The 72,089-nt window shown below is 34.7% G+C and overlaps 2 protein-coding genes and 3 long non-coding RNA genes across 10 annotated transcripts in view; 2 read left to right on the top strand and 3 right to left on the bottom strand.

Annotated features, from left to right (window-relative positions):
- The window catches only part of LOC111022246 (protein WVD2-like 2), a 4,399-nt gene extending 2,974 nt beyond the window's left edge, over nt 1–1,425 (top strand). For both annotated transcript variants that reach the window (XM_022299418.2, XM_022299419.2), the window contains exons 4-7: nt 1–8; nt 104–175; nt 760–870; nt 967–1,425. The exon at nt 1–8 is cut by the window's left edge and continues 77 nt beyond it. In XM_022299418.2, coding sequence (XP_022155110.1) covers nt 1–8; nt 104–175; nt 760–870; nt 967–1,269 — 494 coding nt within the window. In that variant the 3' untranslated portion in view covers nt 1,270–1,425. The remainder of the gene's footprint in view (nt 9–103; nt 176–759; nt 871–966) is intronic.
- A 35,008-nt stretch (nt 1,426–36,433) lies between these two features.
- Nucleotides 36,434–38,377, bottom strand: LOC148210880 (uncharacterized). The gene is made up of 3 exons (XR_015791908.1): nt 38,167–38,377; nt 37,992–38,075; nt 36,434–36,626 (listed from the first exon to the last, which is right to left on the bottom strand). It is a non-coding gene; the product is annotated as an uncharacterized LOC148210880 (long non-coding RNA).
- Nucleotides 38,378–40,298: 1,921 nt separating this feature from the next.
- LOC111022242 (1-phosphatidylinositol-4,5-bisphosphate phosphodiesterase epsilon-1, putative (DUF1685)) lies at nt 40,299–42,933 on the top strand. Its single transcript, XM_022299416.2, has 2 exons — nt 40,299–40,985; nt 42,420–42,933. The coding sequence occupies exons 1-2, from the start codon at nt 40,487–40,489 to the stop codon at nt 42,506–42,508; spliced, it is 588 nt and encodes a 195-aa protein (XP_022155108.1). The 5' UTR covers nt 40,299–40,486; the 3' UTR covers nt 42,509–42,933.
- An 11,645-nt stretch (nt 42,934–54,578) lies between these two features.
- On the bottom strand, nt 54,579–58,549 carry LOC148210879 (uncharacterized). Its single transcript, XR_015791715.1, has 3 exons — nt 56,351–58,549; nt 56,195–56,253; nt 54,579–54,920 (listed from the first exon to the last, which is right to left on the bottom strand). It is a non-coding gene; the product is annotated as an uncharacterized LOC148210879 (long non-coding RNA).
- Nucleotides 58,550–60,009: 1,460 nt separating this feature from the next.
- LOC111022240 (uncharacterized) lies at nt 60,010–62,789 on the bottom strand. 5 transcript variants are annotated; one of them, XR_015791711.1, is made up of 4 exons: nt 62,382–62,707; nt 61,041–61,111; nt 60,671–60,712; nt 60,010–60,286 (listed from the first exon to the last, which is right to left on the bottom strand). It is a non-coding gene; the product is annotated as an uncharacterized LOC111022240 (long non-coding RNA). The 5 variants fall into 5 exon arrangements; XR_002602939.2 differs by lacking the exon at nt 60,671–60,712 and having other exon boundaries at nt 62,382–62,706; XR_015791714.1 differs by lacking the exon at nt 60,671–60,712 and having other exon boundaries at nt 61,045–61,111; nt 62,382–62,706.
- Nucleotides 62,790–72,089: the final 9,300 nt, after the last annotated feature.

Below are 72,089 nucleotides of genomic sequence, written 5' to 3'. Positions count from 1 at the left end.
GGAAGGAGGTAACTTAGCTAGCATTGCGAATTGCAAACATTGTCGATATTATGGACACCATTAAGTCGTATTCGTTTTCATGATCTAAATTCCTTTTTTTCAGTTTTACCAAAAGTTGGAGGAGAAACACCAAGCTTTGCAGGCAGAGAAAAGCCAATATGAAGCTAGAACAAAGGTAGCTTTGTTTTTTTTTATTTAATTTTTAATTACCGCTAACTCTAAAAGTTAAGCGGATTGGTTATAGTTTAATCTTTTATATATATTCTCAGCGCTGCTATCCCTTACATGTGAGCTCGAATATTTACTTGATTCATGAAAATTAGTGTATGAGCTATTAATATCAATTAAATAGAAGATATTGATGATTTCTCTCTTCTATGGTACCGACATTTAGTCACTACTAAACTCTAAAGTCTAGGATTTAGAGTTCACGGTTTAAAGCTAATAAGTTAGAGTATGTTTAATCTTTAGTCCCTCGCATTAGGATTCAAATATTAATTTGATTCATGTGTATATTAATATTAATTGGGGAGAAAACGATATTGTACGGATTCAAACACAGGACATTATGCTTAGAATAGTATCCTAAGTCTCCACTAACCAAAAAACTAAAGCTATTAGGATATCGTATATTCTCGACACCCTTTCTCATTTTTCCTTTTCAACTTGTGATTGCTTGTTAAATCGTCTTGAAATGATCAAACTCTTAGATTTTGTTTTCACTTAAAAGAAAAACACATTGTGATGTGGATTTCATAGGAAGAGCAAGAAGCAGCCATCAAGCAACTGAGGAAGAGTTTAGTCATCAAAGCAAATCCAGTGCCTACTTTCTACTATGAGGGACCCCCACCCAAAGTTGAGCTCAAGAAGGTGAGAGTTTGAAGAATCAATCTCTCTTCAAGTCACAACCTCCATTTTTTGGTTACAATTCTTAAGCTTTAGCTTATTCTGTATCGGTCATTGCAGCTGCCATTGACTCGGCCCAAGTCACCGAATTTTACTAGGAGAAGAAGCTGTGGCGATGCAGTTAACCCAAATCTAGAGAAGGGAAAAGTATGTGCTCGAGTGAAACGACATAGCCTCGGTAGTATCAGAGCAGAGCCAACTAGTCTGACGACAACGACTCCGAAAACTAAGGGGCATATCAGCGGGCGGAGTAACAGTATGAGGGTGAAGGACCGAGTAAATCAGGAGAAAGAGACAACAAAAACAACTGCTGCTAAGATTCCTGAGCAGAGAAGCAATTTGGACATAACAGTTCAGTCATGAAGTTGGGATTTTTCCTCTGGGGTTAAAGAGGGAAAAAAAAAGGTCTTCATTTTGTATTTTGCATTGTTTCCAATATGGATATTCTGAAAGGAGTTGTCCTTTTTTCTTCTGAGTTTAACTGGATTTTGGTAATATGATATTTGTAAATGTTTTGTAGTTATGATTTGTACTGACAAATATCTTAATAGCTGTGTTTACTAGAGAGAGAGTTGATGACTTCACATTTAAGAAGATAGGTCAAGAGAACTAAAACAGTGTTAGTCTGTGGATTTTTGTTGCCAAATCTTTTTGCTCTAAGATTTGGGTTGTTTGAGGTGTCAAATATCTATGTTTATTATCAGCTAGGAGTGTAAGCGGGTCGGTTTGGATCGATTTTACCCTAAACTAATGTCCAAGAAAAAGTAAATGGACTCGAATTAATACAACTTGATTATCAAATGGACCAAAACTAGATTGAACATGACCAAAACTTTCTAAATGTATCTAGTTGAATCGGTAGACTATTTTTCAATTTTATACTTTGACCAACGGAATTAGATGAGATATAACTTTAACCAATCAACTAAACTTAGTGAGAAATGTAATAGAGGTAACCAAATTATAAAAGTACAAATAAAGCTCAAAAAAGAAAAAAAAATCAAAATATATGAAAAGTAAGTACAAAAAATATGGGTAATGGCAAATCATAAATTAAGACTAATTTGCCTTAATCCCACCAATATGATTGATTGATCCATAATAATAATAATAAATTGAGCAATGTCCAGTCTATAAACTTTCATGGTGTTGTCTAATAGATTTTAAACTTTAAAATAATAGTGCATAAATATTTATTTTGATTAATAGGTTCTTGAATTTGAAAAATGTAGTGATTTTTTAAACTTCAAAATTTGTGTCGGTTAATTTATGATCTATTTGACACATTTTAAAATTCACCAATTTATTAGACAAAAAATTTTAAAATCAAAGTTGACACCAAATTCAATTTTGTGTCAAATAAGATGGTAAAATTTAAAAGAACATCTAGTAGACCAATTTTTCATAATTGAGAGATATATCTGACAAAATTATGAAAGTTCAGGGACTAGATTTGTAATTTAACATTTTTATGTTTTACTTTTTTTTTTACAACAAATGAGAGGTATGAGGGTTTGAACAATAGGTGCCAGTTATTACTAAAATAAGCTCATGTTAGCTTTTATTTTCAACTGTTTAGTAGTGGAAGGAAAATGAGCCAATTATGATTTGACACGTTTGGGTCCTTTTGTAGTCAAGTGGAGAGGCAATTAACTTGCTCTTGTCACGTGCGGAGGTATGAACTTTGTGAACAATTTGAAGTTTTTTATTTTTATTTATTTTTCTGATTTCCATTGCATTGATTTCTTTACCTTTTGAAGTTGGTTTCTCAGAATTCCACGATTCCAACCAAAGTAGAACTGAAACTTGAAAATATTTGATCTTCAAATGCAAGAAAGTCATGAAATTCCTTGGCAGCAACTCACTCTTTCCATATCATCCTTTGCCTTTTTGCAGCTTCAAAGCACATGGGTTGTTGGTTCCCCCTTTTACCACAAAAATAACAAAGATAAATAAATGAATGATTGGTTAAAACTTTCATTGAAGTAACCATTTACTATCAGACTCTTTCTAAGTATGTAATGCTTTGATTCCTATACTTTTATTTGTAATTGTTTTGTCTCTAAACTCTAGTGTGTAATAATTTCGTTCACCTAGTTTAAAATTTGTTAAGATTTAGTCCCTTCCATGAAAATCCACAAGGTAAAGTATCAATTTTTATTATGTAATAATTTAGTATCGCAGTTTATAAATGCATTGGGTCCTTAAGGTATTGCCTTAACAATATTTTACATGGTAGGGGTTAGGGATTAAATCATTACAAATGACTAAATTGTTATATATTAAAGTTTATGGACTAAATGGTGATATACTAAAGTTTAGGACTACATTGTACTTCAACTAAAGTACAAGGACCAGTATTATTTTTTAAGGCCTCATTTGATAACCCATTTGCTTTTGGTTTTCTAATTTGAAAAGTAAGCTTGTAAACAATACTTTCTCCTATATATTTATTTATTTTATTATCTACTTTTTAAAAAATGTTTGTTGTTGATGCCGAAATTTGACTTCCTGAGATTTTGTCAAATTCACACCAATCTTTTAGAATAAAAGGATCGACGAGACCTACAAAATAGAATAACACTAAAACCGGTGTGGCTCTTGCCACACAGGCTCCGATGCTTAAGTTAGGATCAGACAAGTTGAGTATAAAGTGTAGGGTGTTGTGAACATACCTTTAGGGTTTAGCTTAGTCTCCTATTTATTGAGGTCGAATCTCAATCCCTTCAGGATTTACATTAGTTGAATCCTATTCCCTTTAGGATTTACATAAGTTGAATCCTAATGCACTCAGGAGATCTTAGATGGAATGGGCCTCATGCTGCATTCAGGGCCGAGACGAAGTCGACTTGGATTGGGCTATGCAGGGGTCGGGCACATCAAAGAGGTTCTCGGCCATTGGGCCGAGAACTCCTTGGTGCGGAGCAGTTCTCGGCGCCAAGGTCTGGTCGGCGCCGAGCAGTGCCAACCTTGGGTCGGCTATGGCTGGCCTAGGTTACTGTGCTCTGACCCACTTACCTCTCTTGGGGTCTGCTCCTTCTTCGACTTTCTTTCCTCTTTACAGTTGTTTATCTCTATTTTCTCCCTATAACATTTGCAAAATCTAATAAAAAGTTTGTAAACAAAAAATAGTAGTTTTCAAAAATTTGTTTTTATTTTTGAAATTTGGTTAAAAATTCAAATGTGCTTTTTAAGAATGGAGAAAAATATGACCCAGAAATTATGAGTACGCAAGCATATAACCTTTACAAAAAAGGAAACTAAAAACAAAATTGTCATCAAATGAGGTTTGAACTATTAATTTTTTCTTTTCAAAAGATTTAGTTTAGTTGGAAGAATATCACATCTCATATCGTTAAATGTATATGTATTACTTTAGAGTTATAGTGCAACATCAATCAATCTGAGCATAACTCAGTGGATAAGGTGGCTGAAGGTTCTTCTATGGGATAAAATAAAGTAAAATCCTTGGCCCTCCCCCACCAAAAGACGTGTGGTTACGCCTTAGCTCGCACACTCGAAGGACGAGGAGGAAGGGCTCATGACTTTGAAAGAAATAGCTGAGCAAGGCTCCCACCTTGGAAGATTCTAACTTGTAGGAATTTAGCTAACATTAAATAGAAGGATGAATATGCTGTCAAATGACCAATTATCGGTGCAACAACCATGAATGACAGATATGCCAGCCACAGTGGCATAACTTCGATTTCCAATCCTCCCCTCTTATAAAATGTGGAGTCCCACATTTTCAAAGGTACGCAGTCTATTGAAGTCTATATAAGCTCAACTAGATACTTGATAACTTTTGAAAAAGAGTTATTTATCTCACATTTTAACTTTATTAATTGCCTAATTGGAGTGCATAATGTTTATTATAGAATTTGAGGGTTATTTATTTATTTATTTTTAGAAATAGTGGTTATTATTAAGAAAGAGGAGCCATATGTGAAAACATTTTAAGTGGTAGATATCATTTTTTTTAATCATGTGTGCAATTAGTGAGAGTTTTTGAACTTACCTTGAATGATTTTTAAAGTAAAGAAAGCAAATCCAAATTTGCTATAGCAAATCACAGTGATGTTGTTGGAGCATTAGGAAGAGTGATGATTTTGCGAAACAATGCTGGAGTATTAGCATATCCATGCTGTAGTATTTCAATATAAGATCACACAACAACACGAATTCTAGAATTAATGGACAATTAAGTCTCCAGTCGTATGGACCTAATCGTATAGATGGTTGAACTCAAAAGAGAAAAGTTAGATGAATTACTTTTAGGGTAAAATATCGAATTAGATAAAGCTTGAATTTTCCTCAACAGTGCAGAGTGAAGACGGGGGGGGGGGGGGGGGGGGGGGGGGTTGCACGAGTGCAATTCCAGACATCTTCAGTAAGGCAAAATTAAAAAATAAAAATAAACCATAAGATCTATTGGAAAATAAAAGTAACATGAATGCTAAATATTCTTCCCTAATCTTGAAAAATACTTGCCTAAAACTAATAAATAATATAATTCTTTAAAATAAATCCTAAGGCAAAAATCTAAGACAAACTAATATTGTCTTCAAACAAATAAGGACGACATTTTACTTAAATAAAGGTGACGGCTATGTCATTTAGGCGACAAGCATAGGTATCAGAGCAATTGGGTGGCGTGGGCAGGTAAGCACATGGGCACTAGCAGGCATCAAAAAGCGTGGGCGCTAACACGTGCAAGAGGGTAGATTTGAGGTTAGTGGGGCATTGGGCATTGGTGATGCACACAGATAAGATGCAAGCATTGGCTGGGTGTGCGAAAGGACGCTGGGCACGTGGTAGGAACTCGAGAAGAGACGTGTGGCTGGGCGTGCATTTGTTGGCGTAGGTGTAGGTAGGCAGCAGTAGGCACTCGTGCATGCAAGTGTGAAGATGCGCACATGAGGCTGGACACTAGCATGGGCATGGGCACTGGCACACGCACAAGGACCGCGTCTTTATGAGGTTCTTAAGTAAGGGCTGGGTGTCACAATTGCACTTCTTTGAATGGGCCAAGCTATTGTGCGACACTTGCTTTATAGCTCAAACAAGTAAGTCAGTCGAGAAAAATAAAAAATCACGAACAGTCTCAGTGTATGGTCTAGCCTCCGCTCATGTTTGTAGAAAAAATAGTTTTATAAAACGTGGGAGAGAAAACAGTTGAAAATATCTTTAAAACAACATTGTAAACATTGGGTGCAAGAAAACTTGATTGCAAAAGTATACAACGCTTGGTTGGGAGGAGTTTGATGACTACTTGGTCCCCCTATAGTAAATTCTAAGACATTTTTGGTGTGGTAAGCGTAGACGTGCAAACTGGTGAGGAGTCACTCGCTGGCATACAGGCTATATGTGAATTTCGATTGACTTAAAATTTTGTGTGCTTATATAACTACCTTATACGCACCTAATTCCAAAGTCGCTCAGCCATGTGGTGAGGATATAGTTGATGACCTGGTTAACTGGCGCAGCTTGAAGTTGTTAATCTTCGTCTTTTAGGCCTTAATGTTTTCCTCTCATTCCCAGTTGATCTCTACATTAGGAAGGTCCTTCAATTTGACGAGGAATTCTTGAACTCTGCAAATAGGCCTTCTCACTTTTCTAACTCTCTCTGCAAGGATCTCTTCTACTTCTTTATCTTCTTTTTGATTGAAGTCAATGGTGGGTTGCATCATAAACATTGCTCTCGTCATCCTCACTCACATGAATTGTTGGGTTGATCTTCATCCATGCAGACAACACCATGCTATACGATACATTCCCCACTTTCTTTGGAACTTCAACCGATCCATCATATTTTCTTACCAGTCTTTGATCTTTGTGTCTTCGAAAGCAAATCTATTACGGCTTCAGCTTGCTGAGAACTTAGTCAACCACTCGAAATTCGAGAGCACGCGTTTCTTCATATGGTTGGAGGCTTTTTCCAAGTAGTGACACGACTTATCCCAAATCACCCTAACCATCCAAGGACGTGACACACCGACAATAGATTCCAACTAAACTCTAGGAATCCATTGCCACTAACATGAGGTGTTAGAACATTTTGAATATCAAATCGTGGATAGCAAATTACCACTCATATAAAATCAAAAAATTTTCGACAGAGTTTCCTTTGAAAAGTGGAACTAACACACTTGGAACAGAAAATATTAGCCACTAGTTACCATAAAACACGCTATTAAATAATTTCATGCAAAAAGATATGCAATTTAGAGAAGTTTGTGGCAAATCTCAGTCCCGGAAGGCTCGTTGGAGAATCAATGCTACCTAAAAAACATTAAGGAGAAATAGTGAGCTGACAAGCTCAGTGAGTGGTAGATATTTACAATAAAATTATGTTAGGAAAACCATTAATAAGCCGGACAAGACCATAATTTATGAGATTGTTATGAATACGTTGTGAAACAAATAACTTGAAAAACGTAATGATAGGAGATCCTTACAAGCATAATCTTTAAAACATAGTCATGGGATAAATAAACTTATCATTTAAATATACACCCAAAACTTGGCATACTGGCACGGAGCAAACTCATTACGCACATTTGAGCATCCTAGTTATACTATATACGTGGAATGTCAATACATGGAGCGAAACAAACTGGTCATGCTATGTATATGCTAAACTCTCATACATAGCAGAGCGACTGGTCATATACTATGCATCAGGTAATATTAAAATGCATAGTAGAGTGATACAAATCATACTATACATCGAGCAACCTCAAGATATATTCCAGAACAAATTTGGTCATACTACACATCGAGGAACCTCAAGATGTATAGCAGATGAAAGCTGGTCATACTATACGTCAAACAACCTCAAGATGTATAGCAGAGCGAAAGGTGCAGCACTACGGGAGGTCCCAGATCTAGCTATTGGATTCGTGCCCAGCGCACCTTACCATAAGTGGTCTTGGGAAGCTTCAGTTCTCTAGTTGGATTCTTATTCTTTTTTCTTTCTTTTATTACAACTTGGATACAGCTTTGGAGGCGCTCGGTTGATTGATCTCTGGAGACTCCGCTTTCGCTAGGGTTTACAACCAACTTTCCATTTACACATAGTCGTTCCCCTTATCTTTCTTTCACTATTCCTACCCACGGAGTTGCGAACCAAGATCCGTGATATGAAAACAAAAATCAGACACGTAGTAGAGTAATCCTGGTCATACTATGTATCGAGCGAGCTCAAGCACACAGTAGAGCAACATTGGTCATACTACACATCGAGTTAACTCAAGATGCATAACATAGTAAAGCTGGTCATGCATACACTACGGGAACACTATTGATGTACGTGTACAAAGAAATAACTATAGGTACAATATTTAGTGGTTCCGAAACAGATTCTACAATAGCTTAATATTCTCAAACCATAACAAAATCATAGTTATTACATATCAGCGTCTCATAATCTTTAAAACATAAATTTAATGATTCGTCATCACTATTGAAAATACAAATACCCAACAATTGGCCTAAAATAATTCTGAATCTCGTATACCAGCTCAACCATAGTTCGGTAGTCATGTCAATAGGTTAAAATCATGGAATTTCTATAAATTAAACACTTTGCAAACTCAATTAATTTCGAAATATGCCGTTGCAATAAAATCCATTCGTGAATACCAATCCCTTGGAATTTCATAATGTTAAGTCATAATATCAAATCATTAACTACAATTCATCCCTTTATACTTCAACATTTCATTGGTTAATAAAATAAGTAAATTTACAAAATAAGCATAAATACCTTGAAATCTCCATAATTTCCAATAACTAAATCTAAATGAGTCAATTTTGATTTCGATGTTTAAGTTAAAAAATTACTACAATATTTAACATACTTAATAAAATAACCACTCACCGTGCTATTAATTCGTGAATTTTAGTCTATAAGTCATCTCAATTTGCTTGACCTCGAATAATAATATTCATCATCATATTAGCTTATATTTCATTCTAACAAACACCACCTATCTTTAAATAATAACCCAAAAATACCTTTGTTCACAATGAAATACCACCACTTGTACCTCAAGTGAAATTTAGTATTTTATTTCCCCATTTCACTATTCACTTTCTTCTTCCTCCATTAACCTACCAAAACCACCATTTTCTTCCATTTCTTTTCTATAATATTTCACAACTCAATACCCATTATTCTCTTTTATTTTTAATTATTTTTTTTTCCAATCTACTAAAGCTACATCTCACTAAGATTTACCATTGGAACTCTTTCCTTTCTCAAACTAATTTTCACACTAAATATTGACTTTGAAAACTAGCATTTTTTCTCCTTCATTTCAAATATTAAATCCAAACAAAAACTAGCAACATTGAAAGACCATAGAAGTTATTGAACAAAAAGAAAGAAAACTCATATTAATTTTTCTTGAAAACAACTTAGGGAAGTTGGAATCAATTTATGGAACTTGGAATCTTACATATATGCTTCCTCAATCCATTCCTGATGTTGACCACACTTTTCCAGCAACTTTCCGGTAGCTTTTAGGCTTTCTTTCATTCTTCTTCTTCCTCCATGATTTCTTCCCTCTCCCTTTCTTTCTTTCTTTGTTTTTTTAACCATTCTCTTCCCCTTTCTCTCTCCACCTTATCTTCTTTCTTTTTCCTTTTCTTTATTTTTTTATTAAAAAAAACTTTAAAGGAAGTTTTGTGCCCCATTTTATTTTCTTTTTTAATACCAAAAAGAAAAATTAAAAGAAGGAGGTTACAAGTAGTCTTGAGCAATCTCTATCGTTTGTCTCCATTCCTTCTTGAAGTTATGGGCTCGAGGACTCTTTCCAGCATAGAGGAGGTCGATGATATGTGGTATAGACGGTTGTCTGCCATTTGAAAAGGGGCTCTTTCTTGTTGAAGAACTCATCTGGACATTAAAATATATCTGAACAATGTCTAGCAACTGGACCCAATTCCCTTGTCGAGCATCGACGAAGTGACGCAAGTTTTCTTCAAGCATGTTGTTATATCTCTCAGTCTATCCATCAGTCAGTGGGTGATAACTCGAAGATATGTTTAAGCTTGATCCAAGACAATGCATAATGTTCCTCCAAATATGCCATCTTTATCCCTAACAATGCTTGTCAGAACGCCCCATAGTTTCACTATACGTTTAAAGAACAATTGTGTCGTAAGCTCAACATAACATGTCTTGGGGGTCGGTATAAAGGTCGCATACTTTGAAAAACAATAAATAACTACAAAAATGACTTCATGCTGCCCTACCTTCGATAGATGAGAGATGAAATCAAGTGATACACTATCCCAAAGTCTTTATGGTAGGGGTAGGGGTTCAAGCAATCCTGCCATTTTCTTTTTATCTACATTTTTTTGCTTATAGATAAGACATGTCTTCGTGTATTGCATAACATCTTCACATATACTAGGCTAGAAGTATCATTTTTTCAATAGAGCATAAGTGGCTACCCAAAGAGTGTTGTGACCACGTGCAGGAGCTTTTTCTTCAAGTCACCTATTCTCGGCACATATAACCTGTTTTCTCCTTCGATCCAAAACTAATAGGTCTTCCAAGCCTTTACTAGCTCAACTATAGCTGGAGCAGAGGGGTCCTTCTGCAAGCATTCTCTAATGAAGTCACTAATAAGTTTGACGTTTTACTACTGAAAGCTTACTGTCAGAGCATGTTTGATTGTAAAACGACCATTTTTCCTATGTATTTTATTAAAAAGTGTTTACATATTGTTAAAGTAGGATAGAAGCTAAACATTTTTGAGTAAATTACAATATGAGGTGTTTAGAGTTAAATTGAAATAGATTGTGGTCAAACTAGACAACAACTCATAGTTTTTTACTTTAACAGGGACATTACGCTTGACGAATTTTGGCTCATTAAACAAAAAGTGCATTTTGTTCATAGGGTAATGGAAGTCATCTCACATTTGGATTGCTTTAACCAATTTGGTCCACTCTAAGTCAAAATTGTTCAGTCTGACACAATATCAACACTCCTCTCCTATTTGGTGGAGAGTTCAACCAACCTCAACGGCTATTTAAGAAAAGCCCCCTACATAGTTTCAAAGCATCTCATTCACTTCATTTCAACCCTAGATGACTGATTAACTTCGTTGTACATTTCTCTATATGTTATTTTATTGTTTTTGAAACCCTAGCCTTAGTATACCCATTGTTACATTTTGTTCTTGCTTTAATTCAATTTTATTATGGTTGTACTTCATATATTTCATTTCTTTTAATGTTCTTTAACGAGTGTCAAACTCCCTTCAACCTTGATAGAGAATAAGGTTAAAATAGAACTCGTTGTACTTTGTTATTCTTTAAATTCAAGTTACGGAAATTATTTGCCTTATTTATGTGAGCGTTTTTCTTCCTTTAATTATGCACTAATTTTGTTTTTGACCTGTCTATGGGATGCCTTAGCTAAAACTATTTAATCTTAACATGGTTGGAAAATGACCAGTATGTGCACGATGCATTTTTAGGTTGATTTCTAAAAGCTTTTCCTTAAGTAATTTCTTAGGTTGGTCACTGGGAAATTGATCTATACACTGAAACCTAATACCGAGAAGCTTAGGTTAAGTAAGATATTAGGAAACTAATATGAGATGTGACTTAGACATAAACGCATAAACCACAGTCCTATACATAGGCCCTCTGACCCATAAAAGTAAATGAGTTGATAATTACATTCTAGGATTGTAACTATACATAGACATATGATAGTAGGTTACTCTAGGCTCTAAAACAACCAAAAGCAGTTTGTAATAAGATTAGAACTCAGATTTCCTAAAAGTGTCAAGTAGGACTCGACGTTTTTTCCTCTATTGTGTACTTTCTCTCAAAACTAAGGTAGGAAGCAGAGGGATTGTTTTTCTAAAATTGATTGAGACTTACATACCTAAATCACAACTTTATCACCCATTTTTATTCATAAAACCCAATTGCAGTTTGAAACATTTCATTTTGATTAATTTTGAAAGCAAAAATCTACGAGGATTCGACCTTGGGATTATTTGCTTGTATTACTTGTGATCATGTATGCTTGCACATGTATCCTATCTTTCGAGGTAGAAAATATCCGAACAGTTGTGAATTGTGACTGGGGTTATGCTGAAAGCACGCACTAAGCGTGGTAACAATTCTATAGATGCAAGTGCACACCTGTCAGAGTAATATGAAATGGATGGAGTATCCAAGTATCGATCCTCAAGGACTTCTAAATAATTTCCAAACTCTAAAGTTTTAATGAATAGTGAACGTTGAAATGAGTGATTCTTGTAAAATGGGAAGTGGTCACAAATAATGGTTTTGGATTTGGGATTTGGTCTTATAATGGTAAAACCTAGACCGAATTACTTCAAGTTAGCCAACAAAGAATCAAGGATACGCTAAGGACGATATGCATTTTACTTTAGGAACCAACGACTACGCTTTTCACTTGACTTATGTCTTAGCAAGTTCAAAGTCCTAAGACATTCCCTAATATGTCTATTATGAGAGATATCTTAGTTTTAGGATGGAAATAGTCGCAACCTCGGGTTAAGGTCCTATGTCTAGGCTACTTAACCGGAACCCTTATGTCTAAGGCGCTCCTCTCCTCGGTTTAACCACTCAACAATGCAAATAAGCAACCTTTTTAGTATTGACTTGTTAAGACTTACAGTGGCCTTTTCTAAATCCTAACTTTTTGGGAAAACACGTTGAGCAATGAGTGGAAAGCAAAAACACTACTTCTTAGCAACCCTTTTTAGAAATAAAAGGCTAACTATCCATAACTGGGCTAGAGACGGGAATTTAGAAAGACATATTGAAGAAAATACAGCAAGTAAAATGGTTGAAATTGAAATGCATGTGTGAAAAACAAAAATTAACTAACGGAGAGTTTTGCTCGGGATTGAGAGCTTCGCCCTTCTCTTTCAAGCAAGGGGGAGTGTCACGTGCTCTTTCCTCCAAAAACACAATTCTCTTAACTAAAAATAAAGTAAAGGCAAAGTAAAGATAAGCTAAGTGCTGGATTTTTATAAATTTGAATAAGTAGAAAATAACTAAGTAACAACGGAAACAAAACAAAGCTCAATAAAGGAATTTAAAGTGCTCGGGATTTAAAAACTAAAAGCAACTAATGAAAGCAACTCAAAAATACTTAGAAAGCAACAAAGAAACACTAAGAATGATCAAGAGAAGGAAGCAAGGCTTGATGAATTTGGTGGAGAAGCTGCTGGAATTTATAGCTGTGCAGAATTGGTTAGGTAGGTCCTAAAACGCTGGTGGATCACCCATTTCCAACTCCTTTGACTGACTAAATCGTGCTCAAACTAATAGTGGAACACTTCTTCTACACTTATGTATCGGTTGGAACCACCAAAACGCATTGGAAGACGCATTTCATTAAGGGCAAAGTTGGAAGAAAATCAGGAATTCTGCAGCCTCCCAGGCGCCTGGCGCCTCCCATGTAGTTTTTTTCCGTCTTTTTGCTTCTTCTGATTAATTTGCACTCCCAAATGGTCCTAAAATGTCATAAATACAATATAAACCAACCACAAACCATCATATATGAATTTTGCATGAATTGGAACTCAAACGACCGAGAAAAAGTCCGAAACAAAGTTAAAACATAGTAAAAACAGCATCTAAAACCTTCTTTTTACGCATGTAAACAAGCGTAATCAAATTGACCCATCAACCTTACTGGCATGAATGTGGGCTAACATGCATAGGGATGCATGTTCGCCTTTCCGACTCAGGGCGTCGAAACCTTGGTTGGACTTTCCGACTTTATGCTCGAACTTGGAATCAAACTTGACCAACAACTCTTGCCATCTAGTGTTCTTCGAGGTCAACTTCGGCTGATTGAAGAAGTGACAAATTGCACTATTGTCTGGTTTTACTACGAAGCAGAAACCCAATAATTATTGCCTCCACGCTCTAAGTTAATGGACCACAACTAGCATTTCTTTCTCGAATACTGTATATCGACGTTTGACACTATTAAGCTTACGACTCTCATAAGTGATTTGATGGTCATTTTAAAGGAGGACGCCACCTAATGCATAGTCCGAAGTTCGGTCTCTACCTCAAACAGTTTCATTACATCTACTAGCCCAAGAATTGGGCCCCTCGTAATAGTCACCTTTAGTTCCTCAAAGGCGTCCTGACACTCATTCGACCATTGCCAAATAATTCCTTTCTTTAGTAACTCTATCATTAGGGTAGGGTGGGTCATCTTGAAAATCCTTCAATAAGTCGGCGATAATACTTAGCCAAACCCATGAATGAGCACAACTCGATCACGGAGGTGGGCACTCTCCACTCTTTCTTGGCCTTCACCTTTTCAGTATCTAGGCTGATTCCCTCATGTTCAATCATGTAGCCAAGGAAAGCAATCTATTTCTGTGCAAAGGCACATTTTTTTTCCTTCACATAGAGCTTTTTTGCCTTAGTTTGTCGAAAACTAACTTGAGGTGAATTCAGCGTTCTTCCAGGGTCAAGGAATTCAAAGGATAAACTATATCATCAAGGTAGACTACCACAAACTGATCAAGGTATTCGTGAAAGACCTAATTCATCATCGTACAGAATGTGATAGGGGCATTCGTTAATCCAAAAGGCATCACAAGAAATTCAAAGGAACCGTACCTCATCATGAAAGTGGTCTTTGGCTTGTCACCTTCTGCTATACGCAATTGGTAGTAACCTAACCTAAGATCGAATTTTGTGAAGTATTTGGCTCCATGTAATTGATCAAAAAAGATTTTTTTGTTGTGGCAGGAGTAGACGAGCAAAGCGGAGGGAGCTACTCGATGTCCTACAGGCCAAATGTGAACTCCGATTGACTTGAAATTTGGTGTGCTTACATAAATCATTGATACACACCTAGTTCCAAAATTGTTCAACCAAATTCCGCCTGCAACCTTAAAAACACGATATGATACATACAACAAAAAGCTTAAAGACATGAAAGTAAAGTATGTACATGACAATGAGACGTGGTGAGGATGATTTGGACATATAGCCATGGGTAAAAACACCCTGGACAAGCATGCAAGACACTGAGCAGTCCATGTGCGTGCGATGGGTATGTCCTTCAAGTATGGCTGCTTCCTTCGTTCTTCCTCAAACTTCTTCCTCCTCAAGAATTGTAAAGATGTACTTGTGGATCCAATGAAGCTTCCTCTTTTTAGGGGACACTCATTTTGATCTTCATTCTTCTTGAATTAGGTTGAGTTTGGAGCTATGGGGTTATTATGATCGCATCATCTTCTCCTTGAAAGGGATTTGTCTTTGAATCAAGTTGATTACCTACATCAAAACACATCAAGCTAGATAGTTCAATGATAAAGCTTCAATAGTTGGACTTTTACCTTGTTAAAGTGTTAAAACTTCATTATGCTCTTCAAAGATCTCTAGATGTGCGTGCAATTGGGTGGCATGGCAGGCTAGCACGTGTGTAGATGTAGTTAGGCATGGATTCTGGCAGGCGCAAGCGCTCGTGAGGATGATTGGGCATTGGGTGTTTGGTGATGCACATAGATAAGGCATGGGCACACAAAAGTAGGGATTAGCAGTAGGGGCGTTCTTTAGGTATGCAGTCATTTGTGTAGGCAGAGGTAGGTGGTAGTAAGCACACGTGTAGGCGTACGTCAGAAGGAGGAACCATTCCATTTTGTGTTGGTTCTTTGAAAGATGACCCTTGGAATTCTTAGTTCATACGATTTCTTTGTGCTTTGTATTTTCTTCTTCATGTGCTATTTTAGTTATTTTGCAATGCTTGAAATAATGATTGTGAGCTAGAAAATGGACCATTCCCTCTTATTGTGAACTCTATGTTTTGCTATTTTCTTATTAATTGAATTCGATGCTTACTTAGTTTTATTCTATTGATATATTTGTTCATTCAATAATCATTTTAGTGAGCAACTGGTTATTTTATAGCCTAATAAGGATATGGATGACATGTCTAGACTAAGTAATGTAGTTCGCTTATTCAAGACATAGCATTATTGGCTGTAAGGTCTTAGGATAGAAATTTGAACATGTAAGTTGGTAAATGAATCATAGACATTGAATGGGTTTACTAGCTACTTTATCCAACTCGATGGAGAAAAGGGTAGTCTAATGTCCAAATTTTCATTATTATGTTAATTAATAAATGCTACATTATTGTTTATAGCATTTGAAGAATGAGGAATCCAATAGGCGAACCTTACTTTCTTGTCATGTTATTCTCACTTTATGTTCTTTCCATATTTTTAGATTAGTTATTTTAACATGTATTTTATCTTTTATAGTAGATATTAAATTAGTTCTAAAACAACATCAAATATTTCTTTCAACTTCTTTTCTTTTTGAGGCATAGTAGAAAGTAAAGCTCGTTTAAGTGGTAAAAAATTCCTATGGAGAAGATATCTTGGAATACTTCCATTTATTACTTGATTGTGATTGCATGCACTGACACATTAGTAGCACACCAACACAAGCTTGGAATTAATGCTAACTTAAGTTTCATAGTGTACGTGGCCAAACACAATATCAGTGCAAAGTTTTGTTTGCAGATGCACGTGGAGACTATGTTAGAGACCACCTCGGATAGCCTACCGATGATTCTGTTGAGATGTATGTCATAAGATCATGACATTAGGTAAATTAATTAGATATAAATAAACTAAATTTAATAATTAAACGTGCATATTGTCATGGAAACTAACATTCAATGCTTCATTATGTCTCTCGGTCGAGAATCCGAATTGTGGGATCCAATTACAAGGGATTGAGAGAGTAAAAGAGTTGAGATAATATACAAACTCATTGTATAAGATATCCTCACTCGCATATCTCTACATGAACGACCTGGATAAAGTCGTTCGTAACTACTACAAAGCGGGCCATATCCATAGTGTTACCAAGATAAGGTATCCAACCTTATCCGTGTATTATAGACCATTTAGGTTATTACTAGAACATTATTCACTTGTATATCAAATATATACTCTATATCAAATATGTACATTGTATATTAAATATATATTGTATATCAAATATAGACACTTTATATTAAATATATACTGTATATCAAATATATACTATTCTAGTTACACTAAATAACTTTGTATCTTAGTTTATTGGAGTACGAGTAGTAATGCAAAGAAATAATAAGATAACTCTTTATTGAATAAATAATTTATTCAGTGATAACCTAGAATGTCTTATAATATAAGGATAAGGTTGGGTACCTTATTCTGGTGACACTATGGATACAACTCACTCTATAATATATTACAAGAAAAATGACTTTTCCCGACATTTTTATTTCCGACGCACAAAAAAACGTCGGGAAAAATCATTTTTTCCAATGCATATAAAAAGGTCAGGAAAAGTCAACTTCTACCAACGTTTTGTGAAAAGCGTCGGGAAAAGTAAACTTCTTACGACGTTTTATAAAAATCGTTGGGAAAAGTCAACTTATGCCGACATTTTATAAAAACATTGGGAAAAGAGAGAATTTTCTTGACCTTTTTTAGAAAACATTGGGGAATGAAAGACTTTTCCCGACGATTTTCTACAAAAACGTCGGCAAAATTGAAACTTTCCCCCCTCTTCTAAAAAAAAAAGTGGAAAATTTTTGATTTTTTCCCGATATTTTTAAGAAAACGTTGGGAAAAGTCTCTCATTCCCTGATATTTTCTTAAAAACGTCGAGAAAAGAGAGAAAGAGAAAGAGGGGGAAAAGGAGGCAGGAAATGAAATGTTTAAAAAACATTGGACTTTTCCCGACGTTTTACTACAAAACATTGGGAAAAGCCTTAATGTTTTTTAAAATTTTCAACTCCCCGCTCTTTTTCCCCATCATTTTCCCTATCTTTCTTTTTCTCTTTTTCCTTTTCTTTTTGCTCTCCCTCTCACAACTCTTAGACTCTGACCGGCGACCCACAAGATCCGACAACCCCACGACGATCAACCCAGATCCGGCGACCCAACTAGATACGACAACCCCATTAGATCTGGCGACACACCGAAATCCAGCGACTCCACCAACGATGTCCACATTCAGCAACTCCACGATGGCAAGATACACTAAAATCAGGCAACCCATCAGAGAAAAAAGATTGAAGTGACGACCCACCCGCGAACAACAACTCCACGACGAATGACAACTCCACGAGAAAAAAGATTCACGAACAGCAACTCCACGACGACGAGATCCATATCCGGCGGTGAGCCAAGTGACAAGATCCGACGACGATTAGACCTAGAATTAGCGGCGGCTCGTTATTTTTTTTCAATAATGCCTTTCTCCCATTGTTTTTTAGACGTCGGAAAAGTCATTTTCTTAACGTCTCAAAAACGTCAGGAGAAGGGGACTTCTCCCTACTTTTTCTTAAACGTCGGGAATGACCTCTCCCGATGAAATTTGGCCGACGATTTTTCGACAAAAAATTTTTATTGGAAGAAATTATTCCCGACGTTTTTTGGACTTCTCTACGATATTTTTTGGGTCGGGAAAGTGATATGAACATATTTAGCCCAACACTCCAAAAAGCCACATACACCAATAACGAAGAGAAGCTTGAAGAAAGACCCATCGAACGAAGGAAACTTCATTGGACGCATCAACAAATTTTTACCATTTTAAAGGCCAATGAAGTACCTACTAAGGTGAAGAGGAAGCATGGGAGAGAAGAGGAGCCAAGCGAGTGGCTCCTCTTCAAGGACAAGCCCATGGAGAGGCCACTCGCACGCACGCACAGCCAGGTGCACGCCAACACGCGCGAGTTCCCTTCCACGCACGCCATCACGCCTTGAGAACCTTACAGCACGCTCCTTGCCACGCACGCCTCGGCCCTGCTAACCTTGCAGCGCACGGTCCCTACGCATTCTGCCTGCCCAGCGCCCATTGTCTGCCGCCGATGCCTCTTAGAACCAAGAGCATTAGGCTTAAGGTTGTCTTTATCATTCTTTGTTCATATCTTGCCTTATTTCTTTTAACTATCATTTGGTATCATTTGGTTCTTAATATCATTTGGTATTTGTTTGTCACCATTTGATTCTTGTCTTTGGTATCATCTATACTATTGACCACTAGTAAAAAAAAAGAGTACTTTTGCTAAGTTGCTTGTAGGCTTGTACTCACTTATTCTAAGACTGATTCGCCACGAACATTCAAGTGAGCATCTCCAAAGGGTATCCACGCCAACATCCACCCTACCAAAGGAGAGGAAGCTGAGAGGTTAAGTAAGGGAGTGAGAGAGAATTTTCTTTATTATTACTAACCTTTACTTGTGTAGTGACGACAACAAGAGGAAAGTCTCATGATTCTCAAGAAAAGAGAGACAATGCCAACGTGAGCAATGAAAGACTTAAGGAAGCTCAAATCCAAACCTTTGCAAGGTTCACACAACAACTTGTAGATCTTATCTAATCCTTACAAATGATGAACACACGTGTTCAAGGATTGGAATGGCCATAGAGATTGCCACACCGAAGAAGACCAACGAGTCCAAGAGAGATATCCGACGGTTCCTAAGAAGAAAAGGTAGGTACTTTAAATGAATACTTTGCTAACGAAAACCCTTTTGATTTAGGTCCTCCAAGAAGAGCATACATTGGTCAAGGGAGAGAAAGATTCCAACATCACCGAGAGAGGCCAAGAAGGGAGAACTACCTTGGGAGCATCAAATTGAAAATCTCAACCTTCCATGGAAAGTCTACACCCAAAGAGTTTGAGTCATGGGAGAAGGAAATTGAGTTAGTGTTTGCATGCCATAACTATGATGATGGCAAGAAGGTAATTCTCGCAATCACCTGTTTTAAGGATTATGCACTAACTTGGTGGGATAAAGTGATGTCTCAGGAGGAATAACGAAGGCCCGTAGATTCTTGGATCGAATTCAAGGAACTCATGAAGAGGAGATTTGTGCCACCACACTATTATAGAGCAAATTCAAGGAAACTTAATAAGCTCTATCAAGGCACCAAAAGAGTTGAAGACAACTACAAAGAGATGGACATGTTGATGAGCCATTTGCAACTAGAAGAAGATGAGGAGACTACCATGGCCTGATTCTTGGATGGTCTCAATTCGGACATAGTCGACAGAATTGACTTGCAACACTATGAAGACATGGAGGAATTTCTACACCTTGCCGTCAAAATAGAGGAGCAAAACCAAAGAAGAGCTAAAACTTATGTCAAATCTACCCCCAAGACCACTAGTAGCAAGATGGAGAACAAATCCCTAGAGGCAACACCGAAGGTTAATTACGAAATGGAGAGTCGTCCAAGTCCAAGACCCAACCCAAAATTTCCAAGACTAGAACTAGTGATATTAAATGTTTTAAATGTCATGGAGTAGGCCACACAAGCCGAAATTGTCCTAATCAAAGAGCCATGATACTTAGGAGAGCTAGTCACGAATGATGAGGAGGAGAGAGTTGAGGTTGAGGAGAGAAAAGAAGAAAGTAGTCAAGAAGAGGAAGTAGAAGAGAATTCCAAGGATATAGTCTTAGTGGCTAGGAGGAACCTCAATGTTCAATTTATGGAAGAATCCTTAAAGGCACAAAGAAAGAACCTATTCCATGCTAGGTGCATAGTAAACTCCACCCCATGTAGTGTTATCATTGATGGTGGGAGTTGCACTAATGTTGCTAGCAAGGACATAGTGGAGAGGTTGAAATTAGCCACCACACCCCACCCACAACCTTATAGCCTACAACGGTTGAATAATAGTGGGGATGTGAAGGTCCAAAAGTAAGTTCAAGTTTCATTCAATATAGGTAGGTACAAGGACGAGGTCACTCTTAATGTTGTACCTATGCATGCTAGTGATTTCTTGCTAAGGAGACATGACAATTTGACAAGAAGATGAGCTTTGATGGTTTTCTTAATAAATATTCTTTTGAACATCAAGGAAAGAAAATCACTCTTGTACCTTGTTCTCCAAAATAAGTACGAATTGATGAGCTAAAATTGGAAGAAAGAAGGTTGGAGGCCGAGAAAAAGGAAGTTGTTGAACTTCAATCTAAGAAGAAAGAAAAGGCCCCTATGCATGCCGTGACCCTCATGGCTAGAAGAGATGAGATAGAGCGAGCTCTATGTGCTACACAATTACTTCTTCTATACCTACATGAAGGTAATGATCTCTTAACTCAAGAAAGAAAAAATACTTTGCCTAGTACTTGTGTTGAGTTTTTACAGGATATCAAGGAGACAATGCCCGAAGCCATGCCATACTTGGAGAGAAGAATTGAAGAAGAAGGAGAGCAACAAGGAAGTTCCTTTTAGCCGCCCACTCAAGGATCCCAAACACCTCAAGAGGCCGAGCCACATGAGGAGAGCCAACATGACAATCAAATGGAGATCTTTGAAAAGAAAGAAGAGAATAGATGTTTATCATTGGACTAACTTTCCTAGTTTGGATGTAGGTAAATAACTTGATTTGAGGACGAATCCAATTCAAGAAGGAGGAGATGATATGATCAGATTTGGCTCAACACTTAAAAATGCCACCTACACCAATAAGGAAGAGAAGCTTGAAGAAAGACCCATCAAATGAAGGAAACTTCATTGGACCCATTAACAAATTTTTACCATTTTGAAAGCAAATAAAGTACCTACTAAGGTCAAGAGGAAGCATGGGAGAGAAGAGGAGCCAAGCGAGTGGCCCATTTTCAAAGACAAGCCCATCGAGAGGCCATCCGCATGCACACACAACTAGGTGCACGCCATCGCGTGCCATCACGCTGCGAGAACGTCATAATGCACCCTCTGTCGCGCGCACCTCAGCCTTGCTAACCTCGCAACACACGGTCCCTATGCATGCTGCCTGCCTAAACGCCCATCTCCTGCTGCCCACACTCGCATGCCATCGCCTGCCGTCCACACCTACACTCTCGCACCTACTGCCCACGCCTGCACTCCTGCACCTACTGTCCACGCCTGCACGTCCGTGCCAGTCCAGCACCCATGTGCGCCCCTATCTGCCGTACATGCCCTCGCGTCTCACGCCATCAGTGCCCGCGTGCCCCGCGTACCCCGCACGCCCTTCAACGCCAGCGACCAGCATCTTGCACCCCGCATGTTCCTCAGTGCCCACACCAGTACCTAGTGTCACAATCGCACTTTTCAAAGGACTCGCAAAGCGATTCTGCGGCACTTGCTCTTACCCAGCGGCACTACAGCTATATATCGCAACCTCCACCCCCATTCTCGAGAAAACGGTTTTGGAAAACGGGGTTAGAGAAAAAAGGTTTGGAAAACGTTTGAAGACATTTTGGAAGCTTGTTGTATGCTTGAATGTAAGAGAATAGATTAGCGGCAAGACAAGAATACAACTCAATGTAGGGAGGAGACTAGGTGTACCCCCCTAAGGTAATAAAGCATTTTGCCTTTGACAGGTGTGAACATGCAAAGTGGCAAGGAGTCACTCGTAACCAAAAGTACAATGAAAAGTAAATAACATGCAAAAGTAAATACATGACATAAAAGTAGGAGGGAAGAGGCTATCATGGGCATGTGGCCATGAGCGACATGCAGTGGACGAGCATGACCATGACACCCAGCACCTCTGTCCGCCACCCATGCGCGCGCCCGCCAGCACCAGCCATGCCCCACACGCGCCAACAGCGCGCCCAACCTTGCCTTGCCACCCACTCCATTCCACTTAAGGAAAATATTTTCTTGATATTTTCGTTTATTTGGTGGGATTTTATTTGAATTTAATTTTGTTTTATTTCTTTTTAATTTAACAATTTCAAATTTCAAATTATTGCAAGTTTAGCAACTTTTAGGAATTTATAAATTTATATTTTCTTTTTAATTTTGTTAATTTCCTTAAAAGGCCAAGATCTTATCCTATAAATTGGCTTGTACCCCGTCCATGTTGAGGTATCTTAGAATCTTAGAAACTTTGAATTGAATAAAAACCTTGAGTGTTTTTCCCCTTTGCCATTTGCAAAATCCCTCCCAAATATCGAATTCCTTTGTGTGGTTGAACTTAGGTCTTCATATTTGCCCCTCAGAGCATACTTGTTTGATTGGTCATCAAACTCGTGGAGTGTTTCCGGCCTCGAGCATAGTGAGTATTCTGTCTGCTCAAGGTAACGACTGCAAAGGTAATCTCTCTAACTCTTAGTTTTTCAGGTTGAACCAACTATAGATTGGATTCAAGTGGCTTGTGGCTCGAGTAGCTCAATACACTTGGGTTGTCACGTATCAAAAAGTCTTTTTTCTTGTAGTGATAGTTACAAATGATTTAATTCGAATCCTTCATGTGGAGACATTTGAGTGAGAGTATCCTATACAATGAGTTTATATACAGCTGGACCGTGAAATTATTAATCTCACTTTGTAACACCGTTCATTGACGAGATTAATATTTCACAGAGCGACCATATGTAACTCGATCTTTATCCTGAGCGAGTTATGGACTCCTGCTTATGTGGGATCATCTTTTAATTTGTATGGGTAAGAGTGGCATGAGTTGCCAACTTAATAAGCCTACCATTTTGGAGACGAGACCGAGTGGGGAGCTGGGAACATAGCTACGAAATATGGAATTCACTCTTTGCCCTATTTAGGGTAAGTAGACGAGTTGTTCCCTCAAGTGCTAACTTCGGGTCTTGAACAATGGGGCCCCACCCTCTCACTGGTCCGAAAGGGATTTAGTTTATGGATAAACAGATTATTCATTATAGGATCAGTGGTACTTGAGGAGTGAGAAGTAATTACATGGGTAAAATGGTAATTTGACCCAACTGTAATTACAGACGACTTGTGAATGATTGACTTACTTCTAATAGTTATATCCATGGATTCAACATGTTCTACAGTGCATAAGAGTGCAGTTATGAGTCTTTAGTAGAGTGCCCCATAGTTAATGAATGTTGGTTAATTTAATTAATGAGTTTAATTAATTAATCTCGGGTTATTGAAGCTTATAATCTATAGGTCCATTAGGTCCTTTTGCTAGTTCCCAATGGGTAAAACGAGGATCAAGATTTTTGAAAGAATTTGAAGTGTTCAAATTATATAAGGGAATGTAGGTTAATTGTTAAATATATGAGGGAAATTGCATTGGGTAGCTCAACTTTTATCCATATTTACAAAAATGTCAACCTCTTTTGTATTTTGTAAATATGGCAAAATATTTTAATTTTAATTTTCGGAATTTTTATTATTCTAGTTTTACCCTTATGTATATCTGATATACGTCCGATGGATGTATATCTGATATACGCTCCATGAATGTATATCTGATATACGCCCAATAGATATACATAAGATGTACCTCTGATATACTAAAGATGTAAGTATTATACATCTAATATACATCTGATGTATCTCTAATTTATGATATACTAAAAATATATTTAATGATATATCTATGTATATCTTATCTGATATATATCTGATGTATCTCTAATGTACATTTGATGTACATCTGATGTATATACATCAATAGATATCAGTAGATCATAGATACATCAATATTAGATAGCATGATTATATCAATGGTAAATTAGAGACATATTAAGTATATATCACAGATGCATCAAAGTTATATTAATGGTAAATCATATAATCACATGAGAAGTTATATTAATAGATATCATAGTTAAATCAGTGTTAAATTAAAGACATATCAAGTATATATCACAAATATATAAGTGTTATATCAGCATGGTAAATCAATGGTAAATTATATAATCATATAAGAACTTATATCAATAGAAATCATAGTTATATCATGCGTATATCAGTGGTAAACCATAGTAGAAGTTATATGGGTACATATCATAGATATATCAGAAGTAAATCAATTGTATATCAGTATTATATCAGTGGTATATCAAAGGCATATCAATAATATATTACACATATATTAGTGGTAAATCAATAAATAGTAAATAATATAATCATATAAGAAGTTATGTTAGTAGATATCATAGTTATATCAATGATATATCAGTTATATATCAGTAGTAAACAGATGTATATCAAGTATATATCAGATATATTTATAATAGTGCTATATCAATGGTATATCAATGCTACGATGGTAAATTTGACATTTTATTATTGGACCTCCGTTTTTTCTAAAAATTTTGCTATATTTGCAAATCTAAAATGTAGATGCTAAATTTGTTATTTCCTTAAATTTTTTTGTCATATTTGTAACTGCCCCAAGATATAATTCATACAATAAATGCATTATATTTTGAATACGATTCGAAATTAAACTATATAATATGACAGATTTATTTGAATAAGATTCAAATAATTATTAATGTGAATTGATTCATATTAAAACTATAGCTTAAAATTAATTTGAATGAGATTCACATTAAAACTATAGGTTACGAGAGATATGCAATTGAATTTGATTCAAATATATGATATTTAATTAAAATTAATTAATTAATTATTAATTTAATTTAATTGAGGAATGGTGAGGTTGGGGTTATCTTCCCCCCTCATGTATAAATGTAGGAACTCTACATTTTGTAAAACAATTTCTCTCAGTCTCAAAAATCCGTGCAAAATAATTCCCTTCATTTTCGAGGAGGTTCCCATACAATCGGCCCTCACCAGAGAATAACGAGAAAGACTTTTTGGTGGGGTTGGATTGCGGTGATTTTGAAGAACAGTTTTCAAAGGTAATTTTTTTCACCTTTATCATTTTTTTCTGTATTTTTGAAAAGGAAAAATCAAAGCACTACATCCACACGCTTTTGCTGTGAGATTCGATCCCTTCAGGTTCAAGATTTGATGGAGTATAAATAGAAATATGAAGGTTGTCAGATCCACACTAATTTCGTACATCAATCACCAGAACTCTTGCACCTCACTGTAGCTTCGTGGCTATTTGAATCTTGGAGACTTGATCTTTTTGGCCCTATAATGCCTAATTCATTAGCCGTACATTATTACATTCTCACAGGGACATTATTTTTCAAGATGGATTAAAGTTATGGCATTACAAGAAGCAAAAAATGAAAGCATCTTAAACTTCGTCTAGACTCATATCATGTATAGCTCAACTGTTACTAGCAATGGTAACAACCTAATGGACAAATTATGTGAGAATATTTGATTTAAGTAATATAAATTGTCCATGTAGAGGTCCATGTATAGTGTTGCAGCAAATGGGTTTGCAGTAGCATTAAATAGGACACTACACAGGTTGTTAAAGAAAGTGGTCCCAAGACAAAAAGAGATTGTCAAGAGAAGGTCGGTGAAGTACTATTTGACTTACCGAACTACCCATCGTGCTCGTACAAAGGCTATGCCTTACTCTTTAGCTTATGGTGTTGAAGGTATTCTCCCATTGGAAAGAGGAATTCTGTCACTCGGTGCTAGAATGTGTTGCAAACCTTCAAAAGTTAAAAGCAACTTGACGAGAAAAGACTAGACGCGCAACAAGTTACAGGGTGTTATTAAGCACGAATGACCAAAGCCTTCAACAAAAATGTTCGACTTTGGTCATTCCAAATTTGCGACTGGTACTTGATGTTCGAAGACCCATCATTACGATGTGATACAGAGGGAATAAGTTTACACCTAAATGGGACTGACCCTATGTTGTCAAAGAAGTTTATACAAACAAAGCATGTAAGATCGATGATACATATATATTAAGGATTGACCCAGTTAACAGTAGATTTCTTAAGAAAATTTTTGCGTGAAATACAAATACTCATTATCATGAGAGTATAAACTGCATGGTGCTCCTTGCTCACATGAGCTGAAAAGGTGAACGCCTAAGGTAGCAATGCAGCGCCCAACTCTATTGAAGGCTAGCTCCACTAAAAAGAGGAGGATGTAACAGGGGCATAAGTTACCAAATCAGATGTTGCTCCCACATAATATGTGTCATCCCCCAAATTGTATTGGTCTCTTATGATAAATGTTATCCCCAGGAATATGGCACTCGAGGGCTCAACGAACCTGAATAAGGTGTTGGTCTATGTCAATGCGCCATCAAGGAAAGGTGACCACCGCTGCAAAACATCATGATCCCCAAAATAAGTGATTGGTTTGTGTAAGAGTGACATAACTATAGGGTGAAATGATAGGAAAATACGAACCTAAATAAGGTGTTGGTCTATGTCAAATTGATAGGAAGACACGAACCCAAGTAAGATGTTGATCTATGTCAATGCACCTCTAGGGAAAGTGACCAAGACTATAGGATCCAACAATTGCCAAAATAAGTGATTGACTTATGAAGGAGTGACATCACTATAAGGTGAAATGACAAAAAGACACCATCCTAAATAAGGTGTTGGTCTACGTCAAATCGACAGCCTAAATAAGACATTGGCCTATGTCAAGCACCATCAAGGAAAGGTGACCAACTCTATAGGATTCTACAATCACAAAAATAAGTTATTCGCCTATATAGAAGTGACATCACTAAAAGGCAAAGGAAGGTGACTACTGCTATGATAAAAGAATCAGAAAAAATTAAGTGTTTGGCCAAAGTAGGAGTGACATCACTGTGAAGAGAATGAAGGTGACCATCACTGCTACGATACCAAAATCACCGAAAATGTAGATGAGTGGCCAAAATAAGAATGACATCAATGTAAGAAAAATGAAGGTGACCACCGCTGTTAAGAGATAAAAATCATTGAAAATAGGTGATTGGCCAAAAGTAGGAGTGACATCATTCTAAGGCAAGTAAAGGTGACCACTGCTACTAAATTTCGTAATCACGAAAAATACATAATTGGCCAAACCAAGAGTGACATAATTATAAATGGAACAACAATGGTAAGACTCAACTACTAAATTTAGGTGGTGGTCCATACAAAAATTTGTAAGACTTTTAAGGGTAACAACTTCATCAAATTTGGAGCAACGTAGATGTAATATATATAATAATAGTAATAATAATAAGACCACTATGGGCTGGGATTTTCGTAGGATATAGTTGGCATACTGATTTTCATTATGGGAAGTCTTTCTCTAGATTTTTGGAGGTCGAGTATGATATTACATACAGGTAGATACACACATATGTATGGTGGAGCTACAACCATATTAAAAAAAAAAAGAGCAAGAAGAAGCATACTTATTTTTTACACCTAAACAAAAAAAGGAAAGATCGTGCTACCTAAAGAAAAGAAGATAGTTAGAAAAAAACATTCATTCTAATTTATAACCAAATAGGATAAGGATTTCAATTCTAATTTAAATTCAAATAGGATATGCATCACAATTCTAATAAAAAAAATAATAATAATAAATAAATAAATAAAAGATTCAAATTGAAACTTTATTCGAAAATTTTATTCAAAATATGGATAAAATTTTAATTTTAGCATGTTCTAAAATTTACAAGTTTTACCAAATTTCTATTCAAATTCAAAATTTAAATTCAAGCATATTCTCATTTTACAAGTTCTACGGAATTTTTATCTAAATGCAGAATTTAAATTTTAGCATATTCCAAATTGAAATTCGAATAAAAATTTAATTTCAAATTTTATTCAAAATTTGGTCAAAATTAGAGTAGAGCTAAAAGAAATCTTATTCGAATTCAAAATCTCAATACAAGCTGTTTAATTTAGGTATATTCCAAATTTTAGAAATTATCCATTCGAATTCAAAATTTTAAGTTTCAAATATTCCAAATTGAAATTTGGAGTTAAAATTCAAATTAATTTTTATTCCAATTGAAGTAAAAATTTGAGTAGAGTTAAAAGATATTCTATTGGAAATGAAAATCTCAATGGAATTTTAATTTGGGCATAGTCTAAATTTAGATGTTTTACCAAATTTCTATTCAAATTTGAAAATTCAATTTTGGCATATTCCAAATTGAAATTGGAGTAAAAATTCAAATTGAATTTGTATTCCAATTCACGTCACAATTCAGGTAGAACTAAAATATTCTATTCAAATTCAAAATCTCGATAAAATTTTAATTTTTGCATATTCCAAATGCTACAAGTTTTACCGAATTTTGTTCTGAATCCAAATTGTATTTTAAATCAAAATTGTAGTAAAAAATTCAAATTAAGTTTTTATTCTAATTAAGGTCAAAATTCAAGTAAAGCTAAAAAAAGATCTATTGGATTTCAAATGTGTTAACGAAGAAAGTTAATCAAAATTTTCAACTAAATTAATTTTTTGATTAATTTGACACGTTATTGAAGGGATTGAGACCATGAATAAAAGTCTCACGTTTTGATTCCAAGCTATTTTTTAGATTCAGCCACACATTCTAGTGCATAAATTTCATAAAGGGTGCATTTGTTGAGTGTTCACTAATCACAAATTACCACGTCATTAATTTTTAAATTAATGATGAAATGACATTTATTACCTGACACCTGTTTTCAAATTAAATTAACATACATGAAAATTGGCCAATAAAATAAAGCTACATATATGTTAGGAGGCCATAAAATGGTTTAACCAGACTATGCCACAAGGCGATTCGGTCTAAAATACAAATAAATTCAAGTCAGCTAAAGGAAATTAGGCCAAACCCAAGCAAATCTTAAATCCATTAAAGAATTAACCAGATAGATTGAAAGCCCAAGGTCAACCAAGACCAAGGCTCAAGTTAGCAAAAGCTCAATCGGTAAGCCCAAATCCACGTAAGGTCTATGGAAGACCCTATAAATAATGTGGCCAACCTCATTTTTGAGAAGGAAGATTTCCTAAAACTTGAGAAGTAAGAAACTTACAATAAATAGAAGACTCTCTAAAGACCATAAGATTATCAAAAGACTTTCGAAGACTATATAGACTTGAAGAATTTTGAAATATAGAAGGCTTTGAGCCAAGCTCGAAAACAAGTGCCCTATTCCTCGAGTCAAGTTTAAGACAAAGAATCCGAAGAACATATATACTAGAGATTGTATTTATTATATAAAATCAATATAAATTATATTTTCACCTACGAATTATATTTCTTTATAAATATAATGTGAACGCTTATATTTAATCCATCTATTCATTTGAGAAACTTTGATCCTAAATGTGAAAATTAATTGGATTATTATTTGCTTCTAAAAAAAAGTAACACTTATTAAATATGGGAGTGATAGGTTTAATTACTTTAACTTATTTTGAGTATTAAATTTATTTACTTTATCGTTTGAAAATTATTTTTTTTGGTAGTTAAAGTTTGATATTGATACCTTAAACATTGTGCCTGAAGTTTGTATATATAGTTTAATTTAAAAGTGAAATTAATTGATACTAAAAAAAATGAAGTTAATTATGTGTTAACTTTCCTATTGAAATTATTTATTATTGTTGGACACATTTGTTTTTACCAAAAAAAATCGGTACTAAAACTATTTATTTCTAACTTTCAAGAAATTATTTATAAATTATTATTTCATAAAAATGTATAAATTTGTGAAATTTGATGTGCTCTAGGAAAAAAAAACAATTTATAAAATTTAATCAAACTCTTTCACCTCTATTACTGTCATATCGATCCAACAACTTTTAATTATGACTTTCGGCTTGAGTAGGATTGTTCTCGATTCTCTATTTTGTTATTTCATTGCATTATCACTCTTACCCATCAATTAATAGTTTTTTAGTACTTGAATATCTAAGAAGAAAAAATATCAAAATAGGTTTGGTTTTTACAATATTTTATCGTCATGTAAAGTACAGAATTATTTTAGTACCAAATTAGTAAGTATATTGAGCGTCATTTTTGTCACTATCACCTATATAAATAGGAACCTAATAGAAGCAAAAGTTTATAACAAACTCAAGATTGGGAATGATGTAAAAAATCATCCTAATGTTACCTTTTGTATTTTATTTAATATTCTTGCAAAAAAATCACAAATATATCATAGACTAATATATTATACAATCATATTGTACCATACCCTCCACTCTCATGTCTCCACTTATCTATATAATAGTTTCAAAGTGAAACATATTAATGGTGTCACATACATAAAGTCTCCAACCCGATTCATATATTGTAGACTATTGAAGTTCTCTCTAAAATTAGATCATCCCCTACTTATATTTATAGCTAGTTTAAGATTAAATTTAGTAACTTAATGGAGTTTAATAATTGAATAGAAATTAAAGATAAGATATATAGAAAGAAAACAATCAATAAGATTACAAGTTTTTAGACTATAAACCATAATAATATAGTGAGAGTTAGTAAGCAATTAATATGATCAATATAGAGAAATAATACTTGAGAGAAACTATGAAGTGGATCTTCTAACCATGTAAAAGGTGCAGCAGATTATGCCATGCACTATAAATAAAGAGAAATTGCCACCGTTACAAGTAAAGAAACGTGGTGATCACAATCGTGCATAAGTTCTTTCACATATGAGGTACTAGAAGAATATGTCACGTGAACTCGAGTAGCTTCTTGATCATGTAGGAAGAAGAGATATCTAAAATTTCTTATATAAGTAGCCCTACCACCTTAGCTTTTCTATAAGAATTTGAGGAGGCACTTGATATCACTATTTCGTTCAATCCTAGAATTGATAAAGGAAACATAGTAAACAAGCAATAAGGGAATAGAAATTTAAGCATTTGTTCTTTAATTTATCTTATTATAGTAGAATATGCTAGTTGTAGAACCCTAAATATACTTATTTCTCTTATTTATTTGTTTATTTTCTTTATTATTTCATAGTTTTAGTGTGCTATAAAATAAAGAGCATGCAACACTACAAGAAATAAGATTATTATTTCGACGCTTAAAAATATTGGGAAAAATCTTTAAAACATCGGGAGTAACTTTTCCCGATGAAATATTTGCTTTGGGAAAAATGGGATAAAATGGAGCCAAAACACACAATGCATTAAATGTTTGTTATTGAGCGAAGAAAACAAAAAGCCAAATTAATCCCTTTCATACTGATTAAGTTTATGGCCTTATATATATATATGGAGTTTTCTTTGTTTTTTACCTCGCCGAGAATTGAAGAAACTTTGTGTGTTGTCAAACATAATGTTGAGGAACGACCGAGATGAATAAGAATTAAGTGGCGACAGTGGATTTTTGGCAAAGAAGAAAAAGGAGATAAAAGGTTTGTAGAGCATCGTAAACAACCTGTTCTCATGAGGTTAGTGATGTTTTTATTTAGTATCCTAAGTAGCTATTGTTGTAATACTTAGAAGCTGTTGGGTAAATATATACTATATATATAAACTGTGTAATACTGGCAAACAGATTACAATGTAACTAGCTACAAACAATATACACTTTGACAATTTGATGAACATCAAACTTGATAAATATAGTCGAGGCATGTTACAATAGTGCTGACCTGAAAACAATTATTCGTTCTGCACAAGTTGCTAGTAGACTACAATGATTGTCTCAACAAGATACAACGACTAACTCCAGTAGAACTGCAATCTCGAACTACTCGGATCTGGCAGAATTCTTACGTACTTGCTCGCAACACAAACAAGAATAACACCACAAAAGAATAAGAGAGAACTCTTGTGAGAGGAGGAGGAACTCAAATGAGAAATGCTCAATATCTCAAACGAGGAAAAATACAACTATATATAGTTGTCGAAACATGTAACCTCTCACACAAAATTAAACAAATATGTAACTTTAACACATAAATATAAAAACTTCTCACTTAAGAAATAACTTAACTTTAACATATATGTGTTTTTAACACATATAAAGTTACAAATGTGTAATTTTGTAACTGGTAATAAACATATTCAGAATGTGTAACTTTCACTTTCTTTCACATCTTAAAAACCAACAGAAGATAGGTGGCTATTGTTGTAGCATATAGAGAGAGTTTTGTAGAGTGTTTTGTGAGCCCCATTGTATTATCCCAAATATAGTAGAAGTGGACATAGCCCGTGATTGGGTGAACAGTATAAATCTCATGTCGTTTATGTGCTTTCTTTTATTCTTTATTGCGTAGTTTATTGGGATTCGCTGAATAATTATGGAAGGGGAAAGAGTTTGTAGTTAGCTATTTGTTGTGCGCATTGTAGCACACGTAAATTTTTCCAACAAGTGGTATCAGAGCGTTAGGTTCAAGGTCATGGAATTCGGTGAGAGGTCCAGTTTTGAAGGGATAAAGAGATTCAATGAACAGAACTTTGGGTTTTGGAAGATGTAGATGAAAGATTACTTGACCTGCAAGAAGATGCACAAAACCTTGAAGGAACGATAGGCTGGGATGACAAAGAAGGAATGGGTAGAAATTGATGAAATGCAATTGCTACAATTAGGCTGTGTCTATCGATGAACATGGCGAGTTTCATGGCGAGTGAGAAAACGACAATAGGTATGTGGAGGCACTAGAGAATAGATATTAAGACTCTCTGCCAATAACAAGGTATATCTCGTCAGGAGATATTTCAACATTCAAATGGACGAGAAGGCACTGATCAACTCCCACATAAATGAGGTCACTAATCTAATCAATCAGTTGGCGTCGGTGAATATCACGTTTTGTGATGAGGTGAATGCTATAGCCTTGCTGATTTCTTTGTCGGATAGTTAGGAAATGATGAAGACAGCGGTGCCGAATTCATTAGGAGACAAGAGTTTGAAATTTTTTATGATCTGCAATACAGCAATTACTGAAGAGGTCTACAGGAAAGGAAGTGGAAAGAATTTTGCATCTGAGTCAGGTTTAGAGAATTTTATGGAATCAACTTTGGTAGTTTAGAGCAAAGGCAAAAGAAAGATGAAATATGGAAATAGACAGTAGAGACATGCTAGAAGAGTCCGAGCAGCGTGGTTGAATATTTTTACTACCATAAAAAGGGTCACTTCAAGAAACATTGTAGGAAGCTCAAGGAGGATCAGGAAAAAGAAACACAAACAAACTTGGTGTTAGATGATATGTTTAGAGTGACACCGATACATACAGACAAGTCACTAGAGTGGGTAGCGTACAATGGAACCTCGGTGTATATATCTTAAGATAGAAGTTGGTTCACGTCCTTCATTGTAGGGAATAATACGCGGTAAGGATGGAAAATGGGAGACTCTCCAAGATCAGAGGAATTGGGGATGTTCGTTTGAAGACTGACAGTGGAACCTAGTTAGTTCTGCATGACGTTGGTATATACCCAGTTTCAAAATGAATTTGATACCTGCAAGGAAGCTAGATGACAAAGGCTACAGAATTGAGTTTGCAGAGAACGTGTGGAAACTCATAAGAGGATCTAAGGTAGTGGTTTTAGGCCACAAAGAAGCTTCTGTGTATGTATCGAGGTTTAGCGTTGCTAGGGGATTAGAGAGACAGATTATACACAGAATTGTAGATGGTTCATGAGGAGAAATGATAGAACCAGCAGCAATAACAATCAAGACAAGTGAGGAGAATCTACCATGAGTCCAAGTTTAAGAGTTGGGAAGTAGAGAAAAGAAAAATAAGAATAACTCAGTGAGTTGTTCAATAGACTGTCAGATTATAAACCCAATTGTCAGACGAATTAGCGAGCTGATGAAGTCGAATAAGTGAAAAAGTGCATCAAGGGGAAAGACTATAGTTGGCACTAAGGTCGAGGGTGAGGTTTCTAGCATGGCGACAAACTTGGTTGAGTTGACTAAGTCATCATGAAGAAGCTTTCCTTTAGGAGTCGTTGGGCGTGATCGAATAAGAAAGCATCAGGGACCATTTAGTTTGAGTGGAAGCACGTGACTGTATCTCTTATGTCTAAGAGACAAGACCAAGTAGGATTGTCCAATCTCAGGGCAATCACAGATGAGGCCTTGGTTATCGCCAAGAAGAAAGTAAGAAAAGTTGTTGGTGTAGTGGGAATAGAGCCTTAGTTGGTGCAAAGAAGATGTTGACCAGTTACTATATATCTTACTAATGTACTCACGTTGAAAAGGATATAAAGTTGAGATGTAATCTTATGATCTTCATGTACTTGTATTTGTTGCATAGTTTACTGAATACACACTTCAATGCAACGTTTATGACAATTTTTTTATTTGCAATATCATTGTACCCAATATTCAATCTAAACTTAAAAATTTGATCCAATTTTCCTTTTACTATTTTTAGCTAAGACTACTTTTTCTTCGATGTAGATTTATTATTTTTAGCTAAGACTACTTTTTCTTCAATGTAGATTTGTTGTTGAGTATGCGAATCTAACCATTCCCACCATTTTGTAAAACCAGTAGGCACTTAGAATAACATATTTTGTTATTAGTTATGAATAGTAGGATTTGGGAAATGGTATTTTTTATGGTGTAAAACCTTGGATGTTACTTTTCTTTCGAAAACATACCCCTTTTAACTTGCTTGTCTTTGTTAATTAGAGTAGTTAATTTTACTTTAAAGGTTCTCTAGAGAAAGTAAACATTGGATTTTCAATAGAGGGACACCTGTGAAGATAAGAAAATATTGGTTATACTCTCAATGGTTTAAAAGTAGCTAAGCTCCCAAGTCTTGTGCAATGTCATTGCTATAGAGGTAATTGAATTAATTATGGTTAAGTTTGTTGACTTAATTTTGTTGTGTAAAAATATAATCCTTGAGATTATATTTTGTGCACAGGTTGGGAACTATTAGGATAGTAATGTAAGCGTGTAGTAGATTTATAAGAGCAATGGAAGTGGGTGATAGATTTAAAGTCACGGAAGTGATGAAAGCTTCATGTCTCTAGTTCGTTGGTTGGTATTTTGTTCAAGTGATGTGTGCTTTCATTAACTATAAAATATCATGCTACATATACATTACTATGTTATAGTTTTTTTTTTTTTTTTTTTGCGTAGTGATGTAATTTGCTCATATTCATTATTGAAAACCCTTCAATTATTCATTATGTTCTTCTTCCATGGCTTTTTGTGAGTTAGCTAATAATTATATAAAAATAAAATACAATTTTCATATTTATTTGTAGATTGAGAAAGAGGATATTGTTGGTTTGCTAGCGTGTAACCAACAATATTATTTTTTATTCAATTATTAAAAAAACAATGACGGACAATCGCATTAAAAGCATACATTTCATGACGCACATACGATGACGCGCATACAATGACGCACATACGATGATGGACAACGACCTTCATTAAAGACCGCTCGTCATTAAAATGAAACAATGACACTCGTAAAGATGTCGATGATTGCCCGTCATGGTTACCTTTTCATGATGGACATTGCCCGTCGTCCGTCATTGAAAAGAAACAATGACAATCGAATAGATGACGGTCACTTGACCGTCATCGTTTCCATTCAATCACGGGCAATGCCTATTATTAAAAGTCAAATTTTGTTGTAGTGCAAGAAAATTGACACTATTTTTATAGTGGGAGGCGAGATAGGTGTTTTGTCAGTAAACAGGAGATTGGTGGGATAAAATGGAGCCAAAATACATAAATCACTAAACCGTTTTTTCTTGTTGGTTAAGTTTGTGACCTTATATATGTAATGACCCCAAATTTTATATGTCATTAATAATATAATATTGAGATAATTACTCATAAAACATAATTTCATTAAAATAAAATAAGATAAAAACTTGTATTTTCATCTAAAAATGAAAACGATAACTTAATAAAACTTAACTTATAAATCTTTAGCAGCGGAAATCACAAAGTTATTATCCTTAAATAAAACAAGTAAAAATGTGGTATAGTCATAATTAAAAGTATAGATTATAAATAAAATTCAACTGTGTCTCATATCTCCTCCTCGTCAATGCCCAGGTCATCATCGACGTTATTCTCGTCAAATATGTAACTATCTGTAAAAAAATTGAAACAACATGGTATAAGTATAAAAAAAATTATACCCATTAAGTAGTTCCCATCATAAGGAACCTTTCATGCTAAAACACACACATCATGCTTATATGCATGCATATCTCAACCTAACATATAAACCAACGAATAACTTAACATACTCGTGCTTGCTAGCATAAACTTATATATCTAAATCCTTAATTTGGCGCCATGCTATACAGAAATACCCCATACCATACCGTCAATTCTGCATGTAATATTTATAGGGTAATTACCCCCCATAAATACCATTAACATGAACTAATTTGTTTCCTAGGGCCCAACCTTTAGCAGAAACCATACATGTCATATCATACATCTAGCTGCATAACATAACTGCTTAATTTGGGTATTTCATGCATAACATTAATCTTACCTAAATCCATGACACATAAGATTACTAACTTCACTACGAATGCAATGCATCACATATTATGTCATGTTTTACCTAAACATGATTTGCTATTAAACATACTTAAAATGACATGAGAAAGCCATAGAATTATAACATGTTTTGTAATACATAAAATTTAACCACCGTCACCATTCAATAACAAAATATATGTAAGCAATATGAATAACATAATTCAATAACAAAACAATGCAACACATAACATAATTCACTTACAATCAAACAATAATACAACAAAACATACAAGGTGGTAACTTATGATAGAATCCACTTACCTGAACTTCGCAAACTAAAAGAAATTCTTTAAAGCTTCCTAATAACAATTAACCCAACTAAAATTAGGACTCAATTACCTAAACTAAACTTTCTCCAATAAGTTCTCGTAACTAGATATGGTCACTATTCTTCTAGTAGAAATCCCTTAATAATTAACCTAGTCCATAATAATCATAAAATATATATATAAATTTGTGAAAAGTAATATTAAATCTTCATATTAGCCTCTGATTTATATACTATAATATCGATAAAAATAATTTACTGATTTTGCAAATTTACAAAAAAAAAATAGAGAAAACACGTAGCACTAGTTTTCACAATTTTAAACCGTAGGTAAAACTAATCATAAAAATTAATTTTAATGCATTCAAATACATTTTAGGTTAGTTTAAAGGTGCTGGTCATGGTCTCAAAAATTCAGAATTAACAATCCAAAATTTGATACTAAACAAGCTAAAACTATGAAAATAACATAAACCGTTAAAAACCGTTATGAAGCAATTTTATGAACATTTTTAGGACCTTTTAAATTCAGATTTTCAGATCTCAAATCAACAAAAATAAGGCGTAAACAGTACCTATTTTATCTTAATAATGAACCCTTAAAATAATTTACACAAGGAAGAATGATGCTTACCGTTGGTGCGTTTTCCTCTCTACCGTAAAGAATAAAAAGAGAAAATTTCCAGCAACTAAGAGAGCTTGAAATGATGATGGAAACCTTAGAAAATGGATATGAACATGCTTAGGTTCTATAAAAATTATTAGGAAAAATCTACTTACAAAACTAGACTAAAAGAAACCGTTCTTACCGAAAAGACAAAACCATAATGAACGATCCTTGAAGGGACTTGGAAAAGCAACCAAAACTCCTCTAAGGTGTGATTTAAAACATAGGATAGATGATTGAGAGGAAATTTTCAGATTTGTTTAGAAATGTTCTTGGAGGAAAATGAATGAAACAAACATAGATAACTTAAGGAGAATGACTTGGAAAATGAAACAAACATGAATCTTGGAAGATGGAACAAACTTCTTCTCTCTCCTCATGCATGGCCAATTACTTAATGGGATTGTTAGTGTTTTTTGGTCTTCCTAACTAACTTAATTACTACATGTGTCTCTTGGGTGGAAGGTGGGTTATATTGCCTAATCATGGTTAGTGGAAGGTGAGTTATATTGCCTAATCATGGTTATGAGTTAAATAAAACTTTCTATATTACCCTAATTAAGTTAATTTAATTAATGTAGAAAAATAAAGAGTAAAATAAAGGTAATATGGGGCTTTACTTGGTTAATTACCTTAAAATAAAACTTTGGATAAAATGTATGAAACTTTATAAATACTCAAATAATGCTACCATTACAATTACCATATTTCGCAATATTTATCTAACTACTAAAGTAGTATTGTTAATTTTGTTACTTAAATACAATTATAATCTCGCTAATCTTATTAATCTCTTATGCATATTTATTTTTTATTAACATACATAATTAATTAAACATTGATAAGATGAATCACTAAATTTTGTTGTAAATTTCTTTTTAATAAGTAAATAAAATTAACTTGAGCTTAATTAGTTAGAGTATTAGAAGCCTACAATTATTAACTAGGATTTGATTAAAGTGTATTGGCATAAAGCTAATTAGATTTGACTAGCTTACCTAAAAAAACAATAATAATATAAAGTCTTGAAAATACCCTTATAGGTAATGCGGGCATTACAATATATGTATATGGAGTTTTCTTTATTTTTTACCTAGTCGAGAATTGAAGAAACTTTGTGTATTGTCGCACATAATTTTGAGGACAGCTTAGAGGAATAAAAATTAAATGGTGGCAGTAGTTTTTTAGTAGAGAAGAAAAAGTAGAAAAAGGGTTTGTAGAGAGCATTGTGGGCAGCCCGTTCTCGTGAGGTTATTGAGATTTTTATTTTGTATTCCTAAGTAGCTATTGTTGTAGTGCTATTTGTGAGGTCCATTGTATTATCGCAAATATATATAGAACACGAGTGTAGTGAAAGATTGGACGTAGTCTGTAGTTGGGTGAATCAGTATAAATCTTGTGTCATTCATGTACTTCCTTTTATTTTTTATTGTATAGTTTACTGAGATTCACTGAATAACTACGGGGAAGAAAGGGTTTCTAATTAGTGTGCATAGTAACCGGCAGTAATTTTCCCAGTAACAGGCGGTAATTTTCCCAACAAAAAGTCAGTCCGTGAGAAACTCTTATATTTTACCACTCTGAATGCAAATTTAACAATGGAGAGAACTTAAAAGTGGACTTTTACTAAATAAGTACAAGGGTATTTCAAGAAATTTATTGTTCCTCTCTTTTATTCGCTTTATTATTTCGTCCTCCTGTAATATATGAAATTTAGAACTCATAACTCTAATATTTTACCGAACAATCCTAATCCCATGCAAATTTTAACCATGTAGGCAAACTCAAAGTTGACATTTCACCAAATAAATACAAGGGTAAAAACGGATATTTCAAGAAAGTGATTTTTATTATTTTTATTTTTTGCCTTGTTCTTTGTTTCACTGATCTTGCACTATATGAAATTTAAGACACAATTCTCTAACATTTTTACATAACAATCCTAATCCCAAGTAAATTTTTACCATGGAGCAAACGTAAAGTTGACTTTCACCAAATAAGTACAAGGGTAATGACGAAAAATTTCAGTAAAAACATAGTGCAAACGTATTTACAAAATTTGATAAGATTTGAAAAAAAAAAAAAAAGCATATTGTGGAAGCTGAACTCTTCAAAATGTAGAAGCTAAGGCCCTTTGTAAAATTCTATGTATAGAAAACTAGAAATTAACTAAATAAAGGTATTGAAACTGAGGATGTTTGTTATGAAGGAATGGAAGGCAGCAAAAGCTTAGCCATCCCTTCTCCAAATCCTTCTCTTCTTCTCCCCATTAAAGCCCTCGCCAGCTTCTCTGCCCTCACTCGGTCGGGCTGGCTGTGTCCTTCTTCCCATTCTCACACAAAAACCAATTCACGACTCGCCGTCCTCCCGTCCCCGACCCCGGCCCCTCTCGTATGCGGCTGGCGGGTCGTCACTTTGCCGCCACCGCCACCCTCCTTTTCTTCCTATAACACTAGTTCACAATGGACAGGAGAACCTTGCAAAGGATGCATTCGACGCTATCGTCGTCACCATCGTGCCCATCGTTACGCGAATCGGAGGACGAGCTGAAGCACATGGCATTGGCACCACCGCGCCTGAAGAACAAGAAGCGTCTATCGAAGCAGCTCTCCATGTGCGAGACGCCTCGCGACCTCGCGTGGGAGAAGCGACGACGGCAGATGCTCCGACCAGAACGCAAAAGGAACGGTGTGACCGATAGGGACGACCTGACGGACGAGGATTGGAACGAGCTGAAAGGATGCATTGAGCTAGGGTTTGCGTTCAATGAGGAAGATGGCGCGCACAAGCTGTGTGGGACGTTGCCGGCACTCGACCTCTACTTTGCGGTTAACAGACAGCTTTCACCGAGCCCGGTGTCGACACCGCAGAGCAGCGCCTCGACGTCGTCTCTCGGCGGAAGGTCTTCATCATTTGAGAGCCCTAAGAGTGATTCTGATACATGGAGGGTTTGCAGCCCAGGTAAGAAGATAACTTCTAAACATCTTCCTTTGAAATTTATCCCTTTTATTTAGGAGATCAAATTATTGAACCCTACTCTCTGTCTTTAGTTTTTTATCTCTTGAAAATCAAGATTATATATGATAAACTGTACGTGCATATATATGTAGTTTCTCACCATTAAAATTTAAAAGACAAGAACAAGTTTTTGAAAATTACGTTTTGTTATTTATTATTATTATTTTTTTAAACTTAACGATTTTTTTATTTTTTTGACCAGAAACTTAAAAGGTTTTGATAGAGAATAAACATAATTTTCCAAAACAGAAATTAAATGTTTGAATGATTTTTTGTTCTTTTTTTTGGAGATTCAAATAAAATAAATAAAGAAGTGTCTCAACGTTCAAGTTTGAAATAGCCATTTATTTTTTCATTTTCTTTTAACATTGAAACGATATATTTGGCTATTTTTTCAAGTTAAACGGAATTCGACTTCCAATCTTTTGGTCCATAATATATATCACAACTTTTATACTTTTTTTTAGTACCATGTGTGGGAGTGGGAGATTGAACCTACAACAGTAATATATGTCAATTACGCTGAGTTAGGGTCGCTTTAGTCCCTCGACTTTTATATTTAGCCTTTGCAATATTTTAATCTTGGTAATTAAGTTCCTTTATAAATGTCTAGTTTTTGTAATTTTAGAATGTATATATTAAATCGTTCTTTAAAAATTCCATATAATTCTCATTAAGAATCAACCTAAATTCTATACCATCAAGTAGAACAAACTTCCATGGACAAATCTCAGACGTAGCTAGTGATCTAAAGTATAATATGTACTCATTAATTCCAACTCAAAAAACAATATTATGTTATTATTTCATATAGCTCTCGAGTACAATAGTATTTTTAGTTTAGGTATTCATCATTACAATTATGAAAATAAAACAAATCCGAATAATGTTATCAATAAATATTGAAAGAACAATCTTCCAAAATGGAAGGATACTAAAAACGTGTGTTTTTTTACATGCTTTAAATTTCATGTAAATACTAACATGAACGATTAAAGTATATACTCATTCTTATGAGATTAGAGGTTCGAACTACCCTACTTAAAAGTTCCCCGTAAACAAAGTAGAATTTTTTTTTGTTTTTTAAGTTGTATCTCTAGTAGTAGTTTCAATTCATGCCCGCATGAGTACCTAGTGCTTGATCAACAACACAATGATGGGAAGAACCAATATTTATTTTTTAATTCCGAAAATTAAAATATATATTTTCAAAGTTCAATACCAAAATAGAATAAACCTAAAAATTCAGATTTTAACTTATTCATTTAAAATACATATATTTTTATACTTACTGTTTTTTTTAAATCATAAATATATATATATATATATATATATATATATTTTAATGAACCCACTTTTTCTTTTCTTTGAATGCAGGTGAAGACCCAAAGCAAGTGAAGGCAAAACTAAGACATTGGGCTCAAGCTGTGGCATGTTCAGTAATGCAATCCTTGGGAGAAAAATAAGGAAAATTTGTGGGGAAATATGTTGTACAGATCAGAGGAAAAATAAAATTAAAAAAAATGAAAAAAAGAAGCAGAAGGGGTTTGATTTCAAACCCTCAAACTTAGGGTTTGGTGCTGCTTAAGCATAAATTAATTCTACAATGCTCTTGTAGTTTTAAAAACAAGAATTTTAATCTCTCTGGTTTGGAGCTAGCTTCCTTATATATATATTTGAGGGCCAAAGGAAAAGAAGCCAGAGGCATTGATGGGAACTTTGGTATATAATTAATTTAGGGAAAAGAAAATGTTCTTTTCATTATTATTCAATGCTGTTGTAATTCTATATTTTTCTTTTTTGTTCTTATATATTGTTAATATATGAATTGTGGACACACATTCAATTATATGTATGTAAGCAAAGTGTACAATTTCATCCATTGATTCAATCTGTTTCTTCTTCTTTTTTTTTCTTTTTTTTAATAAGGAATTAAAGATGGATCGACATTGTTACGTACATTTTAATGTGTCAAACAATTAATACCACTATACTGTCAGCAGGATGGGTCCAGCACATCAACAACAAAATCTCACCAAAATCTTCATAATAACAGCAACGACTCTTTTTTGACAGCTCGTCACAACCATTTTCCCTCTGACTAATCCATTGTAGTAAATTCTCCTTATTCTCATTTCCATATCAATTCTTACCTTATGTGATTCATTTATGTCATTAGAGCTGGCATTAACTCTTCCCTTGTATAGGCCTATGATGATGTAACTACCCATTGTAGTCTTCTGTGCCTTTATATTTCAGTTTCGTGTGGCTATAAAACTTAAGCAATTGAGTAACGATTTCTTACTTTCTCTTGGATAGTACTAAAGAATTATTCAGCCATAAATCTTTTATGGTATCAGAGCACGCACAGAAAGACTGAAGATCCTGTCACGTTCTACATCACCTTTCCCTACCTCACTCTGCATTTTTTTCCTTACTGTCATGGCTTTACCAGAAAACCTATTGACTGTGCAATCTTTCCACCAATGTTCCAGCCTTATCTCCCTAAAATTAAACTCTTCAAATTACTTGTTGTGGAAATCGCAAGTGTTACCTCTAATCAGAACATTGGGATTGGAACATCACCTCTTGGAAGAAGCTCCTGTCGTTGATGAATGCAAAGGAAAAGAGGGAGAATCAGCAATCAGTACACAAGTACGCACTTGGATCAACAATGATGGCCTCTTAACTTCATGGTTACTAGGAATCATTGCAGAAGATGTGTTGACTCTACTTGAAGGGACTGAAACGGCAAAAGAGGTATGGCACTCTCTTGAAGAATTGTTACTCACCATGACAAAAGAAAATGAAATACATCTAAATGAGGCTCTTCTCACATTAAAGAAGGGCTCCTTATCTATGGATGAGTACATTAGAAAGTTCAAAAACTTGTGTGATAGATTATCAGCCATGAAAAAGCCATTGGATGACTTAACCAAAGTATTCCATTTGGCAAGAGGATTAGGAATCAAATATAAAGATTTTCGAACTGCCATGTTATCTAAAGCCCCCTATCCTTCATACAATCAATTTGTTCTTGCCTTGAAAGCACATGACCAATTTCTTACTGATGAAGAAGAAGAAAGATCCAGCCAAGTGAATTTAAATCAAGCATTTTTCTCAAATCGAGGAAGGAGCAGAGGAAGAGGCAGACAATTTTCATCAAGGGGAAGAGGCTTTTATCATAGTAAACACCCAAAGAATCAAATAAGCTATAAGCAAGGAATTGTTTCACAGAAGATGAATAATGCTCATCAACACTCAAATGGAAGTGCAGATTTCAAACAAGAGAAACTAGTGATCCGTCAAATATGTGGTAAGAATAACCACACTGCATTGGAATTCATGTTGGAATAGATTTGATCATGCTTACCAATCCGATGAAATACCTGAAGCACTTACTGCCCTGACTTTAAATGAAGTTGCGGACAATAATATCTATGCTGACTCTGGAGCGACTTCTCATGTGGTAAATGATCCAGGTAAAATCCAATTCTTACAACCTTATAAAGGGGCTGATAAGATCTATGTAGGGAATGGAAATGGTTTACACATTACTCACACTGGACACACCACTTTTGGAACTTCTGAAGGACACTTATCTTTAAATAATGTTCTAATTGTACCTGCTATGAAAAAAAATTTATTGTCAATTAGTAAATTAACGAAGGATAATAATTGTTCAATAACCTTCTATGCTAACAAATTTGTTGGAAGGATCCACAGGGGTTAATTCTAGCTGAAGGATATGAAAAGCATGGTCTTTACAAGCTGGGAGAATTGCAGCCGTATGTCAAAAATACTGCTGCAGCCTTTACTACTACTACTGTTTTAAATAAAACATCTTATGTTGTGTGGCAGAAGAGATTAGGCCACTTGAATAATTATTTTTTAAAAACTCTTGCTAATAAACAGTTGATCAATGTCACTTGTTGGACAAAGAAACAACTAGTTTGTGTTAGCTGTCAATTAGGCAAAAGTTGCAAGTTGTCTTTCAATTCCAATAAAACTTATGCTTTAAAACCTTTAGATAAAGTTCATTGTGATTTATGGGGACCAGCTCCGATCTCTTCTTGCCAATTTTTCAAATACTATGTTAGTTTTATAGACGATTATTCTCGATATGTATGGCTCTACCCTTTGAAGAAAAAATCTGAGTTCCTATCTTGCTTTATCAATTTCAAACTCCTTGTGGAAAATCAATTTGAAAGAAAGATTAAGGTTTTCCGGGGGGGGAATTTCAATCCAAGTCCTTTAAAAATGTTTTGGAACAAAGTGGCATCCATCATCAATTTTCATGTCCTTACACTCAACAAAATAGAGTAGTTGAAAGGAAACATCGCCACATAGTTGAAACCGGCCTCTCACTTTTATTTGAATTTCATATGCCTCTAAAATATTGGGTGGATGCTTTTCTTACGGCTGTTTATCTAATAAATCGAATGCCCTCCAAAGTTCTAAGCATGAACTCACCATTTCAAAAACTTTATGGAAAAGAACCTAGTTACAATAACTTGAGAGTGTTTGGATGTAGATGCTTTCCATATCTAAGAAACAATCCCAACAAGAATAAGTTTAGTAAACGAACATATCCTTGTGTTTTTATCGGCTATAGTATGATTCATAAAGGATATCGATACTTAGACCCTACAAACAACCGGGTTTATATTTCAAGGCATGTTGTCTTTGATGAAGAGTTCTTTCCTTATGATAAAAAACTCACTAACAGCTCCACCAAGAGCACATTTCCTTTAGTTGTTTCTGATTTTTCAGGCACGATGGACGAGGATAACCTACCAAATATGGAACTTCTTGATGACGACGAAGGCAAAGCAATGGAGAACTCGGAAAGGCATATGAAAATTATCAACACACCCATCTCACAAATGACAGAAAAACAACATGAGTTTACCAATGTGACTAAACCAAAGGGAAGATACATATGGCAAGAAGAGCAACAAACTCACACTGAACAAATGGTTGCTTCACCAACAGAACCTGAGTCACAAGTGTCTATGGATCACAATGATGTAGACCAAGCCCATAAGCTGGTGCCATCACTAAATACCTCACCTCAACACATAAACTCTCCTTCAACTTTAGCTACTACTATCACAGATTATGATAACATATCTGACACGAGTAATCACATTATCATTGATCTATCTCTTGCTCCTACAGGACAAACTTCTCTATCACAAGACATACCTGATAAGGCAGCCGATGACACCTCTATCGAACATCAAATAGAAGATCAAAATCATCAACTGCCAACATTAAACACCTTTCTTAAAAACACAGATCTACCTCTAAATTTCTCTACTGTTTTGTCTAACGTTCCTGTCCATCCAAGGTTTGGTAGTGTTCCTGATATAAGCAAACATATCTTTATTGATTTGCCATTTGTATCTACAGGATCGACCTTACCACCAAGAGAAAAAACTGACGAGGCAACAACTCAATCCATTCCCTTTGGCACAACAGCATGTCAACCCTCAAGCCATAAAATGATCACAAGACATAAGCTAAACAAAGATCCATCTCTTGATCCAAATCTTGCACAAGAGGTTGAAGTCTTGAGGGACAACAAAAGTCACGCTCTCATTGGCAACATTCAAGACTCAGAACCAAAGCACTACAAGATGGCGTTGACTCTACCGCATTGGAAAGTAGCTATGGAAGAGGAAATGCAAGCTCTCTTACAAAATGACACGTGGAAACTTGTGCCCAGACCTTTAAACACCAACATAGTTGGGTCCAAATGGATATTCAAGACCAAATATAAGGAAGATGGAACTATCGATCGATATAAGGCACGGTTGGTCGCTCAAGGTTACACTCAAATGGAAGGATTTCATTATGAATAAACATACAGTCCAGTTGTCAAGCCAACAACTATCAGGTTAATTCTATCAATAGCAACTAGTGCAAGTTGGCCTCTACGTCAACTAGATGTGAAAAATGCATTCCTACATGGTCTTCTAAAGGAAGATGTGTACATGGAGCAACCACCAGGTTTTATCTATCCTCAAAACTCACCACCTCACAAATCTTCTCTTGTGTGTAAGCTCCAAAAATCTATTTATGGGCTAAACCAAGCACCTAGAGCGTGGTTTGATAGATTAGCTAATTTTCTCCTGCACATTGGTTTTACTTCTTGTCAATCTGATCCTTCTCTGTTTGTCTACAAGGAAAAATCTACATTAACACTTATGCTGGTATATGTTGACGATATTATTCTTACAGGGAACAATAACTCTCACGTCCAGCAACTTATACAAACTCTTGGTTCAGAATTCTCCTTGAAGGACCTAGGCTCCCTTCACTACTTCCTTGGCATTGAGGTCAAATCTACCTCTAAGGGAATTATGCTCTCTCAAGAAAAATATGCTCGAGATCTTCTCGTTAAAACCAAAATGGCAGGAGTCTCCACCATAAGCACACCTATGGCAACTTCAACACAAGAATCCAACTGATATGCAACCCACAAATGTTAAACAATATAGGAGCATAGTAGGGGCTCTGTAGTATCTTACTCTCACACGGCCGAACATAGTACAAGCTGTCAATCGAGTGTGCTAACACCTACAACAACCTATCACTAAGGATTTCAAAGCTGTCAAGAGGATCCTTCGCTATGTTCAAGGAACAATAGACTATGGTATAACCTTTTACAAACATAGCTCCCTTAACCTATACGGTTTTTGTGATGTAGATTGGGGAGGCTGTAAATTGACGAGACGAAGTACCACTGGTTATTGCATATATCTCGGATCCAACTTCATCTCTTGGTCATCAAAAAAACAACCGACAGTTGCACGATCAAGTTCAGAGGCAGAATATAGGGCCATGGCAAGCACAGCAGCGGAACTAACATGGATCGGTTTCATCCTTTGCGACATTGGTGTTCCACTACTTCAAACGCCCCAATTATATTGTGACAACATGAGTGCTCTTCACATGTCCATAAATCCAGTCTTCCATGCAAGGACAAAGCACATCGAGATGGACTACCACTTTGTTCGTGAAAAGGTGGCGCTTGGATCTCTCATCACCAAATACGTTCCCTCCAATCACCAAATCGCAAACATCCTCACTAAACCACTCACCAAAGCTGTTTTCAAGGGTCTCAGAAACAAACTGGGCGTTCGTTCTACCACTACCTTCAGTTTGAGTAACGATGTCAAACAATTAATACCACTATACTGTCAGCAGAATGGGTCCAGCACATCAACAACAAAATCTCACCAAAATCTTCATAATAACAGCAACGACTCTTTTTTGACAGCTCGTCACAACCATTTTCCCTCTGACTAATCCATTGTAGTAAATTCTCCTTATTCTCATTTCCATATCAATTCTTACCTTATGTGATTCATTTATGTCATTACAGTGGTATTAACTCTTCCCTTGTGTAGGCCTATGATGATGTAACTACCCATTGTAGTCTTCTGTGCCTTTATATTTCAGTTTCGTGTGGCTGTAAAACTTAAGCAATTGAGTAACGATTTCTTACTTTCTCTTGGATAGTACTAAAGAATTATTCAGCCATAAATCTTTTATAATGTTTATCGTTGGATAAAATATCAAAGATGTAGCATCTCATATCCTTATAAGATATTTTAGTGGTTTAACTTGATGTATAATCTTGATTTTTCTTGATTGGCATATATTTACTTAATATATTTATTTTTTATTATTCTCTTTTAGGAAATATTGATTGATTGGATAAGTTCAGCTTAAATAAAGATGTTACATTAAAAAAAACAAAAAAACAAAAAAAAACAAAATAGAATAGGAAAAGGATTAAAAACGACTCAAATCTAAGGATAATAGTTTATATAATTGGAGGAGACCTAAGAAGAGTCCCAAAATTTCAATTTTGTTTGACGAGTTTTGCTTGAGGGACAACTTTATCATGGTATGAGAGCAACAGAGAAAGAAACAACATGGAACAACTATCAATACTGATCAATACATGACCAACGTGATTGTACTAGCTTGAAAAAAGGAAACAAATTATTAAAAATAAAAAATTAGAAGAAAATGTATAAAGCCACGACAAGCCTCAAATTTCGTAAGTGGAGCAATCAATATAGATCAAAACCTACACTCTCAAAGGTTTTAACTCAAATTGGAGCAGAGTCATTTATCTACCCACTCGGACGAAAAAGTTGTTTATGCAAAACTTAATGGAACAATTTAATTCCATCAAGTTGGAAACTTATCCTCCATTTGGCGTCTAGAATTACTTGGAAATGATTTCAAATTCCTGTTGGATTTTATATCCAAAAACTCATAATTTATGAATGTCAGATATACTTTTATCATTCAATAAAGTTATTATTGAAAGTTATAATCAATAAGTAGTTATTGATCCAATAAAATGTTCTTACTAGATCTAAATCCAAAACTAAGGATCCTAGACTATTACATGAGACTCAAACTTTATGTAGAGACATAAATATGGATCAAGTTTGAGTTAACAGTCTAAATGGTCTATAGTATAGGAATAAGGTTAGGTACCTTATTCTGGGGACACTATGGATGCGGCCCACTTTATGTAGCTAGTACAAACGATGTGATCCTAATTCATTCATGTGAAGCATGTGAGTGGGGGCGTCCTGTGCAAAGAGTTTGTATAAGACCAGACCATGAGATAGTCACTTTTACTTTATAACGCCGTTTACTGTCTGAAACTAACTATCTCGACTATGATGGCCTAGGTAACTCGATCTTAATCTTAAGCTAACCATGAACTTCTGTTTACTCGGGATTATCCTTAGATCTGCATGAGTGAGAGCAGCTCAACAACGCTGGCTCAATAAGCCTTCCATTTTAGGGGTAAGACTAGGTAAATAGCTAGGGACATAGGGTGCAAGAAGAAATTTACTCCTACCCCATTATGGGATAGTAGAGAAGTTGTTCTCTTAAGGGCTGAATCCAGGTCTTGAATAATTGGCGCTACCCTCATCAAAAGGTTTAAGATGATTTTTTGATTTGATAGTTGGACTACAAATCATTGTTCATTAGAGGATTAGTGGGACTTAAGGAACAAGAGGTAATTAAAGGGGTAAAACAGTATTTTGACCCAGTTGTAATTACGAACAACTTGTGAAGGGTCGACTTACCGATCATGGTTATATCAAATAGACATAATATATCTACAGTGAGGAGAATGCAGCTACGGGCTTTAGTGGAGTGACCCGGTAGTTAACGAATGTTGGTTAACTAGGTTAAAGAGTTTAACCAGTTAATCTTGGATCGTTGGAGCTCATGATCTGTAGGGGCTAGCTCATATAGGAATAAACTTGGAATAATTTGAAGGAATAATTCGAATCGTACGAATTAGGTTAATCATATGAGATATGATTAAGTAATTGATATATGATATAAATTGAGAAATTTAGTCAAAATATTTAAATAGGATTTAAATATTAAAATTATGAATGCGGATTCATAATCGGAGGCATGAATTTCGTCAAACAGTCGAATTTTGGAAAAAGTCAAATAGTTGACTTTGACTTAAGAAAGTCAAAGGTTGACTAAAAAGATTAAAATAATATTTTTAACCAAGTTGGTGGAAAATTCCACAAACTTGTTGAGTGTGTGTGTTGTAAATAATCTAAAAAAAATCCACTTTTTTACACTTAACCATGACATGCACGAGTGGAGTGTGTGTTGTAAGCTTTTGGTGAACTTAGACATGCATTTTGACACTTAGCCATGCCATGCATGAGTGGAGTATGTGTTGTAAGCTTTTGGTGAACTTAGAAATGCAAGAGTTGCATGTAATTTGCCTATTTAAGAAAGCCTTTCTTCAAACATGAAAGCTCTTGGAACCTTTGGTCATTTCATGTTTTTCAAAAGACTTACATAACTCATTTTAGCTCCATATTTCTCTAAAATTTTTCTTCTCTAAGAAGAGTCCCACCACTCTATTCCAAGCCTTGAGAATAGCTAGGAAAACCTCCTGGTGGTCCTCATTGGAGCTATTTGAAGAAATTTAAAAAGCTACAAAGGTATGTAATTTTCTTTACCTTTCTCTAAGCATTATAATGTATGATCATATATGTTTAATCCTAGGTTGTAATATGCATCTAGATTGTTATTTCGATCTTTGCTCACTTCCACTGTGCATGTATGTATATTTTCCATCAATTACAAGATTTTAAATAATGGAAAGGATTTCGAATTCCTCCTTGTGTTTGGAACCAAATTGATTCTAAATATAATTAAAATTAAAATTTCTTGTTTGGATGTTGACCAGAATTGAAAAGAAAGTATATCATTTGACTATTATACCCTTATAATTTTATAATATTATATTAATAATAATATAATATTTTTATATGAAATATAATAATTTAATCAAATCAACTTAATAAATTAAAACTTTCAATTAAATTTTTAGAAAAAGCAAAAACATATTTGTAAATATTTTTTATTGAAATATTAATTTTTAAATCTAAACGAAAATAATCAATATGTTTATAAACTAAAAAAACTTAAACCGTTAACCCATTTTCCTGTATTTTTCATTTCTTTTCTTTTGACTGTTGTGCTCATACTTCCTTATTAAAAAAAAAACTAACATAACAAATATCATACTAAAACACAATAACATGCACCAAGAATTACAAAACAATACATCAACTATATATATAAAGATAGTTTAAAAGAAATTTTTATCAAACTCTCTTTGCAAATCCCATCTTATTTGGAACTGAAATTCTTTTGATCCTAATTAGTCTTATAAAAATTGAAATAAAAAGAAAATAAAACTGATCGAGACCATCAAACAAAATAGGAAATCTACTTGGATTTTGATTGAATGGTGATCCAAAAAGACGTAGGTAGAAAGACAAAAAAAAATTTGTAGTATGCTTGACAATTTGCATAGAAAAATATTCAGAAAATAATTATATGGGTGTAGGGTAGAGTGATGTGAATAAATTTAAAAAAATGGAAAATTTATTTTTTCTCCTAAAAAGAGGGTAAATTTGGATCTTTCTTACGTATTAATTTCAAATCCTTCCAAATCTGACCTATTTGGAAAATAAATTTTTTTGACAAAAAACCTTGTCGCACCAAACAACGGAAATAGTTTAAAAATCAATATGATTTGGAATTCCTTTGCAAATCAACGGTTCCAAACAGGAGTTAACTTTCAAAAATAGAATGCTATTTTTCTACAGTTTGTTAGGTTGTTATTAGTCTTTTCACAATTGTATATTTGTATTGTTTTATTCACTTGCTTGTCTATATAAACCACTGATCATTCATTTAATAAATACACAAACTTTTAACATTCTAAAACTTTCATATTCTTCCATTAAATATATTTATATACAAATATTTAATTATATAATTAATTTATGTATATGAATACAAAGCTTTTACCTTATAACTTTTTGCATTCCATTCATTTAATTCCTTTAAAGTGCATATACATAGCATTATATCATTTAACATTTTTAATGAAGTTTAAGTTGCATTTTATTATTTTTAATATATCAATAAAATATATATAAGTATTTTATATTTTAATTATTAACAAAAATATTTACCTAAGTTAAAAGCATATTATTATTTTGGTTATATATTCTCACCCTCAATAAATAAAAAATATTTTACTAATTTGATTTCATATTTGTAATTAAACTAATTACTTGAAATTTTGTAACTATGACTTTCTAGATTAACCCTAAAAATAATAATGAATGGATCTCTAAGTATTTGTGAATAAAATTGTAGAAAAAACTTATATTTATATAGTAATAGATGATGAGAAGTTACAAAACATTAGAAATTCCATCATAAATTATAATTAAATGATTTTAAAAAAATTGTAGGAAAAACTTTGCATTCCAACATTTTGCTATATTTTGATAATGGATTAATTTGCTATTTATAATTAATTTTATTAAAATTTTTGTAAGGTATTCACTTACCATGATCAAGAAGCTTATTATTTTTTTACCAAACATTTGGAATAAAGAATTACATTAATTATAAAAGAAAATAAAAAGCAATATAGTAACAAAAAAATCCAATAACATTTAAATAAATTCTCACCTTCATAATTGATTGACCAAACAACTTTTTCCATTAGTTTTGAAATAAGATTTAATTTAAAATCTTTCTCCAAAATTCGGAAACTTAACTTAAACCAACAAATTGGAACTTAAGTTCAAATTTACCCAAAATTATGTTGGGTAAATATACGCTGTATATATGAACTGTGTAGTACTACAAACAAATTACAACGTAACTGGCTACAAACGATATAAATTTGAACAACTTGATGAACACCAAACTTGATAAAACAAATAGTCGAGGCACGCTTCAATAGCGTGACCTGAAGACAATTATTCGCTCTGCACAAGTTGCTAGCAGACTACAGCGATCGTCTCAGCAGGATACAACGACTAATTCCGGTAGAATTGCAACCTCGAACTACTTGGATCTAGCAGAACTCTTAGATACTTGCTCTCAACATAAACAAGAAAAACAACTCAAAAGAAGAGAGAATTCTTGTGGGAGGAGGAAAATACCCAATTGTGGTATGCTTGGATATCTCAAAATGAACAAAACCACAATTATATATAGTTGTCCAAACATGTAACTTATTACACAAAATTAAACTCATATGTAACTTTTTTGCATATTTTACATAGGTAACTTTAACATGTATAAAGTTACAAATTAACAAAATAAAGAAACAACTTTTCCATTTAAATAAATAACTCCAAAATTAAAAGAAACAAAACCACAAACATATTCACAACGTATATGTGAATAAGTTTCTTTAAATTACACTTTCTTTCACACCTTTAAATCCAACAAATTAGAATGCTAGAATTGGAAGATTCAAGAGATCAAATTATCAACTTAGGGAAAATCCAAAGGCACAATTTTAATTCTTAAAATAAACGAGTCAGAGAACGTGGGACGTTATAGCAGTAAGGATTTGTGAAGATGGTTGAGGAGAAATGGTGGGAGAGGAAATATTGGGAACTGTGGGATGGTCGTCTGAGAGGATTTAGAAGATAAAGAGGTGTTTGCTGACGTGGTATGTACAAAGTAGGGGTCATGTACATGGGAAGAGTCATGAGAAAGTGTGTTTGATGTATTAGGTATTAGAGAGGTAGCAGACTATGGACTAGGTTGTGTAGCAGTAGCCAGGCTGTAGGAGAGGTATATGAGATAATGAAGCAGCAGGTAAAATAATCGGTAATGAATTTGAAACAATCTGATTATTAGTAGCTGAATTTTGAGAAGAAAGAGGTAAAGAAGTACCTTTTGCAATAGGAAAGGAGTGTTCATCAAAATGAACATTTCGTGAAATATACAGAAGACCAGAATTGTCTAAACATTTATAGCCTTTAAGCATATTGCTATAACCAAGAAACAAACAAGGTGAGGAACAATGTAACGACCCAACAATTTCCACACACCTCTAGGTCACATGAACTACCCAACTAATCAGTTTTAACCCCGATTACAACCTGCCAACTTCCTATGCACATGAACTTATAAAATCAAGCTCCAAACCTCATCAAATTAACGATAAACCAATCTCATAAAAAAAAACATGCAACAACATTCGTGAACTACTTCACGAGGCAAGTTTATTATTCAATCTAAATGAATCTAAACAAATGGAATAAAGCTCAAATAGGCACCTAACCCGAAGCATAACTACCAACAAGGGAAAAATCTCCCAATTATTCAAAGGTACATAAACCGTTTATTGGCCACAACATAAGGCCCTAACAAAAGAATTAGACTAAATAAGAAAAACTAAGCAGCCTATAGTCCTCGCTTGTCAGGTCTCCTCTGTCCCATCACCATGGTCACCCTCGAGTCCTTCACCTGAAACAATCATTGTAGAAGGGGGGTGAGTATATACAATATACTCCGTAAGTAGCCCTCACCAAGCACACACCAACATCATGCTCATAACCATAAAGGAAACATACACCGTCATGCTCTATCATTACAGTATGCGAACAACCATAGACATGCTCTACTAACACATTATACATTCATCCATAAACATGCTCTATAAGACCCGATGCTAACCACAATCATATAAAAACAATTACCGTCCACCTGGTTCCCTAACACCTCAAATAAACTATGCTCACCTCAGATATTCGAGCTCTTTGAAACCATTCTCTTGGTAATGTCGGCCCCTGACCTTTTATACCCAAAGCCCCGACACCTAGTGCATCGACCCTCGACCATTTATACCCGAGGCCCCGATGTCTTACAATCTATTGGCCCTTGACCATTTGTACCCAAGGCCCCAATAGTTCTCCTTTCAAAAGGCTCCTCGCATCGACCCCCGACCATTTATACCCGAGGCCCCGACGCTCATCTTTATCCAATATTGGCGTATCGACCCCCGACCATTTATACCTGAGGCCTCGATACCCAATTAGTGACGTATCAGCCCCCGACCATTTATACCCGAGGCCCTGACACTCACCCATTCGCTTCATAACTTTCCTAATTCCACATAACATTTCTAGTGTCCAACCAAGATTTCCGTACTACTTTCCTAATAGCACCAACCACCACAACTCCCACCAACAACAACACCACTAGTATGATTTCAATGCATCTCTCAGCTTACCAACACAATTCAGCATGCTTCCACAACATAAACATCATTCCAATTGCAAAACAATAAACCAAACATGCTTTCACAACATATCAAATCTTAACAACAACGCCACAGTGAGTTTAGTCATAACAGAGCATAGTCAACAACTTGCAAACGATTGGAGCCCAACACAATTCATCCAAACACTTAACATCCAACGTCCATATTCCATAAGCACTACTAGATATAATAAAACTCACGAGACACGCCAAACACTTCATACAAATTCAGACAACAAACATTTCCAAAATAAATTCACCTTAACGAACATTCCCTACATTCATACATCATTCTACAACAGATCTCAGCAGTTCAACAATACAAAATTCCCACTATTATCACCGACGGATATTCAACACTAACCAGGCATACAAAACAACATAAACAAGAGTTACATTACACAACCCCGTATCAGAACCAATATTAAGCATCATAAAAAGCACATCGGCAACCAAATAACAAGCATCAACGCACGCACCCGCCCCCGTGCTACTTACTACCAAAAGTCCTAAAGCTCCTAAGCTTGTCAAACACTTCCTACAAGGAAAAAGTACGATTCGAGGTTAGTAGCCAATTGGAAACATTTAAATAATATTGAACCCAAATTTAGGTGTGTTGTTAGCTACTAACTCACACCAAAACCTCTTGGGTTAGAAGTGGGTCGACGTCGAGGATGTTCTAGCTACAAAATTCGACTTCGAATGGCCTTAGGCTTGCTGAAACGATGTCAAAAACTGATGGGTAACATAGATTTGGGTCCGACTGAAGGTGGTTCAATGCCGACCCAGTGCCGTAAGGAGTGGGTATCAAGAATCAAGCTTCGGTTATGTGTGGGTAATCGTCTAACGTTGCCGGAGGGGCTGGATAACACCAAACCGAGGAAAGGAAACGTCAAGAAACTTGCTGGCGTCGCAGATCTGGGCGCGGGGTCACCAGAGGAACGACGTCGGACCTGTTGCCGCCGCTGTCCAGTTCTGCTCGGAATGCGTCGCCGCCGTGGAGAAGGCCCGCCGGGGGTGGCGCACGTTGCCGGAGGTAGCAGCAGTCGGGCGTCCGGTTCTGCTCGGAACGCGTCGCCGCCGTGGAGTCGTGCACCGCCGCGAGCTGCTGCAGGACGACGCCGACGTGGAGGACTCCTGTGCCGCTTCGCCGGAGAAGAAGGCCGCCGGCTGGACAAGAAGAAGGAGGAGAAGCTTGGGGGGGGGGGGGGGGGCTGTCGGCTAGGGATGGGGAAGAAACAAAGGGAGGGAAAAGATAAAAAGAAAAGTGTTAGGGCTTCCCCTTTTGTTTTGATTTAAAACAATTTTCCCATTAAGCCCAATCATCCAAGCCCAAAGAAGGAGGAGTCCATTCCCTCAACCCAAGACCCAACATACCAAGCTTGGTTAATATTCATTTAATTGGATTGTTAGAGCCCGATAATTATCGATAAATTAAATTAACATTCACTTTGAAATTTAAATAAAAAATCTCCCGATTCGAGACTAACTGACCTGAGGGACTCGGGGAGTTACAAACAAAATTGTAATTTGTGAGAATTATAAGGTCTAAGACATAGAAAACAAAGACAAGCAATGACTTTTAAGAGAAGAGTAGAGAGGTTCCGTACCGAACAACTTTTCCATTAGATTGATTCGATATAGGACGTTTGTAGGAAGCCGATTAATGGTGTAAACTGCCATTGACAAAGCATCATCTCAAAACTCTAGAGAAAGAGAAGCTTGAGACAAGAGAGTGAATCCCATATCAATGATATGTCTATGTTTACGTTCTACTATTTCATTTTGTTGTGAAGTTAAAGGACACGAAAGTTGATGAGTGATACCTTGAGTTTTAAGATAGGGAGTTAGAGAGCGAAATTCTCCACCCCAACCAGGTTGAAGCAGATGAATAGAAGTGCCCAAGAGTTTTTCAACAGTAGCTTAGAAGGAAAGAAAGGTAGAATCACTACAAGAAAAAATGGATACAATAGCTTACTAAAAACGTTATAAAAGACTTTTTATAGCGTTTTTTGAGAGTTCCCTGACAGCTGATGCTATTAAAAGTCCATGACTTTTGATAGCGTTTTTCAAGAGCTCATAAGGAAATTATTGCATATTTACATTGCCATGTTAACATTTAATAGCGTTTTTGTTTAACGCTATTATATGTTTAGATATTTCTGTTTTTGGGCTATCTTAAACCTATAATAGCTATTTTTTTGTGCTATCATATCATATATAGAACTAATGAATTGGGTTACAATAAACATGTAATAGTTTTTTTCTTGTGCTATGAAATAGTCATCATAGATAAAATTTTGTGTTATCTTAAACTTACAATAGCTGTTTATTTAAGCTATTATATTGTATACAGTGTTCTAAATGTCGGTCGACACGTCGACGGACATGTGGACGTGTCTAAGGGCTCGACATCGACGATATATTAAAATATCACTTTGTCTCCCAGGATCCACCACTGGTTGGGTTTGAGATCCGTATGATGGGTGGCTATCCAGTACGGTTCGAAGAGGGTTACTGTACATACAAGAGTTCGAAATGTCGCGATAATATCGACATCTCGACGATATTTAAAGAATATCGTTAAAAAGAAAAAGATAACAATAGATATAGCCATTTAAAATAAGACAATTTCAAAAGATGGCCAAACAACTTTAAATTTTCAATAATGGCCAACATAAAAATAGAAAAATCTCTATTAATTTTTTAGTTACGAAATTACCCTCCCTAAAATGATTTTAAAATAAATATATTATTTTCCCTTTTTTATAGTCTACCACCTTTGTAGAATAATTCAAATATTTTCAAAATCTTATCTAACTCAAATATTTTCCCAATAAACTTTCAGATAATTATACTAACAAATCTATAAAAAAGTATAATTCATTAAACAACAAAATCATTATCGAAAATGATACTAAAAATCTTAAAAAATATATAATAAAAATCAATAAACAAAATGTAATTAGAAACACAAATACTAAGACCCAAAACAATGTAGTTAGAAACATAAGTACTAAGACCCAAACAGAAATAGTAAGACCCAAAACAAATAGATGAACATGGAACATATGAACAAATAACAAATACGGCGAACAGATGAACAAATAACAAATACGACGAATAGAGGAACAAATAACAAATATGGCGAACAGAGGAACAAATATCAAATACGAACGAATAGAGGAACAAATAACAAATACGATGAATAGAGGAACAAATACGGTGAATAGATGAACGAAGAAGGAACAAATACGGTAAACGGTGAATAAAAAATGTGAACAAATAAGGTGAACATATAACGTAAGAAATAAGGTGTATTTTTGTGAACAATTATACCGCATTGCCCCACCGTTGTTCCCTCGCCTAATAAGATCTTCTTTCTTCCTTGTCGGATTTCTACTGTCTCCTTTTCTCCCCTCTCCCCAACTCTGATAGTCTCCCTCCATGATCTTCTTTAGTGTGATGTCTTATGGTGAGTTTTGTCCCCGCGTATATATTAAAGAATAGTGGTTAGAAAAAAAACTAGAATCAACGAGGGATAGAATCTAGGCACTAGTAGAAATTCAGTTTATCGTGACGTTTTTTTAACATCACAAAAATCTTTCGCGACGTTTTTAACGCCGTCACATATACGCCCATCACGAAAGGTATACAAGACGTTTAAAAAACGTAACAAAAATTAGCACACGTGACGGTTAATTACCGTCATGAAAGACATGGACTTCCACGACATTCATAAAACATCATAAAAAATGATTTCGTGACGGTGATACAAGGTCACAGAAAGACCTTGAATAGGGAGGAAAGGTCACGTGACATCCTTTCGTGACGTTTTTTAAACGTCACGAAAAGAATATTTTGTGATGGTCGATAATCGTCCTAAAAAATATTTTTGTGACGGTTTAAAAACATCACTAATGATTTCATTTTGTGACGATAAAAAAAGAGTAACAGAAACTGTATTTAATTTTGATTGCAAATGTCGCGTAATAGAAATATCATATAGTCAAATTGTCGATCAAACACGCAAATATATTAATTAAATAACAAAGTTGAACTATATTAAACATGAACAAGGAAGCTAATATAATAATTTAGAATATACTAGTATTCTCAAACACAAGTTACAAAATTACATAATTAAACATGTTCCCTACACACCAACCCCGACAACGAAGCTCATCTATTAATTAGTTGCATTCTTAATTGTCGATGTCTTTGGGATCGTGACAGAGCTAATGAAAAAATAATACCCAAGTTAGATAAATGAATAAGGTTTGTAAACGTACAATCATCCCGTAACGAAAGTATATACAGATTCCAACACAAAAACATTCTTAAATAAACATACTAGGAGCTTATCACAATAGTAATCTTTGCAATTACAGATTCCAACAAAATTGATTAAACAAAAACCAACCTACGTACATTTCTTCTACATCCTTTAGTAATAAAAAAGAACACAAATATGAATTATTGAGGTGAAATACAAGAGTTTGAGATGTACATGTACATCACCTTCAATTGAGAGTGATGCACAAGTTGGGAGAAGAAGAATGCACCTACACCTGCACAATTGAGAGTAATCCTTCATGAAGATCAATATTATCTCCAACTTATCATGGATCTTGATATAGATCCCTATATCCAATAGAAATATCATTCCGAACAATATTTCTAAATATAACCTAATGTCCAAGCAGCTGATAGAAAGAACATAATTGGAATAAGGTTTATATAAAACTATGAGTCATTAAGTTAAAACGTTTTAACTTCAAAGACTGATGCAAGATGATAATTAGAATAAGAAAAACTACCAACAAAAGGCCATACTAGTGCATATTGAAATAGATGTTCAAGGTTTTACACATTAAAAGCTAAGTAATAAAACTATATTTACTATCTCTACGACCCAACTAAATGTAGTTCGTAACAAATGCGGTTCATAGTACCTCATCGAATTCGGCTTAAGTATACGACTTTTTCAAATTGAACTACATGTAAAAAAGTATAAATAATATGAGTATAACACCTCCAACATAATTTTAACCATCACAAATCTTAATACACCTCTAATATAATTCATCAACCACAACACACATCAATTCTTCTCTATCATAGTTTGATTAGCAATATTCACAACATTTTACATACAAATTTCATAAACTAATATCTTTCATTAAGTAACAACTATTTGATCCTTAAGAAGATAACATGAACAAAATAAACAAAAATATCAACTTACTTTGGAGTATCACATATTAAAAACTAATTAGCCAAAGTAATGAAAACTATACAACTAAGGAAACTTATAAATTGTACTTGCTTTGGAGCATCACATATGAAAGACTCTGAGGCTTGTAGTGTTACAATCCATGGAAATATTGTGCTACCTAAAACATGACATAGAAAAAATGGCGAGTTCCCAAAGTCATGAATCTGAGACAATGATAGTTTAGAATTATATCCAAAATACTATAAACTACATTCTTCAACCTATAAATGCACTGGTGTACATTCAAACATTCGCTCCTTGAACTAAAGTATAAAGTGAAATTTAAACTTACCAAAACTCTTTCCAAGAAAGGACCATAGATCACTAAACCAGATGAAGATGCTAATTGGCAAAATTTCTCCAATAAAATCACGAAACCGGATGAAGATGCTAAATTCTTCATATTCCAATTTCCACAAATGATCATAATACCAACAAAACAGTATAGTATAACCACAAGGAACTTAACAAAAATTTGAATACAAAGTAGACAACCAAATCCAATAATCTAAAACAGAATATTAAATTCAAGTAACTTTAAGGCTTGTAGAGTACCAAATTAAATTCAATTAACTATATAGTACCACATTGAGGCTTGTAGAGGTAATGATAAAGATTAAAAATGGGGAAAATGTAGCTAAGATATCATTCAACAAATCTTCAGGCAACATCACCCATTTACTCTCCTCCATTTGAACATGCGGATGCTGCTTCACTAAATGTTGCAAGTGTTTCCTCATCTAAACTGCGTGGTTTTGTCCTTATAACCTTCTGCATTGAAGGGTTAGTGTTCCTCGATCCTACCCTACCCAATGGACTTGTATTCCTCCTCCCACCTCTTACAGGCGACACTTACTCAACAACTCTATTATTTTCATGGAGAACTCCACTTTTCAAAGATTCAGGATTAACTAATACCAAGATTTCACAATTCCATCCATGATGATGGTCTAATTCACAAAAGACCCAAATACACAATAAAACTTCGTAATCTACCATAATTTAATCCTAAACCCTATCGAAATTTGGACAGCTATAACTTCAAAAGAGCCAAAATCTTTAGCGTAAGTACAACGTTTCAACTAGAACAAGCATTTCAGTACTGGGTACTGTTTGACATGGGTACTGTTCGTAACGGAGGCATCGTCGAAGGAATACCACCGGTAGAACCGAAACCCATTGGAGAGTTGTTGGTGGTGGTGGATCGTCGGACGTGATTCGCCATGGCTGCTAGAGTTGCGCCCTCGAGGACTGTGGCTCGAACTGAACAAGGAGGTCGTTCATTGGAGAAGGAAGCTAGGAGGAAGGGGTGCGGGGTGCGACTGTTGGGAAAAGATCGGGAAAAAGGGAGAGGAGAGAAATTTAGGGCTCCAAACGAAAATACCAACCAATCGGGTCTGGCCGAAGAAGTCGTGCTTCGCCGGATCTGGGTTGTTGGAGAGCTGCTTCGCCGCTGAAGACCAACCAATCGGGTCACCAGCCGCTGGGTTTGTGCAAGAGCGTCGGATCTGAGAGAGAGTCGGAGGAGCACCGGATCTGGGAGTCGAAGGCCGGAGGACGTCGAGAACCCGTCCAAAACACGCGTTGCAGTCACTGCTGGATTGGGTCACTGTTGGTGTCGCTGGCGAGGACTATTGGAGAGGAAAAAGAAGAGGGGGGGAGGGGGAGGGTTGGTGGCTGCTACAGAAGGGGAAGAAGAAATGGGTTTTAGGATTCAATTTAATTTTGTTTTCCTTTTTTAAACCAATCCATGGATAAACACCAATAGGCTAATGTTCTAAAAAAAATTAAGAGGAATAGACCTCTCCTAATCTCTTCATAAAATTAAAAATTCAATGAAAATAAAAAGTTTTTTAGAAAGAATATAAGAGAATAACTTAATTTTAAAAACAGAAGAATAAAATCTAAAATGAAAAATTAAATTTCCAAAACATAAGACTTGATTAAAAGCCTCTTTGTAAAATTCACTAACTTAATTTATATTGGTTTAACAAAATTAAATTTAAATTCTAATTTAAATTCTAACTTACCCAAAAATAGAACGCTGAATTTAGAAAATCAAAGGATTTAAATTATCAGCTTAGGGGAAAATCTGAAAAGCACAAATTAAATCTTAAAAGCAAACTAATCCGACAACGTGGGGCGTTACATTTAGGGTGAAAAATACTATAAAATAATTGAAATTTACCCATTCGTAAATATTTTTTCTTTTAAAATGAAATAGAAATACAAAAATAGTATTTATTTTTAATGGGATTCAAAATTTACTTGGGAATTTCTACCACCTAAATTTTAGCTTTTTTATGTTTTGTTAACTTAAATTCTAACGATCCCTAAAAAAAATAGTATATTTTATCAAATTAGCTTCAAACATCCTTAAGTTAATTAATTACTTCTTTTATCTATTTTTTCTCTATGTTTTTTAAACGCCACGAAAACCAATTTTTTGATGACCATTTCGTGACAGTTAGAAAAACGTCACGAAAAGTAAAAAATTCGGAACACTTCGTCATTTCCTACAAAAAACGCGCCTCAACCTTTCGTGACATTTTTTAAACGTCATGAAAAACCAATTTTTTGACGACCATTTTGGGACGGTTAAAAAACTTCACAAAAAATAAAAAATTCGGAACACTCTGTCATTTCCAGACAAAAACACGCCTCAACCTTTTGTGACATTTTTTAAACGTCACGAAAAACCAACTTTTTGACCACCATTTTGAGACGGTTAAAAAACGTCACGAAAGGTCAAATATCTGGAAATCTCCATTTTTTCCCTCAAAAATGCATTTTTTGCCTTTCGTGACGCATATTTTTATTTTGAACAGTATTTTACTGTTCATGAACGTCACGAAAACCCAATTTTCTAGTAGTGAGGAAAGAAGATGGAAGTTAGGATATTTGACATTGAAAATAATAATCAAATAAAAAGGGTAGAAATGTCAAAATCGAACCTGCAAAATAGTTAGAAAAATACGAATGGACATTTTTCATTATCAAATATTATTTAGCCATTTTTCAAAACTGGATGATAAATAGGGACACCTATTGTAAATTCTAAAAAAAAAAAGAAAAACTAAACTAGCCCAGCCCACGTAAGGAGGCCCAACCCGTTTGTATGAGAAAAGAAACAGGGAGAGGGGGTTTTATAGGGGCGCTCCCCTCCCCCTTAAACACTAGATTTGGTTATAAATTATTAATTATCAATAAAACACAATTAAACAACATTGGATTTCAATTTACTAATTCAAATTATTTTCATGAATCTTTATTATCTTATCCGAAATTTCTATCGACATCGACATTTTCATAGGTAAGTTACTCATATTGTTACATATGATGGTTAGAAGTGATCAATTATAGCTTAATTAAGCTACAATTAAAGTTTTATTTACTAATTAAAATAATTTTTATTATTTTTCACAATTTTCGTGACTTTTCCCCAAATATCGATCAACATTGACATGTCCATCTACATGTCCGTAAAATCGCGACCTCGACATTTCCATCAACATCAAGACATTTTCATCTACATCGACATTTTGAACCTTGATTGTATAAATAGCTTTTATATTAAATTATTATAAATATCTATACTTTATTTCAATTGCAATAATTATTATGGTTAATTATTTTTACAGCGTTAAAGTTTGAATAGTTTTAGTAAACAACATAACAACTTGTTTGTAGTTGAATAAACATAAAAAACACCATATGGCAGGTTAAATATATCATCATATCCCTTTTAGAACTGAATTTTTTTTATAATTCATTACATCCCAAAATAAATGACTCAATAGTTCACAATAAAAATAAAGTTACATAAATTCACCCAAAGTAAAAGAAGAAGAAAAAAGATTGTTAACTAAGTTCAAGCATGGACCGTCTAAGGTTCTTTCAACAACAATGCCTTGATTGTAGGCTTTGCCAATAAATCTGTGCATTCTTGGAATGAGAATTTTGTGAAGCATGTCTCCTTCGAAAACTAAGGTGTTGAGAAGCCATAACTTTTCAGTAGATAGTAAAAGGTTGCCTAAAATGACGATAAAAGAGGGACAAATATAACCAACATGAAATCAAATACAACTAGATAAATGACAAAAAAAAAAAAAAACAACAGCAACAAAAGAAAAGCTTGATATCAATATGATCGAATCAAAACCAAGACCCCTAGAGCAGTCTCTTATTTGATATAGAATTTCATTGCTAAGAATAACCAACATTGTCTAATAGTGGAAAATGAAAGAGTTTTAAACAACATTCTTTGATGGCCAAGCACATTATAGTATAAAAAGTTTTAAACGACCTCTCCTGAAAATTAATCAAACATCCTATCCAAAATTGTGCAAGTTGTAAATTAAAATCAAACATCATATTAAAAATAACGTAAGTTGTTATACAAATGCAATCATCTATACGACATAGCATAATAATGAAAGTCCATAAAATATTTCAATAATATTGCATAGTTTATAAGGTAGAAAACGACAAAAACCACAATAAAAATCCATTTGTTTTAAAAAAGCGGTGCCTAAACTCAGTAACTTCATGAGAGGCTATATTTGATTATTAAAAAATGCAACTGACACAAACAATGGCACGAATAATGGCCTTCACTATCGGTATCCACTTCCATTTATCACCACATACAACAGATATATCGATGCACTAATGCATCAATCTGCTCATACCAAAGCTCATTAGGAGCATGATGAAAAATAGCTCAGACAAAAGACTATGATTGAATAGCAAAAGTAATATATACTTCAGATACACTTATAATAATACATATTAAAAGCACCAACAAACTTTTGCGTTTCGATGCAGGGTTCGTCAAGAACAAAATCATTTGAAATGAGAAAAATCATTTTACTTAACAAATTAACCAATTATACGTTTTCAAAACTCTAATGCAATCTAATGAATCAAAGAAAGCAACCAGATGACTACCTTTTCCCAATGGGTTTGTGGGTCCCACTGACTTTTAAAAAATAACCAGTGGAGAGCAAAATGAAAAATCACGATTGGGGATCGAAAGGGAGAAAAAATCTCATGGGTGTGACAAGGAAAGGCATCGAGTAGCAGAGTTACTTTATTAATAAGCTAAAGGCTTTGGTCCTTGAAGGGACTACTCCATTGTACCCTCCCCACACAGATCCATGTAATTGAAAGTTACCTTACAACTTATGAAATTGAAACCATAAAGTAAAACAAATAAAATTAAAATGGTACAGAACTTAAACGTATTGTTTTACTTTTTCTTGTTAATATTCTTTTTAAAAAAATTCTTATGAGGCAATTGTTTATGAATAGAGAAGAGTATTTAGAAGGAAAATTTAAAAAATATATAATTAGATTTCTTTTCACTAGCAAAGTATAATGAGAAGAGTACATTTCCATCTCATACTTCCCTTCCTACTATCCATATCCAACCATATCCAACAACTTCAAGAGCATAATATAATTGAATTTAACGTATCAAATATATATCTTCAAAAATCAAAAGTGGCAAACTATAGTTCTCAAATGAGTATGTTCACAAAAATCCTTTTGAAAAAAGCTACCAACCTAAAATAAAGGGAAAACAAGAAAGCTTCTCACAAAGGAATCCATGTACCCAAATTAGAAAATTAAAGGAAAAAAAATTGCATAAGTACAACAAAACACACCATATAGTAACCATCAGAAAACAATAAAGAAGCAAAAGGGACCGAACAAACCTTTGAGGATCTTGTTGATGACTTGGAGAGTTGGAGACCAAAAGACGACAAAGTGGGTGTGGCTGAGTGGCAATCGAAGCCAAAACTGGTCGAGGAAGCCGAGAGCCATAGGCACGTGTTGAAGCCGAGAGCAATCTTCAATTTCTTCCATGTACTACCCATGTTTTAGTCCATATCTAGCTTTAGAAGAAACCCTAAGTGAATCCAAGTGGGTAAGAAAGAAGAAGAAAAATTTCAGGGAGAAACATAGTGTGGAGAGTATGAAGAGAAGGAGAAACAATTTTGACTGAAGTGAGTAGAATTTTTCAAAATGCTTCTACTAGAAAACGTCAAGAACGAGGAAATGAGATGATATAAGAACTCATTTGTTGTAGTGACAAGTAAAGACATGCTGCAACATTACAAAAAGTCATCCGTTGTAATGTTCAGATGTATAGAATATTTTTCCTTTGGAAACATAATACTAAAGTAAATGAATGCAAAAATACAAACTGAATCAGATGTAATAAAAATTAATTTCAACATAGCTATAGTTAAAATGTTCATAAAACAATAATATTTAAGTATAAAGCAACATGGAGAGAGAGAAAATCAATCTTATTCAAGGGTGAGAATGGATTACGTAAAATGGATAATCATTAGCTTGTTTTTATCTTACATTCCAATATCGTAGGTAAAATTGGAGAAAACTGTGATAACATATTTCAACAACTAGTTTTAAGTTTCTAATGCTCAAACAAAAATACAAAAAGTCTCATTATTCTCTTAGATGAGTCAATTTATTTCACCATTGACTCTAGAAATAGCATCAAAAAAGCAATATTACATAATATCATTTCGTATCTAATGTTCATTCTTACCGAGAATGGTTTAATATCTTTTAGTTTTTTAGCACTTTGTTCTTTCCAACTAACACATTGTAAAACTAAAATCAGATAAGCTATCTTGACACAAAAAGAAATAAAATGAAAAGCTATATCAAATTAAAGTAATCTATAAGAGAAACAAAAATCATATGAGAATAGATCTCACCTTAGAATACCTCTGGGGTGGCGGAATGAAATGAGAAAATGATATGAGAAACAAATATATCAGATAAAGAAAACAAAACTTACCAAATCAAAAGATATCTCGGCTAATCTAATCAACCAAAATTAGGAAGGATAAAAAAAACAAAAGTACCTCATCTAAACAAAAATAATCCAAACAAAACTCAGCTAGTACCCCACCCACAAATCTAATGAACAGAACAAGGAAATTCAAAACACGAGTGGGAAATCTAAAAGTACATTAAGTTTAGAGGGAAAAAAAAAGCAGGAGCAAATTAATAGAAACTTATACGCCTGAAGACTTGCTATTTTTTATTTTAGCTAGTAGGAAGGATAAAAAAACCCAAGTACAATGGAAGCTTGGAGAAGCCGAAAAAGAGGAAAAAGAATAGAGAAACAAACACTCCACAACAAAACCATAACAGATGAAACTTCAAATTTAACACTCACTCGATTTTTAAACCAACAGCCTCGAATAATCAAATCGACAATAACTTAATTCATCAAGCAAATTAGAAAAAATGTAGATATTCTGATAGCTTTTTGATTCGCTTGAGATGAGTAGCATCGACATTAGATCGAACCATGTCTAACAGGGTTCTATTTCTCCTTTATGATACACCATTCTATTGAGGTGTACCAGGTGTTGAGAGCTGGAATCTAATTTCATGTTCTATCATATCGTCATGGAATCTTAAGTTCATATACTCTCCACCCCGATCAGATCGAAGTGTCTTTATCGTCTTACCTAATTGGTTCTCAACTTTAGTTTTGTACTCCTTAAACTTTTCAAGGGCTTCAGCCTTATGTTGCATTAGGTAGAGATATTCATACTTTGAATAATCATCTATGAAAGAGATGAAATACTCATACTCTCCCCTGACTTTAACATTCATCGGACCACAAAAGTCTGAATGTACCAGCTCCAAGGGTTCTTTGCCTCTGTCACCTTTTCCAGTAAAAGATCTTTTAGTCATCTTGCCTTCAAGACAAGATTCACATGGAGTTAACGAGTCATCTTCTAACTCTCTTAGAAGTCCACTCTTACCAATCTCTCAATCCTATTGAGATTTATGTGACCTAATCTTAAGTGCCAAAGATAGGTATTTTATTTTGGAGAAGTTCTTTGCCTTTTGTGTTGAGTTTTAGCATTTTTAAACAACTCTGTATTTAAAATTGTTGTAGTTATGGTTGGTCTTAACACATATAAGTTGTTTTCTAGTTTTTCAGAACAAGTATTAACACCATTTCGTGAAATGAATACTTCATTTAATGAAAAAGAAATAGCGTAACATTGTTCCAGTAGACAAGAAATTGAAATTAAGTTCCTCTTTATTTTGGGAACTACATATACATTATCTAATAATATATATATGTATTCTTGTCTAAATACAACTTTAGGTCTCCCATTGCGATTGCTGAGACGACATCTCCCGTTCCGACTTACTTTGAGAGTCATCTCCCCAGCATTAAGCTGTTTCCAGGAACTAATTCCCTAGAAAGAAGAACAAACATGGTTAGTGGCCCCTAGATCCAGTATCCAGCCAGAATCATCATTCTCCACTAAGCAAGTTTCAAGAACAAGTAAATCATATTTACCTTCTTTGGCTTTATTCTTTTCGGCCAAGTATTTCAGACAGTTTCTTTTCCAGTGCTCATCCAGGTTGCAGTAGAAATTTTTTTCCTTTGTCTGCAACTTTGGCCTTGTTCTTCTTGGTAGCAGCAGTAGCAGTAGGGTCATTTTTCACCCCTTTACCACTGTTCTTCTTCTTCTTAAAAGGCTTACTTCCAGAAGAAGAAAGTACAGATTTGGTTCTTGAGGTCAAACCTCAATGGAACCGTTTTGAGGTGACAACGTTTGTCTCTCCTTCCTGTCCCTTATTTTTCATAAGATATTGAAAATTTTGTAGCTTATTTAAGAGCGTGGTAAGGTTGTACTCTATCTTGTTCATCATAGCATTGCTCCAAAATTGTAAGAAACTCTTCAGAAGAGATTCCAAGATAAAGCTGACCTGGCTACCCTAGTCTATAACAGAGCCGTTCACTTCAGCCACATTAAAGTGGACCATCAGATTGAGAACATGTTCTCGCACTGATGTTCCCTCTTTCATGCGGGAATTGTAAATAAACTTGAGGGCATCGTGTCGGGCTTGAATGGACGGCTATCCAAACATGTCTGGCAATGAGTCCATGATCTCCCTTGCGGTGACCACGCTCTCATGCTTCTTGGCCAACAAATCAGATATGCTTGCCAAGATGTAGACCTTAGTCTTGTCATTGGTCTTGATCCATTTGTCATAGGCATCCCGACTGGCTCGGGCTGCATTAGGCGTGGGGGCCTGAGGATAAGACGAAGCTAAGATCATCTACCAAGAGAATCATGTTAAGGTTTGTTTTCCATTGTGTGTAATTTTCGCTGTAAGTTTTTCGGCGACAAGCAGGGCAATCACGGAAGTAGACATGCTGAAATACAAACAAGTCTATATTAGACACTTGAACTACCCATTAAAACCCAATCAATTTTAGCAAAAAGTATAAATGCACCCTATCAATCAAGAGGATTTTTGTGACGATGCTTTAGTGATTTAGAGCAACAATTACCGTGTGGCAGTCATCTACTCTTTAACTGAATCGAGACATTCTCAACTAAATATTACACCAGAATAACTCTTATTCCTATAATAGTTAGTCACCATTTGTTTGGTCAAGAAGTTATTAACTAACTTAACAACTTCCCATAAGAGTGACCCGCCATTTTCAGACCCTTGATGTCCGCCCCAATAAGCCTGCTGTAGGGAAGGACAAATATTGGTGCAAAACCTAAGAGACCTTATTCATTTATGGAGTTTGCCCTGATTTTGATTCCATTTAATAGGCCCTCCGTAGGGGTGGTCGCTCCAGGACGACACACAGGCCGTGTATGAAATCTCACATTGCAAACCAATGGATGAGACCATAGATTTGTTGTCACACGTCCTTTTCCCACTTACTATAAATATTTTCTCCATTCACCTTGGTATTGAACCATACAAACACCTTCCGTAGGGAGAGGCCGTACCTAGGGCAACACAAGGCCGAGCATGGAACTCACGGTGTGAACTTATACGAAGAACGTGAGGGAAAGAATGTATATATATATACCACATATATCTCATATACTTTGTATATTTCATATATACACTTAGTCCTCCCACTTAGTATTTTACAACTAGGGTTTATTACTTAGGTAAAATCCGACTAAATGAAATTATCTAAGTTTATTAGTTTGACCAATATAACTTTTATATTGGATTTGTTTAATACTAATGTTTTAGTTCATTAAACACTTTAACGAACTAACCACATTATTGCATACCATAAAATATTAACTAATTCAACCCTCAGGTCGGTTCCCAAGTAGAGGTGTTCCCTTACGGTCAGCTTAAGTACCTCAACCTAAACAGAACCTTCCTTAGACAGAGTTCTCTTATGGGCAATATTTTATATTAACCTTTTATTTTGCCGTTTTAAACCTATTTAAAACCGAAAATAAAAAGTATATAACCTAAGGTCAAATCAATTTCAAACCCCTTTAAAATTAATTATTAAAGACCTTGCAATTCTTGATTATAGACTTTGATTTCTATTCATTAAACTTATAACACTTATAAATTTAAAGAAATTGAAACTATAATCATGCATCAATGACATACATAAATATAACATTTATATTTACTAAAGTAATATCATGCTCAATGCAACTTTATTTTCATCCCATTAATACAACAATTATATTAATTAATCATGAAAATAAATCATGTTATCATACATTATAACTATTATATACATATGATGCATGAACATGCTTAACCTATGGTGAGATTTTAAATTATATGACATACTTTATGTAACATATATAACTAATTAAGTAGACATTCAGAATGCATAATAATTAAGTAATAAAATAGATCGGTTTTTGGCTTCCTATAAGAAATGAAACAAAACAATTTTTTTTATTAAACATGGCGCCTAGGTACGAGCAGATTGATGCATTAGTGCATCGATATATCTGGTTTTCTTTAGCAGATTGATGCACCTAGGCGCTGCATCCACTACTGCAGGCTCGAGCTCTCGGGTTTCTGCAGCTCTGGCAGCGCCTAAGCGCCGGTTCCCAGCGCCTAGGCACCGCCCCCAACGTCGAGGTGCTATCCGCACGGTTCCTCCGATTTTTCTTCACTTCTCTGGTTTTCTTTCACAACAACTCCTTGCCACGAACGACATGGACTTACAGACTCGATTTACAGAATTAAATTGCCAAATTAATGGACCCTTACATTGATCGAATGAA

This window comes from Momordica charantia, assembly GCF_013281855.1.
Source record: "Momordica charantia cultivar OHB3-1 chromosome 6 unlocalized genomic scaffold, Mcharantia_2.0 BLBB01000006.1, whole genome shotgun sequence".
Taxonomy (NCBI): Eukaryota; Viridiplantae; Streptophyta; class Magnoliopsida; order Cucurbitales; family Cucurbitaceae; genus Momordica; species Momordica charantia.
Note: the sequence above shows the minus strand (reverse complement) of the source record. Positions and strands in the feature narration are given on the sequence as shown.

What these genes read in the sequence shown, in the direction of transcription:
- LOC111022242 (XM_022299416.2), top strand. Translation starts at nt 40,487, where the DNA reads ATGGACAGGAGAACCTTGCAAAGGATGCATTCGACGCTATCGTCGTCA. An exon ending in ATGGAGGGTTTGCAGCCCAG is followed by an intron (nt 40,986 to 42,419) that starts GTAAGAAGATAA and finishes CTTTGAATGCAG; the next exon opens with GTGAAGACCCAAAGCAAGTG.